The 72,089-nt window shown below is 47.4% G+C and overlaps 1 long non-coding RNA gene across 1 annotated transcript; it reads right to left on the bottom strand.

Moving 5' to 3' along the window:
* Nucleotides 1-49,637: 49,637 nt before the first annotated feature.
* Nucleotides 49,638-56,530, bottom strand: LOC111764745 (uncharacterized). The gene is made up of 2 exons (XR_002797280.2): nt 56,273-56,530; nt 49,638-50,080 (listed from the first exon to the last, which is right to left on the bottom strand). It is a non-coding gene; the product is annotated as an uncharacterized lncRNA (long non-coding RNA).
* Nucleotides 56,531-72,089: the final 15,559 nt, after the last annotated feature.

Raw genomic sequence — 72,089 nt, 5'->3', positions numbered from 1 at the left:
ATGGAAAAGTGAAATCTCTGAATTTAATACGATCTAATATGCCCAGAGGAACAGACCAGTACCTATTTCTGGAATTCATAAACAATACCAAACTACCGCAGACACATAAAGTGATTAGAGCAATGCTGTCTCATATTAAATGAGGGGTTATCATTGCTATTATGCAATATTAACATGGTAGAGTAAGGCTTATCCATCTGCAGAGATCTAAATGGGATGTGGCATGGATGGCACACACAATCCTCCAAAATTCAGGAGAAAGCTGAGTTCCTGCCAGACCTGTTATTGGTATTAAATCCCTGGAAACACACACAAATCTTCCAGAATGCAGAAAAAAATCAATGGGCACCCTTGAGAAGATTTGTTTTCCTCCATGGCATATTATGGGCATTTATCTCTTCCCATCACGGAGCGGCTCTGACTTTGAAGCAACCCGAATGATTCTGTATTGGCTGCTCACTCAGCAGAAGGAGCTGACTTCCTTCTTCCAGGTGCTTCTGCAGCTGTGCTCTTCTTGGGGACATGTGCCTGGGCAAACCCTTGGCATCTGGGGGTACCAGATGGCTCAGCATGTGGGTGACCTGGAGTGCTGGGAGACAGTGGGAGTAACTTCTCCTGAGCACTCACTGGCATGCACACAGGCCACATTCTGGACTAAATGGGGAGGGAGGACTCAGAATTGCAGGCAACTGAATCCTTGTCCTGCTCGATACAGCCAAGAAACCCCTAGTGGCTCACACCCACCAGGGACCTGCCAATCAGTAGAAGGTGTCTATTGTCAGTTTGGAGGTTCTCAACCCTTAGTTTACTAAACCAACTCCATTGTGGATTTTAGCTAATTAAAGGGGAAAGGGGGCCTCTACAAAAAATGAACAACTGTTTTGGGAAAAACAAGCCCATTTTATCTCTTAACCAGGGTCACACAAATACACTTGCCTTTGATTTACTCAAGGTCCCTAATGATGCTTTTAGCTGCACATTAAATGTCCTTCTGTATGGGAGTTAAAAAATCAGTGCAGGTGGTCAGCTAAGCTGATGGCTGTTGACCTCAACCCAGGGCCTGAGGGATGAGAGGCAGAGAGGACCACCAGCAGCTGGGTTCAGGGTCAGGACCGCAGAGAAGACTGCGGCCCACAAGGCTGGACACTCGTGTTTGTCCATGGGCAACTGGGGCTCCTCACACTGACCCCATTCACACAGCATGGATTTCCACGGGGGACAGTCATCCCTATCAGAACATTCATACCTGTTCCCAGAGAGCCTTGGTCCTAGTTTCACGGGATCAAGAAAATTCCAACTGTGGCCAGAAGGTCAAGTGTGGAATCTGAACTAAGGATGGTGGCTGTTCTGTTCTTGGAAGATGTGGGATCCAGCTGTGGGAAAGCATGATGGCTGCCCCCAGGTCCAGGTCCCTAGTGTGCAGAGCTTCAGATTGGGTGACAGGTGTGTTATGTCCCAGAGCCACTGATGGAGAACCCCAGCTTCACCCTCAAGGGTATATTTGAACCACGTGGGAACAGTCCTCCACCTTGATGTCGAATGGGGCTTAGGCATCCGGGGATAAGGAACGTTCTCCTCATAGACCTATTGGCCAGGAAGAATAGTTACATTTTGGTGATAGTTACATTTTGGTGATCCAAACAAAGCACGATGTGACATTTCTGTGTGAATTTGGAGCCACATTAAACCAAGTCACCTTTTAAAGGACTACACCCATGACATGTGTCTCAATTGTTTTGAGTGTGTGTGTGATGGGGGAGGGGGCTTAGAGTAAAATAGCTCCAACCCAGGATCCTTGCTGCCATAAGAAAGAATATAATAAAATAAAATCCACCAGGCAGCACAAACAGAACAAAACAGAACCAAAAAAAAAGACTTTCCCATAGTTCCATAGTTTCACATGATGTCAAACATGGGTCATAGCCCAGATTATCTGATTAAAGTCTCATTCAATACAAGTGAATTGCTTATTGATTTGAGGCTGAATGAGTACGAGTCTTCCAACTGGTACCCCTGTCTCTGGCATCCCGCCACCACCTCTGCAGACTCATTGTCCTCCATACCTAGTGTCAGACGGAGTTTTCTAAAACATAGTCATTCACCTGCTTAAACCATTTCCCTAGTTTAATAAGACTTTAGGGCAAAACCCAAATATTCCAGTATTATATTCAAGACCCTGCTTGGCCAATCTCATCGCCAGCAAAGCCCTGTCTCATGCTCTGCCCCCACCTCCTTGAGGATGCCATACCTCTGTATCTCTGAAAACCAAGTTTCCTCCACCTACCACCACCTTCGCTGTCTTTTCTACTGCTTCACTTTTACCCCTCAGGTAAACTCAAATATCACCTCATCTCTAAGTTCTTTCACTACGTTTTTCAGGGTTCCATTTCTGTACTTTCCACATTGTGTTGCAATTATTTGCCTGTTTCCTATTTATCTCTAGTCCATCTTCCCAAAGGTGGTGGGTGGGTTCAAATTGAATTGAATTGAATTGAATTGAACTGGAATTAAATTGAATCGCAATTGAATTGAATTGAAGTTGAATTGAATTGGAATTGAATTGGTATGTAATTGAATGAATAAATAAAAAAGAACTAACTACTGAGGAAAAAATAGAGATGATGAAAGATTAGATAGATAGATAGAATTGATAGATTATAAATAGATGATAGGTAGATAATAGAAGGAAATAGATGGTGATAGATGAGAGGGAGAGGAGAAGATAATATAAATTTCATAGGACTTCGCTACTTCTCCTCTGCTCTCCAAATGATTCATCCTACTACTTTCTAGAAAGAAAAAAAAAGTATATTTTTTTACTCTTTGATTTGAACAGCTTTATGTTGTTTTTTATTTTTATTCTAGTAACATGCTTATAATCTAAAATTTCCCTTTTTAACTATGCCTCAGGTAAAAATTAGTAGGCACTTTTGGCAGAAGGCATGGGCACAGATGGCTAACCAATTTCTTCTCCGTGAGTGAAACTTACTTTGGCAAATCTCAGTTTGCAGGGAAGTTCCAGAAGATAGAAGAGCTCAGAAGAGGCCAGGCCCAGGCTTCCAGACACAAGTGAAGTTTCACACATAAAGCCTGCTTTGCTTAGGAGAATCCCTCACACCTTACTGCATTCCAGGAATAAATTCATCAGGACTCTACAAATATTTATTGAGGTCCATGTCATGACCCACTTGCTGCCCACCAGCTCAGGCCGGGCTCTGAGCTGGTGCCTGGGCTGCACATTGGGTCAGACTGGTTCGTATATTGTGGGCACTTGCTTGCCCATTACTTCTCAAACATACATCAGATAGTAATGTTTTAGTGCTAAAGGCTATACAGATGTCCTCATTGACATGGTTGCATCCCTATAGTATCTATAACGGACTGAGCGTTTGCCAGGGACACAGCTGAGTGTGGTACAGCTTCATCACCCTTGAGCCTCACAACAGCTCCACCAGGAAGGTTTTCATGTCGGTCTATCCACCTTGCACAGATGATGACACTGAACCACAGAGAGGTTAAGTAACTTAGGCGAGGCCCACAGCTAGCTAGCAGCGGAGCTGGGATGCTGACCCAGGCAGCCCAGCTCTACAGCCCACTCTGAAGCACTGCACTAATTTAAGTGGTAAGAATGCGTTTTTCCCTCATGGGACTAAATCAAACTACTTTCATTTTCAATCTTTAGAAATGCCACCCACACATTTAAAATTTTTCCTTACGTGTCTCTGATATCAGGCCTCCTTTGATCTAGACAACTAAGGAAGAGAGAAGGAGCCATCGCAGGGGACCACCTTCGCTGGACACTCAACACTCTCCTTCCCTAACCCATTCCCATCCAATACCCCTACCATTAACCCCCTCTTTAAGGAGAGGAGGTGTCACTGACCATCATGTTTATTTAAAGTCCCAAAAACGTAAACATATCTTTTGGCCCAGCAACTGCATTCCTGGGTATATACCCAAGAGAACAGAAGATATATGCTCACAGTAAAGCTTGCTGATGAATGTTCACAGCACCATTCTTCATAATAGCCAAAAAGTGAAAATAACTGGTGTCTATTGACTGATGAACAAACGAACAAAATGTGGTATATCCATGCAATGGAATATTATTCTACCATAAAAAGGCATGAAGGACTGACACAGGCCATAACACAGATGAACCTTGAAAACATTATACCAAGAAAAAGAAGCCAGACACAAAATGCCACATAATGTATGACTCCATTTATGTGAAATGCCCAGAACAGGGAAATAAATAGATATAGAAAGTAGATTAAAGGTTGCCAGAAACTGGGGGTTGGGAGGAATGGGGAATGACTGCCTATAAGTACAGGTTTCTTTGGGGGTAATGAAATGTTCTGGAATTAGAGAGTGATAATGGCTGCACACCTTTGTGAACTGTACACTTTGAAGGAGTAAATTCTACGGTGTATGAATTATATCTCAATTTTAAAAATAGTTTTTTAAAAGATTAGCAACAGGAGTGGATGTGGCTCAAGTGGTTGAGTACCTGCCTCCCACATGGGAAATCCCAGGTTTGGTTCACAGTGCCTCCTAAAAAGAAACAAAAACAAACAACAAACAAAGCAAATGAAAAAAAAAATAATTCAGGGGTGCCGATGTGGTTCAGTGGTTGAGCACCAGCTTCCACTTCTGAGGTCCAGGGTTCAATTTCCAGTCCCTAGAACAAAAAAAAAAAAAATTTAGCAACTACATAAGAAAATTTTAAGTACACTGAAACTGTAAGAGCTCATATGTACGAGAAACATGAAAGAGCCGTTCCTAAATTTTACAATATTCCTAAAAATGGATATGTCATTACCAATAAAGAGTAGTAAAATTGAAAGAAACTTTTCTAAATTATCAATAATACATACATTTCAATCAATCATGCTAGAGGAAAGACTGACTTATCCTTCTCTCTGTGGAAAATTACATTATAAATTCGTTGTCATATGAAGAGCCAATGACAGCATGCAGCCAAAGATTAGAGGAGAAAACTATTAGAGATATGCCAAGAAAATAATACAATTATCTTATTTTTCTGGGTTTTGTAATAATGTTTGCTGCATTTGTCAGCTCTTTTCTATTTATTTCTTTTCTCATTGTAAATAAAAACTCATTATCGTACCTAAAAAAATAAAAGTAAAAAATAAAGAAGTCTCGCTGGGCTGGAAAGGGCACGAAAACCTTGTGAAAACGAACGCTCCTCATGCGTCTTTCCTTTCTTGCAGCCAGAGGGGCAAACCTGCAGCAGGGCCATGGCCTTCTCACCTGCTTCTCCATCAGGCCTCCAGCCTCAGCGGCCACCCAGACCGACAAGTCCAGGGTCGGCCCACTCAAGAGTGGGCCCTCTCTCCCGTCCTGATGCTCTCAGCCTCTTCTCCTCCAGGGCCTTTGGGTGCAAACTTATCTGTGAACAAGGTGGCCCTGCTGAGACTCAAGTCTGGGTTTAAGGCATGTGTGTGGCTCAGGCTAGTGCGATGTCACTGGAGTGAGATTATGGAAAGGGGGTCCTTCAAAGTCTCTAGCAGGTTGCATCAAAAGTCTGCCTTGGGGCTTGGGGCTAAGTGCCCTGTTAACAAGCTCTCTCCTTTGCTTTGTTTTGTGGTCCTTGTCTAAGCATAGTTCCCCTCCAGGACATCGTGGATGGGGTGTCTGATATCAGGATTTAGTAATTCCTGAGTCCTATGACTGTAATAAAATCTCAGACCTGGCACAACTTCTCACACCCAGAAGAGGGGAAAGTGCAAGCCAAGATAAGGAGAAGGGACCAGACTGGAAGTGCTCCAGGAAGGGTGAGGTCTTGCTTTGCTGCAGGAGAGGAGGTATCTGGGAAAATGGAAATACGATAATAAAGGTGGGAACTACATGGGAGCTTTGGGGCCGACAATAGCAGACCTTGAATGCCAATTGTTAATTCATCACAAGACCTGCGAGCTTCAAATTCTGACAACCTCCCTTATTATGGGATACATGGTATCCCATGTAATTTCCCCTAGCCAGAATTGCTGAAAACAGGAAGGTAAACTAATTTCAATTCTCCTACCTGCCCACCCTCCTTTATGTCTCCATCCCAGAGACTCAGAGGCAATTGAGAAGAGATGGATGTTGGAGGGTAAATGTCACCAGCCCCATTAATTCTCCAGCTCACTTCCAAGAGTTCCTCATCCCGAGATGGATGGTCTGTGCTCTGTTCATAATAATGACCATCAAACCTTAGCATTTGTTTAACATTTTACATCTTATGTGAACTTACTTGATCCTCGTAGTTCCGTAGAGTAAGTACAGCAGTATAATTATAACAATTGTACAGATAAGAAAACCGAAACCCAGGGAGGTGAGATGATGGCCTCGCCAAAGGTTGCCGAGTCTGTAGGCATTTTTATGTCGAATAAGCTGTTTCTGTCTCTTTAATGTGAATGAAAATCCTCCAGGTCTGGGCTGTCAGATAAAACTAGCCTGAGGTTTTCTTTGAATGCCTTTCATAAATAGGCCAGTGGAAGTTACCTCCAAATAGTGAATCCTTGGGCAAAGGCCCTCCCTTGCCCTTTAGACGACAGCAGGTGTATGTTTTACATATAACACTTCTTCAGGACCCCTGAATCGACAGAGCTTACTTGCTTAAGAACCATGGATTGTATAAAAGAACTGGCTGATCAGCTCTTTCCTGACAGTGGAGTAAATTCACGATGCTCTCTGGCCTCACCCACAACCCTCGCTGGCTGGATAAGGAAAGCGAGGACACATAAAGAAGACCACACACATATGAAAGCAGCTGCACACTCAGCAGCAAAAGAACACACCCCACCACCCCAGCCGGTAGCCAAAGCCATCATGGGACTCTTTCTCCAGCCCTGCAGGCACGAGGGGCTTTGTGCAGGCTGGTCAGTTCCTCTCATGCCACCACACCAAGCATCTGCAAAGCTGAGAGGTCCAGCAGAAACTCAGGTTCCAGGTCAGATCAGAGAAATGGTCAAATCCAACCAGAAGGCAAGGCTGGAGATCCAGAGCAACAAGCATGAGCAGGTTGGCAAGCTCCAAACCTGGGACAGAAGCCAGACGAAGATAACTGTTCCCCGATTTCAACCTTCAAAAATCCCGCCCACGTGGTTCACCAACTTTTTTAACTTCTTTAGAGCTAATAAACTCTACTTATGAGATGCATCAGGAAAGGTTATGGACTATCAATTGTTCACATCTTAGCACAAGTTGTTTTCGTCAGATTACTTCTCTCTCTCTCATTGATTCGTTGATTCATTCATGCTGGCTGTATGAATGAGCAGCCCTATATGAACGATTCCTAGGTGAATCCCAACTTTGGTAGAAGCAGGGGCAGAGAGACTGCACTTGGCCCACACCATCATCCATCTGTCCACCCGTTTCTCCCTGCCTCTTTCCACTCAGTTATCCACTCACTTGTGCATCGGTTATTAATAATCTCAACTATGCACCGTGGTCTTTGAATTAGACCCTTTCTCAAGAACCTCGCAGTCCAGAGCAGGGCTTCTTAACCTATTTTGTTCCACGGACCCCTTTGCCAATCAGGTGAAAACCACAGACATTTTACCAAGTCCACACTGTACTGTGTACTATTTAATAACTATATCACACCTGCACCAACACGTCCCCACAAGAAAAATGACATCCCCACAAAAATAATGTGTTTTTGAGTTTTCATTCAAGCTCACGGACCCCTTGTTAAGAACCCCTGCTCTAGAGGGACAGAGATAGAAACAACGCAATGCAGCAAGCACCCCAGTGGAGACACAGAGTGGCATCGAAGATTTCAAAGAGGAGATGACCGGTGAGCAAGGATAGGTTGGAGTTGAGTGGAGGGACAAGGTATTAAAAGGACATTCCAGGTGAAGAGAACAGCAGGTGAAAAGACTTGGAAGAGCCCAGCCAAATCCAACAGTTATCCCTGGGAGGGACTCTCCTTTATTGCTGATTTGAGACAGTAACTCAAAGTTTCCCATATCTTCCAGTCATGAGTCCTATTAGAAGATGACCTAGTTAAAATTAAATTGGTAGTCTTGGGAGGAAGAAAAGGCATAAAGTTTTGGGGGTAGAAATGAGAAAATCAAGTTCTGGGAATGAGGAATAAGCAAGCCAAGCTGATGTGGTAAATTCAAACAACCCAAATGCCCTGAAAAGACTATGGAAAATGGTGCCAAACCAGTGGCTTGGCATGGGAGAGCCCATCGTGGCAGGCTTTCAAAAATAAAGTTTTACACTGCTGATACACTGCCTTTTCTTCTGGGTAGAAGTTTAGTAGAAACGAAGGCACTGTCCCCCAAATCCAGACCTCAAATATCTTCCCCACAACCACCCCATCAAATAGAACTCCTTTGAAATGAACAAACTATTTTTTAAATAAAAATGGTAAAATCCCAAGGAATTCTGTAGACTATTACTTGTTCACACCTTTCTCTAAGCTTTTAAAGCAGATGGCTTTCCTAGTTGAAGCATCCCTTTTACACCAACCATAATGAAGGACAGTGAGTTTGCGTGGGACAAAGGGGAAAGGAAATTATGAGGAAGAGATCCTCCATGTAGAAAAGGCAGAGCTCAGAGAGGAGAGGTTAGGAAGAGCCAAGAACCAGCGAAAGGCATCCACTCTCCTGAAGAAAGGGGAGCCCCGACAAGAGAGAGACAGGAGAGCGTCAGCAGCACACTCTGCTCCTAGTGCTAAGGTTCCCATTATGGCTGTTAAACTTTGGGGCCACTGAGCATCTCTCCCACAAATTGTGATCCTCAAGACACAAAGGATGTTAGACAGGATACCAGTAAGAATAATCGATGATACTTTTTAGCACTTCCAAAGGTTTGGACTTCTGCTAGGCACTCACATGCCTATTCTCAATTAATTGCCACAACAGCCCAGAAAAGAAGGGCTCTAATTCTCCTTTTACAGACCGGGGGGTTTATAGACCCTGGGTCACACGGCTGGGGAGGAGCAGAGCTGAGATTTAGCCAGGGCTGCTCCTCTGGGAAGCAGTGGCTTTTCCTCACCACTGGGATGTTTCCCTTTTCAGAGAGCCTGGGCAGAGTCGTGAGCTGTGTGCAGGCTGGCAGTCAGCACACAGGAAAAGTCTGAATGAATTGGCAGTGTCCCTGGGAGGGTGATTGCCTGGCCCGTATCTGGATCAAAAGCATTATGCCTTTGTCTTATTGGAGAGGCCCGAGAAGCTAAACGCTCCTCACGGGCAGCCCCTCAATTGCTAATCCTCAAAGTTCAAGCTCGGTTTGTCTGCTGCCTGCCACTGGCTCCCACTTATCTTCCATCCGAGAATAATTCAGTCCTAATGTCCCCACAATGCTGGAGATTACCGGGGTCCATGGTTGAGACACCTCTGGCCCCAGCCCTGACCCTCACGCCGTTCAAGTCCCATCTCCATTGTGCTGCTCGCCGGATTTCTGCGAGAGAGGCAAGGCGGCTTTTCCTGCAGCAATTTGCCAATTTCACTTTTATTCCCACTTACTAATGGCATCTGGCAGCTCGGCTAACAGCCTGGTGCCACTCTGTCATAATCGGGTTTTGTCTGCTGCTTCCGGTTGGGGTGTTGGGCATTTACATGCAGCTGGGGACAGTCAGCTATTTCCCCAAAAGCTATTGTGTGCTTAAGAAGAAAAACAAGCCTCTTTAATTAGCCACTATCCTTCAATGTGGAAGCCAAAGCATTTTCGCTTTCACCTCACTTCACTCGGTGGAGGTGCCCCTAAGGGAAGGCGGAGGGGAGAATTTCATAACAATGTGGCGGAGTTTGTCGTTTTCTAAGCACCTTCCCTTCTGCGATGTCACGACAGGCTCCCCATGGGCATGTGGGGAAACTGAGGCCAGTCCCTGTGGTTCATAATAAAGTGATTTCTTACATCATGCCTCATTCTTTTTTGTCACATCTCTCCTGTTCACAAGGCAGAAACTTAACTCATATTGTAAACAAATCCTGAGCAAAGATGGCATCTGCCTTCCAGGATGAGCCATGTTCTTCTAGTTGCTCCTCTATTTGCAGGAATGTACTAAATTCCTTGGTGCCCCAGGGCCTTGGCACTTGCCAGTCCTGCTATCTGGAATGCTCCTCTTTGCAGTCTTCATCCTTCCAGCTTCAGTTCATGAGTCAAAGCCTCAGGGAAGCATTTCTTGAAGCTTCAGTCTGGGTCGCTTCCCATCACATATTCTCACAGAAACTTCTACTCCACCGAACATTTGTCACGACAAATGAGTTGATACATCATATGAGTATATGTTTAACAGCATCTTCCCTGGTAGATCAAGGGCAGGAATCAAAGACAGTTGTTCATTCTTATCCCCAGCAGCTAGTCCTGTTCCTGGTATATGGTAGGCTCAACAAATGTCTGTCAAGTGAGTGAATGAAGGTCATCACCTCTTCCAGCAGAGCTCTCTCTCACTCAGTAGCACATCCCCCACCCCCGAGCACTTTGTTGATAAATAGAGAATAACTAAAGTGACAATACACTTCAAAGAAAAATGGAGACCCTCACATGATACACAATCTATATACCTCTATTAGCCAAGGGGTGCTGATGCAAAATGCCAGGTATCTGCAGGGCATTTTAAAGGGTATTTATTTGGGGTAGGAGCTTAGAGTTACCAGGCAATAAAGCATAAGTTACTTCCCTCACCAAAGTCTATTTCTGCCTGTTGGAGCAAGATGGCTGCTGATGTCTGTGAAGGTTCAGGCTTCCTGGGTTCCTCTGGGCTCAGCTCCTCTGTATCCTCCACAAGATCAGCTGTAGACTTTGAGGCTCTCTAGGCTTTGCCTCTCTCCACAAGGTCAGCTGTAGACTACCAGGCCAACGGCTCTGTCTCTTTCCTCCAGGCTCCAGCCTAAGACTTCAGCATCAAACTCCAGCATCAAAACTCCAACATTAGAAACCCTCAAATCTGTTCTTTGCCATGACTTTTATCTGTGAGTGGTGAGTAGGGACTCAATGTCCTAATCATAACTCAATCACGCCCAGGCACAGATCAGATTACAAGCATAATCCAATATCTATTTTGGGAATTCATAACCATATCAAACTGCTACAGTACCCAACAAAATGCTTGAAATTGGGACCAGGATAAAAAGAAACTGTGACACAGAAGGGCTGTCATTGATTAGTTATTGCTTTATCTGTCTCCTCTGCCAGACCATGAGCTCCCTGAGGACAGTGATCTTAACCTACTCATCTGGGTCTCCAGGACACAGTACTGTTAGCAAAGGTTTGTGAAAGGAATGAACTAAATGGGTGAATAAACATGCCCTGTAATTAAAGAAGAAAATGCTTTGCAAGGCCAGCAAATAATGCCCAACAAATTGGCTGGTTAAGATTGGATTTCTTTTTTTAGCAAAAGAATTTTTTAAAGAAGAGACAAACAGAAACATGTTAACATGAAGAATTTTCTATTCTATTTTCTATGAAAATCTTCTAATAGGCAAACAAGTTTGGGAGCCTCATGTGCTATTTTCATTCTGATCAGTCGCAAAGCATATTAGTGCGTTAAATCCAGAACTCATGCCATAAGTAGAAACATGCGCCCTCTGAGGACTAGGCCATTATCCATGGCCAAAACTGTCCATGATATTTGGGAATAAACTTAGCAGCCAAAAGTTGAGGCAATGTGGGATCTTGGGAAGAGGAGAAACTTTGAAGTCAGGCTGCCCTAGCTCTTCCAGGGGCCAATGCGTCTCACACTTTATTCATTATAAATTCACCCGGGTTGGTAGTGGGGGGTAGGGGGAGGTTGCTTGTTGATATGCAGATTCTGATTCTGTAGGTCAGAAGTAGGACCCAGGATTCCGAAGGTCCAACAAGCTCCCAGGCCATGCTAATGCTTCTGGCCACGGACCACACTTCAGTTAGCAAAAGTCTAGAAGCTATTGCTTAACTTAGGCCAACATCAGTGTTCTCACCTCTAAGATGGACTTGGTCACCCATCTACCGTGAGAGGCTATTATGCCCTTGAATTGTGATCAAAGGCAAATGCCCTAATTCTTTTGCCTTCTGCTTTGGTGGGATAAGAGTTCAGTTTTGTAAATTCTGGAAAAAGAATTTGGAGGGACTTTATTTCCTCACCTTTTTTTATCAAAATGGTGAATGTAATGAAAAGATCCTCAGGGCAGGCAACTGGTCTACTCCCTTGAAGTCTCAAGTTTCTAAGAGCAGCAGGGAGTCTCCTTTCGGGTAGGTGGTATAATCCCATTCAGGTCCCACTGGTCACAGCAGCTCTCCTCACTATTTCACGCTCAATATTAGATGCTGCCTGTACTAAAACATGACCCACAAATGGATAGATAAGATAGCCAAAAAACTCTTAAAAAGACAGTCAAGTTTAGTTCAATTATGTCATGTATGCAGCGTTCTCAAGGCTGAGACTAGACATTGTGTTCTATAGCATGCAAACAATTCAGGCTGGTATTTCTAAATGGAGGCAGCTGAGGAGGAGCAAAGCTAGGACTTGACTGTGAATGAGGCTTTGGGATAAAGTTAGACTCCTTGGCTGGTCATTCAAGACCATCCCTGATGTGACCTCTGCCTAGTTCTCCAGCCTCCACTCTCACAATAGCCGACCCAGCCCCACCACGCTCAGTCCATGCCACACTTTGTCCTGGTCCTGAACAATCTGCTCTCCTCCCAGGGCCTTTGCATATGCCGCTCCCTCTTCTTGGAATGGTCTTCTCCACACATGCCCATTTTTCAAGACTCAGCTCAAGTACCACTTCAACTATGAAGGCTTTTCTGACCCTCCTTGGTGAAATGACCTCTCTCTGCTCTGACCTCTCCTACCATACTCCCCTCAGAATCTGTTATACCTTGTATTTATTTATAATCTGCTTATTTGTCTGTTTCATGCTCCTACACCGGGCTCCCTGAAGCAGAGACCAATTTCTGTTTATCTATAGCCACCCAATTCCTATTTATCTTTAGTCACATAGGTCACGTCACTGTTTTAGCAGGTACCCAGTGTTTGTTGAATAAATGAATGGGTCAATGAATTAATTCATTCATTCATCTTTTTTGGCCACACTACATCAGTGCCTAGCTCTATCACTGTCCTGGTCACATAATCGCCATTTCCGGGCATATATGTCTCTTTCACCATTAGACTCTGAGCTCCTTGCAGATGGGCCCTCAGTTTTTCATCTTCCGCACCTGTTGATGTTCAATAAATATCTGTTTAATGAGTCTGAGTTGCTTTGGATCAAAGGCAGTTAAGGCTCCTTCAGAAAACAACGATAAATGCATGATGATAAAGATTTTAAAGGACTGTCAAGTCCATGTGTTGATTTATGGAACAAATTAATGTGACGGCATCAACACTCCCCACCCTCCCAAATAAGCTTCAGCAATTATGTGTACCAAGGGCAAGGCACAGCTGTTTGTAAAATGCAATACAAGGGAGGTCTCTCTCAGTTTGCTCAAAGGTCTTCAAGATATTTTTAGTCAACAAACAACCATGTGTCACTCATCAGACATCCCATTAAACCAAATTGTACGACTTGTTAGACAGATCCCCATATTAATTGTGAAGGCTCTGAACGTGACTTCAATCTCACTATGTGCTGAGTCTACCCCCCACAGCCAGAGATGTATACAGGCTTGAAAAATACTGGCCCCACAGCTTTACTTACCAACCCCAGGGTGTCCCACCCATGTCAGTGCAGTTTTGCACAAATTTCCACAGAAAATTAACATGTTAACCAGCTGCCATATTCTCTAATTCAGAACTCCTAGCAATATCAGACATTATTGGAAATATCTAAACTCTCTTCTTACAAGGTATGTTTAGAAGTTTTACCAAGCAAGATTACCAGCATGGATCAACTGTTGAGTCTGTGTACTGCAGACAGACTGGGCCACCAGTAACTCTGCAAATATCCCATCCCTGAACCCTTGTAGGGGAGAGGGGCAGGGAGCCTTGGGAGAAGAAAGCTGTGGCATTTGATACAAATCTTACAGGTGCCTGAAGATTCTGGAAGGTCACTGAATCCGCTAACATGCTAAAGTGGTTGTATCCCAGGCTCAAGCCAGGTAAAAATTCATCCCAGGATGAAGCTCACCGTGACAGCAGGTCCAGTGTGGGAGAACAATTGGAAGCCCCCTGTGCTTACCCCAACAGAGTGCTTCCCGCACCCCACTGGCCCTCTCCAAAAGTCCCCACAATAACAGACTCCCCCTCCTGCCTTATGGAGGCAAATTCTTCTGTGTGGGTTGGATCAGTATATACTCCAATAAAATCTATTTCTAGGAAGAATGAACCATCCATTTTACCAGCCAGGGTGAATCCAAAGAGCACTTGTCAAGCAGAAGCTGAAACTGGGCATATCAGATTCTTCCTTGTTTGGAGAAGGGGTAAATATTTTTAAATGTGATCACTTAACTTTATATAAGCAAAAATCAGTTGTAAAATATAGTGAAAAGCTAAGCCACATTCAAAATATCCACAGTAATTATAAAGCATCTAAAAATACATTCAACAAGAAAAATACATGTGCTTTCTATGAAAATGTACTAAAAGATGTTTATAAAACCTAAATGAGAGATCAAATTCTTGGATGTAAGAACACACACTGCATATTCCTTTACTCTTCTCCAAATTAATTCACAAATATCATGCTATTTCAATAGAAATTAAGAACTAATGTCACTTGGAAAACAAATGTGCAAGAATAGTGAAGATATATGTAAAAGAAAAATACTAGGGAAGCGGACGTGGCCCAGTGGATAGGGCGTCCGTCTACCACATGGGAGGTCCGTGGTTCAAACCCCGGGCCTCCTTGACCCGTGTGGAGCTGGCCCATGCGCAGTGCTGATGTGTGCAAGGAGTGCCCTGCCACAAAGGGGTGCCCCTCGCGTAGGGGAGCCCCATGTGCAAGGAGTGCGCCCCATAAGGAGAGCCGCCCAGTGCGAAAGAAAGTACAGCCTGCCCAAGAATGGCACCACACACACGGAGAGCTGACACACAAGAAAATGCAACAAAAAGAAACACAGATTCCCATGCTGCTGACAACAACAGAAGCAGACAAAGAACAAGCAGCAAATGGGCACAGAGAACAGACAATTGGGGGGGAGGGGGGCGGAAGGGGAGAGAAATAAATAAAATAAAATCTTTAAAAATAATGATAATAATGCTGAGGGGAATTTGCTCTGCCAAATATTGAAATTTATATAAATCTAAAATAATTAAGAGTATGACACCAATCTGGTCAGGGTAAAGCAATACCTGAAACAGCCCACAGTAGGGCTAAGACCAAGAGACAAAGTGAACTCAAGAGACCAAAAAAGAGGTCAGAGGAGTGAGCTAGCCTCGTAGCCCTGGACTTACAGAGCAAATTGCTGTTATAACAGTCTATTTCCTGCATGTTGTCAGAGGTCTCTTACCTTATTTACATATGTCATATGGGAGAAATACATATCAAGTAAGTTTTCACAAACTCTCCTTGACCTCACTGCATTTAAAAAAATAAAAAGCATAATATGGTACAAGCAAAGATACAGGCATAAATCAGTGTGACAGAATGGATAACAGAAAATGAATGGAAAGAAGTTTTTCAAGTCAGTGGAGAATAGATATACCATTTTACAAAGGGTATTGGAAAAATGGCTATCTATTAGAAAGATAGCCAGATAGATAGGATAAATCCCTACCTCACTCCACACATAAAAATAAAAGTGCAATGAAATAAAGATCTAAATGTAAAGAACTATAAAACCACTAGAGAATTATTATGACTTAAGGGCAAAGAAGATCTTTTTTAAAAATGTAACAAAAAACCCAGGAGCCATTAAAAAAGCAGGATTGGGTTGGAGGAATTGATAGATTTGGCTACATAAAAACTTAGAGCTTCTCCATGTTAAAATAAGTGCCAGATTAAGAGAAAATATTTGCAAAATGTATAAGTAAAAAAAGAAAAAATGTCCAGAACATGTTGAAAGTTTCTATGAATAAACAATAAAAAGATAAACACTCGACTTAAAATGAGTAAAATTATAAGTAGACAATTCACAAATAAAAATAAGAAATGGTCTAAATGCTTGTCAAAGGATTCTCAATCTCTTTAGTGATCAAATAAATATATTTCAAAGCAATATTTTCCCTGTTGTCCTGAAAAGAGGTAAATGAAGGTGTGGGAAAACAGCACTCTAAAACATTCATAGTGGAAGGGGAAGTTGATACAACCTTTTTGAAAAGCAGTTATCTAATATCTATTGAAGAGCATAGATATTGGTTAACTGCCCTTGACCTACATTCTATTTTTCAGTAATTCTCATTCAAAAACATTCTCTCACATACTCAGATATACATTGACACATGATTTGTAATAGCAAATACTTAGGAGGAAAATTTATATTTCTATTAGAAAAAAATTACTTGAATAAATTGTGGTGAAAACATATAATAGAGTGGGGAAGGTGTAGGTAAGTGGCCGAGCACCTGCTTCACATGTATGAGGTCCCAGGTTCAATCTCTGGTACCTCCTGAAAACAAAACAAAACATAATGAAACATTCTTCACTGACAAAGAATGAGTTAGACCTACTTAAAATTATAGGAACAGATGTCAATAACATGAGCATACACTGACAATTCCAAAACAAACTCAAGGGTTTGTATATAAACACTTCTATATTACATCTATATCTTCTTTCTTCCATACACAGAATAATGTTTCTTGAGACATGGGAGATGATAGAATTAGAATATCTCATAATTATTCAGTTGATTTATCCCACATTACATACATTACAGTTTCAGAATAACAATATTAATACTATCATCACCAGTATGATTACTGAAAGCTCAAAATAAATGGATTTACATTTGATCTCATTCTCCTCCTGTTTTTGTAGATGTGCTATATTTACAGACAGAACATATAGCCATTACAGACTATTCTCTCTAACACTTGTTTTTAAATTTTTGTTAGTTTTGCAAGTAACTATGTATTTAATGCTTACCACAAGTCCCTATGGTAGTGTTCCTCTAGCTGTTTTGGTAGCCTGAAATTCTGGTAAATTCCTCTGGAAAATCTCAAGGGAACTGTACTCCCTAAGTTCTTGCATGTGGGTAATAACTTTTTTCCCCTTTTATACTTGAATGTCTTTGTTAGCAGATAAAAAATCTGTGGCCCACAAATTCCTTCCTTGAGTATAATTAAATATGCTACTCCATTTTCTCCTGGAATGAAGCATAATGTTCTAAAACTCTGATTAAGGTCTAATTTTATTTCCCTTATGTCACTAGCTCAAAAAGATTTTTTTTTCTTTTTTTTTTTATGATCCAGGAATTTTACCGGATTATATCTTGGAATTGCTTGTTTTGTGTCAGTATTCTTAGGAATACACTGTGCTCCTTCAATATGTAGTTTTAGATCATATTTTAATTCAGAAAAGTTTTCTCGAATTATAGTTTTAGTATCTGTTCCATTCCTTTGCTTTGTTTTTTTCCCTTAAGACACGTTTTTGTCCATATGTTAGATTATCTTCAATATTTATCACTCTCTCTTGACTCCTTTTTGTTTTCTTATTTTCATATGTCTAAATTTTTTTCTCCTTTTTATCCTTTATTTCTATTAAGACATTTTTTAGAGTTTTTCTATTTTTCTTATGTTCCTTCTAGTTTATTCTTCATTCCTTTTTACTTTTAGTTCTTACCTGAGTTCTGTAACTTTTTTTCTAATTCTGATTTATGGTATTCTTTTACATATTCTATCATAATGCCTTTTATGTATTTGAAATAGTAAGTTACCTTTTTGTTCTATTTTGTGGCATGTTCCTTTCTCTGTAGAGATGTTATTCTACTCATTATGCTCAAGTTTTCTTTGAAGAATTTCATACAGGATTTGGCCTTGATTTTCTGTTGATCATTTTTATATAAAAAAAAATTTTCTGAAATTTTAGGAAGTATGATGCAGAAGTTATAAAAGCTAACTTCACAGAGTTGCTTCCTCCCACACATACCATGCAAATCTTGTGGCCAAGAGAGATTTTTTTTTCCCACCCACTTTTATGTTGGGATTTGTGGGGATACTTGGTCACCTAATTTTTATTTAAATGTTGTCCATGTGCTTTTCATTTTACTCTCTAGTTGCTTTGTGTTTTTTGAGAGGTGATGCAAAGAGATTCGAAATCTATGCTGCAAGCATTCAGATTTACTGGGTACATTTTTTAGTCTGAATATTTCACCCCATTGAAGTATTACTTTTATGATTTGGGTCTCAGTTAATATATCACTGTTCCGTGGAAGCTGTCCCATGATTCACCCACCCCAAGATCAGATGATATCATCCTTGTTGTAATATCCCATAGTTCTTTGCATGGAGCTCTCTCTTTTCATTCCACTAACTCTCGGCTCTTAATTCCAAATATGTGTGATTACTTTATACTTGGGAAAACTGGAGCTTGAGAAGCAAAGGTAATTTGTCCAAAGGAATAGAATTGCACAGAGCTGGAAAACCAGCCCAAATCTGTTATACATTTCAGGCCTGCCTTCCTGTCACTGACGCTGCCTTTCAAGAAGTGCAGATGAACCTTCAAAGTCTGCAATGGGGCAGACATCAGTGTGAGGAAGGTGTAAAAGATGGGACCAGAGGCTGGGTGACCATATATCCCTGGCTGAAAATGGAGATGTGTGTGCTTTGCTTAGCATGGAGAGCCTTATGGGTCAATAGGGAAGCAAATTTACCTTACACAGAAGGCAGAAGTGTCTGATAGTTAAAAGAACAGCATGTGGGGCCAGATGCCTGGGTTCAAATCCGGTCTCCGCCACTTAATGACCCTCTCTGCACTTCAGTTTTCTCATCTGTGGAACAGAGGTAATAATAGTTATTTTGCAGCTTCCTTGAGCTAATATACATAAATTGTTATTATTATGCATGGCATAAGATAAGTGCCCCAACAATTCCAACTATTATTCTTACAAAAGGACTGGGAAGGAGGAAAACCCCATCCAGTCAAACCAACCAAGCCAATCAAGGATGAAACGCCAGCTAAGGAATCAGCATTCAGAAAAACTAGTTCCTTCCAGCCTTTGATATTTTCTCATTAGGTTTGTTCTGGGTTTCTCCCAACTTCATACCCTTCAGCTTCTAATAAAGCCTAGCTGAAGGAGGAAACCAAATTTGTCTACTTCGGAAAGTCTTGGAGACCAAGCTTAAAGGGAACATCAAGCCAGCTCGCAACCACAGGGAAAGGTCAAGGGTGGGGTTATAAAGACAGCTGAGATTTTCTCACTCACTAAGGAGAATATCAGATCTACCCCACACCTTATCTACTCTGTAGCCCATTACTGAAAAGGATCCCTTCAGATAAGTCTAAGAACATGGTGTACATAGGAGACACCTAGCCTTTAACCAAACAAATGACTCTCTGATGATGGGGTTCTCAGTTACCATGGCAAGTGGATGAGAAGCCAGAAGCCAGTGACCATCTGGAAGTCATTACCTAGAGCCAAGTTTTCCAAGCCAGAGGGTGGATATGGCATGGTGTGAGCGGTAACCTCAGCGGAGGTTGCATATTGAGATAAATTATGTGAAAGGAAATAATTACAAGGGCCTCAAGGGCCAGAACAAGTAGACATCACTGACCACCCCAAAACAGGACAAAGAGGCACTGCAACTGGAAAAACTGAGAAATGGTCATAAAGAAGAGCCAGACTCCAGCTGTAGTTTATTTGTGCACCCTTCTGTAACTGTAAATGCCAAAGAGCATGGAGAGGGGCTTCCCAAGGCAGAGGAGACCCACCAGCAGGAGTAAGGCAGGGTTTGTTTCCTGGTGTGAATGGCCCATGGACAATACCAGGTAGTCATTATAACCTTACTCCTGGGAGGGAAGGGCTGGTGAGAGTGCTGTGCTCTGGGAGGAGGTGGGTGATGAATCTGAAAGGCAGCATAATGAAACAGTGAAACAATGAACATTTCCAAGTGCCTGAAATTATGTTAACAACCATACATGCCGAGATTCATAATAGAGTTTTCCCCTTTTTTGAGATGAAGAAACTGACACTGACAGAAGCTCAGGAACACAGGACAAATGAGTTGGTGACAGATTCAAATCCAAGTCGTCTTCCCATTCCAAATTCTTCACTCTTCTCAAAAGGACCAGGGTTTAACTCCCAACTCTGCCACCAGCTGGCTGCATGGCCTTGTTCTCACAGCTTAGCTTCTCTTACTCGAAGTTTCCTCATCTCAGAAATAGAGATGGTCCCTTGGAATCATGTGTGGTGCATAGAAAGCCTTTAACGCATGTGTTGACTTTCTGCCCATCATAAGCAGCTATCTGGGAATCATTCTTCAAGGAGGCATTAATCAGCTGTCATCCTCCCTCTTACCTGCTTCATTCTCTTCATTAAATCTATAGAAACTGTCTCATAAAAAGAGTTATACGGCATTCGTGGCAAATACATAGGGAATGATTACAGCTTCATCAATGAATTCCAATGACTTCCATCCATGACATTTCAGAGCAGTCAAGAAATTTGCTTTTCTTTGAGAGCCAAATGACATTTGGAGAATTATGATTTCTGTCTTATCACAGGGAGATAATCCAGCTAACCCTTAAACATCTGACAGTCAATAAACCTCAGTAGAACATTTGAGAGGTAAACTCTCCAGAACAGCTTCCAGGGCCTTGTTAAGAAGTCACACTTGAGACTCAGCTGTGTTGTGGAAGATAAAGAGTAGGATGGGACCTAGGAGTGCTATCACCCATGGGTTTTCATCCTAGACTTTGAGAGTTAGCGGGGCTTTCAGGTACGAGTTGATCCCATCATCTATTTCACAGATGGGGAAACTGAGACCTAGAGAAAGGAAGTAACTTGCCCAAGTAACTGCCAAACCTGAAGCTTGAACCCAAGGCTCCTGACTTTTAGTCCAGGACTTGTCCCAGAAGATTTGGCAATGTATTCTTTGGAAACTGGAAACTGTTCCAGCATCAGAAACAAATAATGACTCCATCACTTTAGTGGGGCACTGGACCCTTAACAAGTAAGTTTAGCCTTAGTTTCTTCATGGGTTAAAAGGGATAAAGTCAATTTTGCAGGATTAAAAGAGAGGAGAACATAAACAGCCTGGCACAATTCCTACACACAGCAGTCTCTCAAGCAGGCTTCCATTTTTCATCCTGTTTTCATTTAGTTTTCCCCCAGAAACAAACCCTCACACAAGGATTTAAAGCAAGTCATTTATTTGGGAGGTGATCCTTGGATGCACCAGTAGGGGAGTGGGAAAATGAAACAGGAAGCAATACAGGGTCCCTCAATAAGTTGGTCACACTGCAGGCTAAGGAGGTTCTAGCCAACTGATGATCTCTGGGAGATAATGTAGACCATACATCAAAGTGACCCCACCCCTGCTAAGAATGAAGAAGCTAGAGTGGATATCCTCTTTTCTCATGCATCTCTAGCTAAGGGTTGCTCTTGCAGGCAACAATTCCCCAGCACTCCCTCCCTGCTTTGGGTACCAGCTGAACATGTCAGAGAAATCCCTTACAGGATAGTCACAGGTGCTTGCAGTTGGAATCCACCTATGCATGGGAACAATGAGTACCAATAGACTATGGGCAGGGTGCTGAGAATGTCTGCTAAAATCTGCCCCTTTACTTACTCAGATACAATCATGCCCCACATTAATTTCCCTCTGTTCTGTCATGGGTTTTTCAATGTGGTAACAGGTTATAATTTCTTTATTAAAAGATTTTGTTAACTTACAAGAGAAAGACTGGTGGGACAAGCTACAGTTCCTGTTGGGGTAGTTTGTCCTGAGTTGTAATTGATACTCATCATTATTCTCCTCTACGGCCCATTCTAGAATTCCCTTGACAAGATCTTCTATTGGTCTAAGACTCTTACCACAATTTCATTACAAGAAGTCTGAGTCCCTGGTACCATGCCCTTATCAGGCTCTGTTTGCTATAATTGCCTATTCGTGGTTATCTGCCAATATATCTCTGGAGATCTAGATATACTCTTTCCTGCCCCCATTATGTAGCAACCTTTCCTCCTTGCAATAATCAGTCATTGACTCTGTCAGTATTATAACTCTTTCTTGGGCTGCTGGTCTACCACCACAAGGCACCCAATATAACTAGGCAAAGGCTGCAGCTTTAGAGGATCCCTTCTTGTGCCCCCAGAAGAACCTAAAGCTTCAATTCCCCAAGTGGATCACTGGGAATGATAGGGAGAGGAGCCACTTCTGCTATATCACCCCATGCTTTATCACCACCTTTTATTTATCAGTGGGTCTCACAGATTTTGTGTCAGTGGCTGAGAGAAGATCTATGATCCACCAGCCTCTGTCATTTTTTCCCTGGCATTTCACAGATTGGGTTCAGGCAGGGAGTCAATAACTTGAGCTAAATTGTCATCTGATCCAGAAGCAATGATTTGAACCAAAGCCATTTCCTTCCAGAGTCCCTGCTCTTCACCAGCACCACCTCCAGGACCCAGATGTCAGGCAAAGAAAAGGAATCAAGCCGTACTTCCATGCAGTTCTGGCTCTTTGTATGAAGGGAAGTGTGGGGCTGTATTCATTTTCTAGGGCTTCCATAACATATTACCATATACTGGGTGGCTTAAGATGGAAATTGATTCCCTCACAATTCAGGAGGCCCCGTGTCTGAAGTCAAGAGGTCTGCAGGGTTGGTTCCTTTTGGAGGCTCTGAGGAAGAGCCTCTCTCCTAGCTTCTGGTAGAGCCAGCAGTCCTTCATACTCCTTGGCTTGTCGAGGCGCCATTCCATTCTCTGCCTCTCTCTTCATGTGGACTTCTTCTCTGTGTGTCTCTCTGTATCCTCTTCTCTTCTTATAAGGACACCAATCATTGGATTTAGGGTCCACTCTAAACCCAGCGTGATTTCATCTTGAGATCCTTAGCAAAATACATCAGCAAAAAACCCATTTCCAAATCAGGTCACATTCTAAGGTGGACATGAATTTTAGGAGACACTATTCAACCCACAAAAATGTTCCAGGAAGCAGCCACTGATAACAAGCTCCCTCCCACCTCTCTCTTCTGCCAGCAACCGCATTCTCTTTCCTGACCCCCCATTGCAGGTGATCTTGTTATTTCTACCAAAATGTGTGTGCAGTCTGTTTGAACAATTGAGTTAACATTGTTCTGGGGATGAGGAAGAGAAGATGCCTTTTTACCTCCCCCCAACCCAAAACATAGCCCCCTAGCCCTCCACCAAAGACCCCTTCCTGAGAAACCAGCTTTTAAAAATCTGGTTCTGGAGTAAGATGGAGCAGGAAGCTGGGAGGGGCAGCCAAACACCCCATAAATGCTGTTCAGTGTGTGAACTTAAAAAAAAGCTTTACTCCATATCAGAAAATAAACTTTTGTTCCCTTTTTTATATCTTTGAGGCAGTAACTGTTGAGAAGGGTATTGGGGTGGCATTTACAATTATAAGCAGTTTGATCCAATTTCATCTGCCAAGGTATCTTGTGGGGAAACGGAAAAGAGCTGTTTCAGGGGTGATGGGATGTCATGTGGCCCCGTGCTGTCCCCCACCAATTGGTTTGCAGGTCTGCGGGAGCCCTTTGAGACACAGAAATTTCTTTCAGCACAACGCGTGACCTCTGCTCTATCTCCACTTGGATAAAAGGATAGAAGGGCTTTGGATTGATCCTGACATTCTGCTTTATTTAATGGCTTCTATAGAACCCATTGCTTAACTGTCTTGTGGCCAAAATAAAAGAGAAACGGGCCCCTGCGCAGTGCTTAGAAGTGTCAGATGGAGAACTGGAATCCCAAGGCTGGTGGTGCAATCAGACCTTTGTGCATTTTGCTGCGCAAAGCGTTCCAGGCCAGGAAGCTTGATTGAGTGGGGGTGGGTGGGTGGTCTGTGCCTGCCCCCAACCGGTTTCCAAACTCGAAGGGCGAGAACACAATGAAACAAGATGCTGGAGCATGGCCAAGAAGAATGACTGTGCATAGAGGCCCCCATGGTCCCAGGTCCCTTAAACAAATGGTGTAATGGGAGGAGAATGGGTTTGGGAGTCAGGCAGACCTGGATGGAGGGCCCTCTCTGCCCCTCGCTGGTTGTGTGGCTTTGTGCCAGTGATTTCCATTCCCCTCTTTCTGAGCTCCAGTTTCCTCATTTGTAAATTGGGGGTGGCAATACGCATCTCACACGATCGGGGTATGCCTTAGGTGGGGTTCACCAGAAACAGACCATGAAATAAGAAGTCAAATCAAAGTGGTTTATTAGGAAGTGTTCCCAAGAGAATTCTGCACAGTTACTTCTGGAGTGGCCATTGGGTGTAGATGGCAGAGCCCAGAGGGTAGAACAAGGAGCTCTGAATTCAAGTCCTAGCTCTGCCACTTACTGACTTGACAGGTTAGAAGATGATGGGAGACGGCTCTTGCTTTTGTTTGCACAGCATCCATTTCTCTTGTCCACCACACAGGTCTTGGTTGGACTACAGGTCTGCGAGCCTCCTTCCCCAGGTGGGAGGTGGACATCTGACCCAAGTGAAGCCAATACGACCCACCTTTCCAAGAATTTATACCTCAAGCAGAGCCAACCAGTAATTTTAAACAAACATACTGCTCATTCATCCCAGCAGAGGCAGCCTGAGGTCTGCTGCCTCAGTCCCCAGGGGTGTCTGGTTTCACCCTGTCACAGGACAGTTTCTTCAGTATTTTCTTTGTTTCTCTGAGTTTCCCCACCCATATTCCCCCCTGCCCCCAACAAATTCCTTTTTAGCTTAAGTAAGCTACCACTGAAATCTGTTGCTTGCACCCAAAGAGTCCTGACACAAGTCTCAATATCCCCATTTTACAGAGAGAACTGAGGCCTGGGAGAGGTGAGGTGCCTTTTCCATCTACTAAGTAATAGAACTGGAACTTTAATCAGGTCTTTAACTGTGCATCTACATACCATGATACCTTCTGCAATAGACATTCGGGATGAAATTTGAGGGGAAATCATTTCTCTAGAAGAAAATAAATGCACAGAGGGGCTCAGACTGCAAGAACCAATCCCATTCCTGTGGGTGCAACGTGGAACCCAGGCAGCGGATACAAAGGCACTGGCTGAAGTTTAAAGCCTTAAAGTTGGGCTGAAACTTCAGGCAGTGTGGTCCATTACCCATTGTGGCAATTTGAAATTATTTTACGAATCCCACAAAGAGAAAGGTTGTGTTTGTAGGCTGGTGCCCTCTGTGGGTGTGAGACCCTTTTTCAATGGACTGCCTCAGTGAGGCGTGATTTAGGTTAAGTTTCTGCCCCCTTGCTGGGTCCTATTTAAAAATGGAGAAGCACCGGAAAAGAGAGTTCTGCCATTTTTAATCCTGCCATGTGACAGAAAAGAGAGGCTCAAGCAGCTGAGGCTCCGGGGAGAGATGAGCCATTTGCCTGACAACTTGCAGTTGAAATTGGGAAGAAAGCAGAGCAGCCAAACCTGAGAGAAGAGGCCCGGAAAGAGACAAGCCCTATGGCTGGGTGCCCTTAGCTGAGCTCGGGAAGATAGTACAGCCCAGAGGGGAAGGCAGAGACCAAGCAGAGGTCACCCGCCGGCTTGCTTCAACACGTGGCAGCTGAATTTGGTGAGAAAGCGTCTCTTACGGTGCCTTGAGTATGACTTTTCATAGCCTTGGAACTGTAAGCTTTTACTCCCTATATACCCCCCTTATAAAAGCCAACACCTTTCTGGTATTTGCATCAGCAGCCCTTTGGCAAACTAAAACACCCATAATGAAGGAACCACAAAACTGGAGGAAATGGTCCTTTTTTTATTTTCAAGGAATATTTGTGACAATTGTATATAATTTTCAAGGTTAATAGCATCTTGATTCACAATAATGAAAGTCCCATTTATCTATCTAGTGTCCTGAAGCTAGCTTCATCTACATAATCATAAATTGCATTTCAACTGTCCTTAGCAGCTTGCTCCCATTTGATGAAAATGTAAACAGTAATTTTATTTGGACTCAGTTGCATACATGCTGCATTTATGCAGTATCAGAAAATAACATTCTGTTCTAACTAGCAACTTGGACTCACTACAACAAAAGAAGAATATTGGTTAAAACATCAAGTCAGGTCCCCAAATGTCTTTGCAGGCCCTGGCCATTATTGCATCACTATCCGTTGGTTTTTATTGTGTTTGCTCAAAGTCAGAAGAAGAATGAAGGTGTCCTTTAGGCTGCTCCAAGGCTCAGGGAGCCCATGGGCCCTACGACTCTGAGATGGAAGAGGTGATGAGGAGAGGATTACAAACCTGCGGGGACGGCGCTGTAACTGACATGAGGATACGGCCAACCCTGGGAACTGGGAGGAAAACTGTTTGTGTATGTTCACACAGCACAGGATGGTCCAGCATAAAGGGTCAGTTCACACGGGCCCTGGCCCACCACCCCGAGCTCCCATCCCCTCCTCTTCCCACTTGGAAGTCAATTCACTGAAATCTCCTTTGGATGATTTGTTTCTCCTGCAATGCCAGGTACTGACTTCGCACAGTGAAGAACCCCAGATAGGAGCAAGCTCTGGCCCTGCCCTTGCAGGCAGGAAAGAATATTATGCAAATTACCGCTCATCAAAGAAGGAACAGCATGACCCTTCCTTCCCCAGTGCTCTGGGAGGTGGGCCAGCCAGGCCTGGCAGAGGTGGACTGTGAGCCTCAGAGGGATGAAGCGGTTTTCTCACGTTAACACGCTGCTGACAGTCAAGATGAAGACGGGAGAGGCAGCAGGAAGCCTTCAATGTTCGCTACACTGTTGAGCCAAAGGGAAAAGCACATTGGAAGTGTGGCCGGGTGCAGAGCTGCAGTGCGTCTCCCCGTGACACTTCCCTGTGCCGCTGCACCGCGGCAGGGAGCTTCTCCGCGGCTCCCCAAGATGTGTTAAAAGCTGAGGTGAGAACGGCACATCATCTCCCCGGCAGAGTCTTCGGAGGCAGCTCAGCTCACACCATCCCTGGGCTCCGGGGAAGTGGAGCGTGTGCCTCTCTGATCAAGGCCCTGGCTGGTGGCTGCATCCTGCACAGAGGAAGTTGTACCTTTCCGCCCATAGCTGGGAGCAGAGAAGGATTGCACGACGGAGAAACGGCCTAGCCAGGTTGTTTGGTGCAAGGAATAGCTGTTCTCAGCCGTAGACCGGCATGGGCTCCAGTGGGGAAGGCGTGAGATTTCTCCAGGCGTGCAACAGACCGAGGTGGGGAGGAGCCGTGCATGCGTTTGGTTCCTGTGACACCAGCAGGGAGTCAAGCCCTTTAGAAAAGGATTCTCAGACACTCCAGGTCTCTATAGACCAGGGGTAGGACAGGGCAAGTGAGAGCACAACCAATTTACGGGACACAGTGATGCCGCAATGGCACCTGCTCAGCTCCCAAGCCACACACACACACAGGCCACTTCGGCGCAACATTCTTCATCCTTCACGGTGCTTTTGTGACATGCAGCACACCAAGGACAAACATGCCTCGTTAGGAACAGGCTCTGAAAGGCAGCCTTCCTCGAACATGAATCTCCCAAAGAAAGCCTGAGAACTGCCAGGCAGGACCCCACCCCGCACCCTCTGAATCTCTGCCTGATGAAGAAGCACCCCAGGGGGCCCTAGGGGCCTTATGGCCTGCCCAGGTCCCAGGGCCTGGACCCCAGCCAAATTCCTGGTCCCCTTTGTCAGGAATGCACCACAGTACCCCCCAAGGGCTGTTCTAACTCCCGACTTGAACATCAACAGAAAGATTTGGAGGTTGAGATGAGGCCCCATTCTGGAAGGAGAATACTACGTTTTGGAGGACAAATAGGGAATATTTGTCGAATGAATAAATGAATGAATGGTACAGGACATCTCCAACTTCTCTCCTCCAAGGCTGGTAAAGACCCTTAACAAAGGCAGCTGAGGAGACGCCCTCCAAGCTTGTCTGGTCTGCAAATTTCTGCTTGAACCGCATTGTTCTTGTTTTAAAACATCTGTCTCTCCCTCAGCCCTGAGCACTTGCACATCTACTGATTAGGGCCAACTCTGGAGTTCATACTACAATGAAACCCCTATTACAATGGACTTCACTTATTCAAAGTCAGGTGGCTTTGGGGTAGGCTTCATTCTCCTGCCTCTGCATCTGTGTTCTCTTTGGCACCATCGAACAGCCTCCTGATTGCCGGGGACCAGGGCTGTGGCAAACAAAAATCTTCCTGTGTGATACCAGTCACCATGTCCCACTGGCAGTAACTCAGGGCTGTTGTTAAGGCAGTGAGCTTCCCTGCCCCTGGAGATAGCCAAGCAGAAGTTAATCTACTGCTGTACCAGAAAAACCCAGTATAGCTTAAATATCGAGGCATTGTACTAAACCTTTGTAACCGAGGGTTAGGAATTATAGAGAGGCCTTTATATTGTAAAAAATAGCAAAAGGTTAATATATGAAATTGCTGAAACTGACTGGGTTTAGCCTAGACCTGCTATTACGATGGTCATTCTAAACAGGTCTCATCCCTGTGTATGAATACACAAAACGTAGCCTCTGATGTATACCCACTCCACCTTCCTGCTTGATATCCATATTGAACACCTTGTGTCTGACCTCAGCTCTACTTTCCTATCCCTGAATCTTGATTCCTGGTAATGATTATAACCTTGTAACTCACACTAGTTTGGTACCCACCCCACCATGTTCAACCCGATGTTTATTAATGAAGGAACCCATATCCAGCTCCACCCGATTATCCATGAGCGACCCAATGGTATAAAACCATAGAATTTCTGACCCGTGTAGAAAGCTGGCCCACGCGCAGTGCTGCTGCGCACAAGGAGTGCCGTGCCACGCAGGGGTGTCCCCTGCGTAGGGGAGCCCCACGCTCAAGGAGTGCGCCCCGTAAGGAGAGCCGCCCAGCGTGAAAAAAGAGCAGCCTGCCCAGGAGTGGCACCGCACACACGGAGAGATGACACAGCAAGATGACACAACAAAAAGAGACACAGATTCCGGGTGCCACTGACAAGAATACAAGTGGACACGGAAGAACACACAGTGAATGGACACACAGAGCAGACAACTGGGGGGGTGGGGCAGGGAAGGGGAGATAAATAAATAAATAAATAAATAAATAAATAATAAAACAGTAGAATTTCTGCAGTTCAGGGAGGTTGATTTGAGATTGTACATCTCCAGTCTCCCGCTAGTAAATAAACCCTCTTTTCCTTCCTAGCCTGGCTCGGTGTGTCTATTTTGGCACGCGAGCAAGCACAGCCAGCCGAGGACCACCCTGTCCCCTCTTCTCTACTGCCTAACAGGAATGCTGTTGCCAACAGCCGTCCGCTAAGCCTTCAGACCTCTTGACCGCGGAAGTCCTTCCAATTCCAGGTATGTTTAATTCTGTGAATTTCAAATATATTGACTTCCACAACATCATTAAAAACCTCCAAATTCTGCCCACACAGCTCTATAAGTCTCAGAAGAGTTTTGCACAAAGTGATGAAATATAATTTAAATATCTCCTAAGTGTCAGAACCATGAGAGAGAAAAAACAAATTAATCAACCAAGAATCCCTTTTCAACAGTTTTCAACCCAGCTTGTGTCTGTCACCAAACCATGGGTGAAATACTAATAAAATTCAGCTTGCTCCAAGAGCACCACATTTAAATAGAGCCCATTTTTCCAAAGAAATATATACAGATATGTTATTTCCAAACATGGCCCCTTAACGAATGTGAACTTTCTATAAGAAAATTATAAGAACCTAGCCCCAGGTCTCCTGAAGACCAAAATGAGGGTGCAAGCACATTCCAACAGCAGAAGAAATGACACAGCAAGACTTGTGCAGCAGGGGGGAAACAGAGAAGAGACAACTGGCCAAACAACAGGAATTAAGTCATTTCACCTTTTTTGACTAATTTGAAAAGATGAGGCTGTGGGACCTTGCTCTCACTTTGCATACTGAGTGCAAATTGCAGCAAGGTGAGGCATTTGCTGGCGGAATCCAGGCAATCAGAGCAGAGGCGGCCCCTGCCTCGTGGGTGTCCTGCGCCCCCGTGGCTGCCCTGCCTTATCTTTCTCAAACAGGCAGCGTCTTTCCACGTGCTTCCCCTCTCCTTGTCCACCCCAACCTGGCTCCAAGCCCAGGTTAAAAACTGACCTCCTCCGTGCTGTGTAATGCGGTTTTTTTTTAAAGATTTATTTTTTTTTTAAATTTATTTCTCTCCCCTCCCCCCAGTTGTCTTCTCTCTGTGTCCATTCACTGTGTGTTCTTCTGTGACCACTTCTATCCTTATCAGCAGCATTGGGAATCTGTGTTTCTTTTTGTTGTATCATCTTGCCCCGTCAGCTCTCCATGTGTGCAGCACCATTCCTGGGCAGGCTGCACTTTCTTTCACGCTAGGTGGCTCTCCCTACAGGGCGCACTCCTTGCACGTGGGGCTCCCCTATGCGGGGGACACCCCTGCATGGCAGGGCACTCCTTGCAGGCATCAGAACCGTGCATGGGTCAGCTCCACACAGGTCAAGGAGGCCCGGGGTTTGAACCACGGACCTCCCATGCAGCAGGCGTACACCCTATCCATTGGGTCAAGTCCGCTTCCCACATGCTGTGTAATGTTGAATACTCTCTCCTCCGAGCCTGTGAGCTTCCAGACCCCGTCCTCTGCCCACCCCTCCTTCAGCGTATTTCTCTTCCTCCTTGTGCCTCTCCTAGTAGATCAGAAGCTCTTTGAGGGCAGGGTCATGTCACAGCCATTGCTGTATCCCCCAGTGCAGAGCGCAAATCCTAGCAGGCTGTGGGGGCTAATAAATGCTGATGGCTGGAAAAGCGAAGGCAAAAGTGGGCACCACCTTCTAAAGCCATTGACCGAAATGTCTCAGCCACAGTAGCGGCTTGGCAGACCCTCACTGGGATGGGATTTTAAAAGATATGACCAAACAATCCAGCAATTGTCTGGACCATCCAGAGATTTGGACATTATGCTCATTGTGCTCACAGCCTGGAAGGCATGGTCATCTCCACTGGGATCTGGGCTTGCACTTTGGAGACAGGCAGGGCCTGGGCCACAGCCCCTCGGCCTCTCACCTGCATGGTCTTGGGCAAATTGCACAGCCCTTCTGAGCCTCAGGTTCCTCAACCACGGCATGGACATGACAAAACTCCTGCATGGACGTGGTGAAAGGCTGTAATGAAATAGAATAAGTGGAAGGGCCTGACCCCCAAACTCTCAATAAATGTTAATGCTCTTCCCCTCCTAGCAAAGCTTCCCCTCTGAGATTTTAGAACACACAGCACCCCCATCTTTCCATCTGTAGAGCAGGTAGGCCTGCCCTTATCTTATTTCCCTGCTTAAGGAATAAGCTTGCATTTTTTTAAAAAAAGAATATTTATAATGGACTTCATTTATTCAAAGTATCATGTATGTGTGAAATTGTCATCCCATTCTTCCTAAACAATGCAGCAATTTCCATCTGTCATTTCTAAGAGGATTAAGAGATTGTCACCCATTCAGGACACCCTACTAGCAGAGAAAATCCCTACACATGGGAGAGACACGTGGCCCCCAGCTTTGTGTGGTCTTCTGAAGAGTCTTGTCTAATCCCTACGCAGCAACTTGAAGGTGGTACTACCATCCACATTTATTGATGAGATACTGAATCAGAACAGCCATGTAGGAAGTTTGCCAAGTCTTCTCGGATCTGCATCACCAGAAAGACCCTGGAAGAGGGATGATAGCCTTGTAAGGAAGGAAGGGAGAAGCCAGCTGATGGCAAAGTGTCTTCGGTTGTGAGATTCTCCAGTGCCACAAGGCAGGTAACAAAGGGTAAGAAGTTCTGGAGCCTGCCTCCCCCTCCACATCTCAGAAGGGGAGAAGTAGTAGCTGCTGGAAACAGAACGGAACTCAAAATCAGATTCACGACACACTATAGTGTATCTATAGCCACCTGCAATGGTGTACTCATGTCAATGGTTTCATCAACGTAGAAAAGAGAAACAAAACCAATTATGAGATGTATTTTGGGGAGACAATTCCCAGGAGTCTCCCGAGGTTAAACACCTTGCATCCCAGATTGCTGAGGACAGTCCCAGTTTAGGCAAAGGGTCTGAAATAATGATCAATGGTGCCCCCTTCCACTCTCACAAGTATCCCCATTTTTAGGGCCATCACTGTTCTGAGGCTCTCGGCTTTGGCTACACATTAGAATTGTCTGGGGAGCTTGATAACTATCCCAATTAAATCAAAGTCCAAGAATTGTTCAGTTTTTTCTAAGCTCTCCCTGAGATTGTAATGTGCAGCCACCATCCTACGTGGAAGACACAGCCCTCCCTGCTGAGCGAAGGTGAATCAGGCCGAGGCACAGTGGTGTGCAGGGGGACACACCCACCCATGAAGAAGCTGAGCAGCATAGGTGATCGGATGATCTGAGGCACAGCTATGCCTCGCTGTTTGCCCACCTGTTTGTACTGACTTACTGGCCTGCTTCCAGGAAGGGCTGGAGGCTCCACAGCAGTTCGTGGTGGGTGCCAGCTCCACAGTGAGCATGTAGTTTGTGTTCACATTGCCGCCAGAGAGGCAGTGAGGGAAGTCACGTATTTCACCTTGAAGTGAAGAAGGAGAACCTGCAGAGACAGAGTTTTCCACACATCCTGGAGAGGTTCTGCCAGAGAATTCCATCAAGGGGCGTGGAGTCAGGCCGCTGGCATGGATGAGCCTCAGAGCCCACAATGCAGATGTGTCCTGTGCAGACCTTCAGGAGCAGGTCGTCCCCAAATGCTGCCTCCAACCTAATTAAGGCTGCGAGGTAAGCCTCCCGCCTTCCGTCACACACCAGGGAAGTTAAGGGAAGAGAAGAGCCTGCCATCTCCTTGTCCCAGCCACAGAGAACAGAGTCGTCCCCAGGCAGCCTCCCTGGCTCTGGAATCATTTTCGCAGCTGTGGCATTTCTACTCCTGACTGAAAAGTGTTTCCCGGAGCAGAAGGTGAAAGTGGAGGCTTGGGAGAAGTTTCCTGTTTCTAAAGAGGGGCAGTTAAGGGAAACGGACTTTGGCCCAGTGGTTAGGGCGTCCGTCTACCATATGGGAGGTCCGCGGTTCAAACCCCGGGCCTCCTTGACCCGTGTGGAGCTGGCCATGTGCAGCGCTGATGCGCGCAAGGAGTGCCGCGCCACGCAAGGGTGTCCCCCGCGTGGGGGAGCCCCACGCGCAAGGAGTGCGCCCGTGAGGAAAGCCGCCCAGCCTGAAAAGAAAGAGCAGCCTGCCCAGGAATGGTGCCGCCCACACTTCCCGTGCCGCTGACGACAACAGAAGCGGACAAAGAAACAAGACGCAGCAAATAGACACCAAGAACAGACAACCAGGGGAGGGGGGGAAATTAAATAAATAAATAAATCTTTAAAAAAATAAAAAATAAAAAAAAATAAAATAAAGAGGGGCAGTTAATATCACTCCAGCTAACCTGGGCAGTATTTGTAGCTCCCAGTTACCTTCTAACTACTTAGCATGTTACACGTATCTATCAGTGTTTTCCAAAGAGTGCCTGAAAATATCATCAGCAACATGTTAGGAGACCTGACCCATGAAAGATTGTTTGGGAAACATCATTCTATGTAGGAAAAAAACCCTTTGTCATTTGCAGATTTAACATTCACAATTTTGACTCATGAGTAAATGGTAAAGACATTGGCAAATTGCGCCCGTAAAGATTATAACAATTTACACTGCCACCAATAATTTCATACCCACACACTGCATGGATGCACTTACATCTCACTATCATGGTATTTTCAAGCTTTCTGATCTTGACCCACCTGAAAAATGAAAAAAGTAATCTCCTTGTAGTTTTAATTTTCACTTCTTATTAGTGAAACTGACCAACTTTTCATATGTTTAAGAGCATTTTTACTCCCTTTTCTGTGAACTCTATTTCATATCCTTCACCCATTTTTCCACGGGGCTCACAGTTCTTTCTTATTGCTTTGTAAGATCTCTTTTTATATTAGAGAAACCAGGCCTTTCTGTGTAACATAAGATGCAAACATCCCCCCAGTTTGATGCTTGAATTTTTATTTTACTTATGGTGTCCTTAGCTAAGCCCATTTAAATGTAATTGAATTTATTATTTTGTTCTTTTATGGCTTCCAGGTTTGGCATCAGACTTTAAAAAGTCTTTAAGGGGAAGTGGACTTGGCCCAGTGGTTAGGGTGTCCATCTACCACATGGGAGGTTCACAGTTCAAACCCCAGGCCTCCTTGACCCGTGTGGAGCTGGCCCATGTGCAGTGCTGATGCGCACAGGGAGTGCCATACAGGGGCATCCCCGCGTAGGGGACCCCCACGCACAGGGAGTGTGCCCCATAAGGAGAGCCACCCAGTGCGAAAGAAAGTTCAGCCTACCCAAGAATGGCACTGCACACACAGAGAGCTGACACAACAAGATGATGCAACAAAAAGAAACACAGATTCCTGTGCCACTGACAACAACAGAAGTGGACAAAGAAGAACAGGCAGCAAATAGATACAGAGAACAAACAACTGAGGTGGGGAGGAGGGGAGAGAAATAAAATGAAAAATAAATAAACCTTTTAAAAAAATAAAATAAAATAAAAAGTCTTTAAGGAAAAATGTCTTTCATTGTTTCTTTTTCTTTCTTTCTTTCTTTTTAAAGATTTATTTATTTATTTCTCTTCCTTTCCCCCCACCACCCCGGTTGTTCTCTGTGTCTATTTGCTGTGTCTTCTTTGTACACTTCTGTTGTTGTCAGCGGCACAGTGTTTCTTTTTGTTGCGTCATCTTACTGTGTTAGCTCTCTGTGTGTGTGGCACCATTACTGTGCAGGCTGCACTCTCTTTCGCACTGGGGGGCTTTCCTTACGGGGCACACTCCTTGTGTGTGGGGCTCCCCTATGCGGGGGACACCCCTGTGTGGCACGGCACTCCTGCACGCATCAGCACCACACATGGGCCAGCTCCACACGGGTCAAGGAGGCCTGGGGTTTGAACCGTGGACCTCTCATGTGGTAGACAGATGCCCTAACCACTGGGTCAAGTCCGCCACCACTTTTATTGTTTCTTTAGTATAAATCTTGAAGGGACAGAACCAGGTCATAGCATACTTAATGGGAAAATATTCCAAGGAAACCCTGGCTTTCTGCACCTGAAGATCATGGCTCCCTAAGAGGGAGCTGGCCAAACAGACCATCCATTTTCAAGGATGGTGCACAGTGGGGTTTCCTGTCTAAGAGACACTTTCCCAAATGGTGTCATAATCCAGAATCCCTGACTCCTTACATGCCTCTGCTTGCTGGAGTCCTGGTTTCATTTGGCCATCCCAAAAATTCATCTAAGATTAGGAGGACCTCTTCCCATCAAACCAGCAACTGCAATGTCATTTGGGATCTCCTAGAAAACCTCAATCTGGTCAATTGCATTTTTCAATTGCATGAAAAAGTGAGACTCTCTGGGTCAAGTATAACATGTCAGATTTCTCTAGCTAATGACTCTAAGGAATGAATATTTTTTGTGACTAACTGGATGCACTCATCTGTTTCTGAGGATCCAATTGCCCTCCTATGTCTACCAAAACCCACCTTGCCAACCCCCGCCATGTCGCTCTATGCCTACAACATTTCCTATCTGGTCTCCAAATAAACCTCTGGACATGGATGCCTGGCCATTTGACATAATATTTGCTCCTGTTCATCTTTCCCCATGTGTCCTGCCTCCTCACTCCAGACTCTGGGTCAAAGAAAGCCGTCCTGGAGGCACATTAAGAGACATGCTTATATGAGCCCAGGCCACAGACCCATAGGGAGCCCCTGCTGGCTGGGGGCTGATGTGGGGGAAGCAGAGGAGCAGGACAGGTTGGGCACAGAAGCTCCCTTGACCGTCAAGCCAGAGACTCGCAGGAATTGGAAGCCTGGCTGTGCCCATTCATGGGTACCTGTTTCCCCCCTCGAGCTCCCCAAACCCTTTGGACTCCAAACTGGACCCCAAGTCCAGGGACTGGACAGCTTACACCACCACAAGGTGACCTGTGTTTTAAAAAGCATCATCTCTAGATCAGAGTATTCAGAGCCAGGGAGTGAAGCTAGTTATGCAGGAGGAGTTGGCTACTGAACCAAAACCAGAGCCCATGCTCGCTGACTCCCAGCCCAGTGCTCCCCCCATCAACCCACTGTGGCCCAGACCAACTGTCTCCCACTTCCTTAGGGGAGGCTTTTGTTAGAGCTCTGCTTTTTAATTCTGCCTGGGATGAAGAGAGAACAGGTTGACTTTGTAATGTCATCAAATATTAAGTTGATATTCCCAGCTACTGACATCCAAATTGCCAGTGATCTGGAAAGCCCCAGCGGAGCCTGTTGGCTGGGCTAATAGAATCGGGACCTGCAGCTGGGGAGAAGGGACAGCCCCTCTCAACTGCAGGAGGGAGTGAGCAACAGGGTCCCTGCTGAGCCCAGTGACCTCCAGGAAGCTGGGGACACTGCAACAGCCAATAAAGACAGATAGGGGTAAGGGTCCTCCATTAAAATTTTAAACCACAGGCACTCGATGGCCGTGCACACTTGAAATGTCATCCCTGGGAGTTGGAAGCCAAGAGGCTGATAAGGTTATTGTGCAAAGTTGCCAAAAAATTGAAGACATCTGTATCACTTGTCCTTTGGAAATTTTTTGAAAGAAAAGTTTCTCCATGACATGAAACACACTGTGCAAATGGAAGCAGAGAAATTAACTTTTCTCACTGGTTTTCCAGGGAGTGATACCAAAGTCTCACCATGATTTTGGAGGGTAGAATTAGAAAACCCTCTGGAGTTACGAAACTCTGGATTTGGTCTCTGACTTTGTGTGTGTGTGTGTGTGTGTGTGTGTGTATAATTTTTTTTTTCACTGGCAATGTCCTTTAACCTCTCTGAACCTTAGTTTGCCCTTTGAAAAATGAGGGGGTTGCTCTGAGGCTCTAAATGGAGTACAATATAAAGTGCCTGGGACAATCACTGGCCCCAAGTAGGGAATTAAGAGCTGGTTTTGCCTCCTCTCCTTATAGAGCTTGAAATGGACTTTATGGTTTACTTATTTCAACACCTTAATTTTTCATATGGGTTATGTCAGTCCCATGACCTTCAACTAGCTAGAGGCATAATCTATTTCAAGTCTCCTGATTGTTTGGCAATAACCCCCTCCTCCCCCACCCCCTCTACATCAGGAAACTTCTCCTCCCCTTCTTTTTCCCATAAGCCCAGCATCTCAACATGGCATGTGTGGGGGGTAGGGACGTAAGTTGCTTGTAAGGCACTGTTGGTGACTCAGCATTCTGGCTTTCTAGGTAGCTCAGTTCTCCAGGGCTGCTATGATAAATACCGCCAGCAGGCTGGCTTAAACAACAGGAACTTATGGCTTTACAGTTTTGGAGGCTAGAAGTCCAAAACCAAGGTCTCAACAGACCATGCCTTCTCCTAGACTCTGCAGCAGCCTGGTGTCGGGTTGCCACAGTCCTTGGGTTCTTCTTCCTTATTCTGACTTCTACTTCCATGTCCAATGTGCTTGCTTTTAAGGACTTCATCTATGTCAGATAAGCATCGCCTCGTGCAGGTACTAATAGCATCTTCAAACCTCCTGTTTACAAATGGGCTCATCCAAAGGACAGGGGTTAGGAGTTGAAAGCACCGTTTGTGGGGGAAATGTTTCAGTCCCTAGAAGAGGGCAAGACTGATATTTCACCCTGCAAAGGAAGTGGTTCCTGTCTCATCAATCCCAAGAACCCCCATAGTAGGGAGAGAGAAAGGAGGGTAGAAAGACTCCTAGATCAGTGGCGCCCTGGAGGAATTCGCAGTGTGATAAAGGAGAACTTGCTTCGACACTGTTTTTCAACAGTTGCAGAAAGAGAGAAACCACCAACAGCTTTGGCAGAATGTGTGAAACCAATGACAAAGAGCACGAATGCTGTGAACCAAGAGAGGCCGAGTCTAGAAGAGTCTAGGTGAACCCCACTCCTGTGCCAGAGGCAGTAGAGCCTGGCAATGCGATGATGGAGGCAGCATCTTGAATTGATTTAGAGCAAAGCTCTCAGGATTTTGTTTCTTTCCTTCCTCTGTCTTCATGGAATTTTTTCTGGTTTTTGCATTGCCAAATAAAAATAGAATTCAAGTAGCTATTTTCATGTGCTTGGTTTCCTACTATTAAAATTTTCTCTTCTCTAAGAAGCTGGGGGATAAGGTAAAACCATGAGCACGACCCCCATCCAGCATGACCCTGATTTCACTGCTATGCAACACCAGACCCAGATCAAAAGTTAATTATCCGTGAGTGGGGCACCCACTAGACTCTGCCAGGGAGGATCTTTGTCCTGAGCAAGTTCTCCCAAGACCGAGTTCTCCCAAGCCTGAAGGATCTGAAAGAGAATCGGGAGCCTGCATGCAGGCTTGGTCTCATCTATCACTGTGTGCATGGTCTGGGCCACTCGTTCCACCTCTCCTGTCTGCAACTGAACACCACGGAGTTTACTGCTTGGCCTCCATAACCATGATATGAGCAGTATAATAAAAGCTCCTGGTGGTAGTGTATTGACTGCCCTGTTTTCCAGTCCCGGGAGCAGCCTCCAGGCTGGACTCTAGGGTTCACTGTGTGTCAGGCATTGCACTCAAATGCATGCACTTGTCTACCTTTCCATCCTTATCACCACCCTACTGGATAGGCGCTGCTGTTACCCCCATTCTACACCTAAACAAACCGAGGCCCCGAGGTCAAGCAGCTTCCCCAAGAACAATGCCATTGGTAAAGTGCAAGCCCATAGCAAGCCCCAGCCGAGCCGCACCCTGTGCTCACCTGCTATGGACAAACTTCTAATCCTCTCCCTCCCACTCATTCATCACCACGACCCCTAAGTGTGATTATTAACCCCCTTCACAGTCAGGGAAACCAAGCTCAGAAGGTTAAGTGAACACGAAGTTGGGTTCAAGGCTCCATCGCTGGGACTGGAGTCCTGGTTTGGAAACTCTCTGCCCATTCCACTGTGTTCTGATGCTGTTGACTTCTAGTTGGAGGTGGGGAAGGGAGGGTTATGCATGGGTCAGCGAAGGTTTGAGGCTGGTGGTGGGAGTAGTCTGATGAGCCTGAGCTGGCAGAAGAAAATAAGGATTTGGGAGGCTGGTTCTGAACTTTGCGGTGTCTGGAAGGCCCGGTTTTAAGTGGTAAGACTGGTTGGCACACATGCACGGGTTCACAGACTCCAGGCAATGCTAAGTCATCATGCCCTGTCCAGGCGCAGCTCAACAGAGTCTCATCCCATCTACTAAAGCTCTGCCGTGTCCCTGTAGCCCACCGGGTTTCACCCTTCAACCCCTTCGGGCTCCTTGGAGGACGTGTGACCCTGCCCAAGCCGTCTTAGATGTTCCCAAGCCAAACTCTCTGACTTCCTGGTAAATGGATGTGTTCTTGTGACTTGGCTTAACAGCGCTCACCTTTTGCCTTCATCCAGCTGAATCACCCCAGCCCTCAACTGTTCATGACGGTGTCCACTGAGGCAGTTGTGGCAAAAAAAATTTTACACATTCATCAACATTTTGTGGCAAACCCGTAAGGCATTTCTGTCATGATATGTCCAGGAACCCACAAAGCATACCTATCACCCAGGGGCTTAAAGGAGAAACAGGGCGGTGAAGGAGGGTGCTCACAACTCCCCCAGGCGAGCTGGCACTGAGACCCAGGTTGGCTGGGGGACCCTCCCCTGATGAGGGACCTCAGCAGATTCTGCAGGACGCCTAAGGAGCAGGAGTCATGCTGAGGTGACCAGGGCAGCTGGAACCCTCCAGAAAAGACTGTTCACCAGGGGACTCTGATGATTTGTAATCAAATTGTGTTTCATTAAAAAGAAAGTGTCCAGAGATTTCCTGCTGGCTGCCTTCTTGCAAATTAAAGATAATGGAGTTAACAGAGAACAATTGGAAGTCACATTCCATCAGGTGAATGCGAACACAGGAAAACTTTGTCTCTCTGGATGGTCACATGTAGAATGCAGGTTCTCCTCAGACAGGAGATGGGCTGGAGTCTACCTTTGCCAATAAAAGTAAGTTCATGTCAAAGCAGCTTGGCCACCCCCTGGTCCCATGACTTTGACCTCAATATTCTCTGGCCTTGCCTCTTGTCTTTAAAACAAGGAAGTTTGAGAACATCAGGCCTCCCCAGGATGGGTGTATAACACCTTCCCACTCATGTCTCTCAAGAGCATGGGTGGCTCCCAATGGGGGAGAGCACTGTTTGAATCTTGTCCTTCAAACAGTGAAGCTTGACTGTGACTGTGGGCCCCGAGGGGAGGGGAAGAGAAGAATAGAATAGATGGAAGAGAAGGTAACTGGAGGACAATGGAAGTGTTCTGCATGATGGTGCAATGATGGATACAGGCCATGTTAAATTTCACCAAAAATTTATAAAAGGGTATAGTCTAAAATGCAAACCATAATGTAACCATAATGGAACTGAAAATTTATAAAAATGTACAGTCTAAAATGGAAACCATAATGGAAACCATAATGGAAACATAGTTAGTAGCTATGTTTCAATATTTGTACATTAGCTGTAGCAAATGTAACATCCACACGTAAAAAGATCATTGCTGAAGAGGGGGAAAACGGTTGATGTTGGGTATATAGGAGTCCCCTATATTCTATATGTGACTTTATTTTGACCTAAAACTTTTTTGAAGTCCTAATAAAAAATTTTGAAAAAGGATGTAGACACCAAGGAAGAAATGGAAGAGACTGCCTTGCCACTGTTCATACAGGGCAACTCCTATTACAGTGAGGAAAGGCAAAACATCAAAAAAAATTTATATGATATTTTTCATTTTTTAATACCTCAACTTATTTTTTACTTTATTTTTTTATCTTTTTTTAAAGATACATAGATCGCATAAAATGCTACATTAATAAATATGAGATCCCCATATACCCCCACTCCATACTTCCCCACTTCTCCCACATCAACAACCTCTTTCATTAGTGTAGTACATTCATTGCATTTGATGAATACATTTTGAAACACTGCTACACAGAATGGATTATAGTTTACATTGTAGTTTACACTCTCTCCCAGTCCATTCAGTGGGTTATGGCAGGGTATATAATGTCCTACATCTGTCTCTGCAATATCATTCAGAACAAGTCCAAGTCCCAAAAAGCCCCCATATTTTTTACTTTATTTTAGTTTTTCTAAATTATTATATGTCTTATTTCTAAACTTTAAACCTATCATTACTATTTCATTTTCCTATTAATTGAATTTGGAAATACATTAAGCTTCAAGAAGTTTTGGATCACAGAGTTCAACTACAGTAGGGGAAGAGCATTGGTGTGGGGTGTCATTGATGGGGGATATATGGGAGGGAGTTTGATTGGGCCTGCATGTAGTGTATATAGATATGTTTGGATGTTCATTGGGTATTGGCATAGTGGGTAGAGTTTCACATGACAACTGAGGGAGTGCTGAATTTCCATCCTGGGGAGCTCTGTCACATTCCCCAATGGAACAGCAACAATCCCCCAAGTCCAAGGACAAAGACCAGTGAAGAAGGATGGTCCAGTGATGGGCCATTGATACTCATGACTATCCTTATGAGTCTGTGTGCTTGAAATTTCATCTAGGCCTGGAGCTGCAGGGTGCCTAAGAGTTAACTCCTGAAAGCCTCCATGTTGCTCAAATGTGGCCACTCTCTAAGCCAAACTCAGCATGTAAATGTACCACCTTCCCCCCAATACGGAATATGACTCCTGGGGATAAGCCGCCCTGGTGCTGAAAGATCACTACCAAGCACCAGCTGGTGATGCAACTAGAAAAATACCTGAATAAAAGGGGGAAATGGTAAAGACAAATGACTTATATGACTAAGAGACTTCAAAATGAGTCAGGAAGTCAGCAGAGGGGTCGAGCTTATGCACATCTCAGCAGGATCTCAGAGACAGTCAAAGTAGATACAAGGCCAGATACTGTTGCGCCTGAGGGCTATGCAGACACCCAAGTCCTATGGCCATGGCAGATGGCTCTGGAATTCAGTGCCTTGCCAGTGGGCCCTATTTTGGAATTTTACTCCTGAGTGTGATAGAGTTGGACTAAGATGTGACATCTCTACATATGCCTCTTCTATCACTTTTATTGAACCTGTGGTTGGCACGGGGGTTGGTGTATGCTCAGGAGACTTGAATCTCTGGTCAGTCCAGAGAGGCCCTGAGCCTCAGCAGAGTTGCAACACCTAATGTCCCATTCATTGGACTTAAACCACGGTTAGCCAACAAGGAGGTGAGGATGGTCAATCACCACACCAAGGAACTGAGAGAGTCTACAACTGCAAGCAAGAGAACCCCATCCATCAGCCATGTGGGATCTAAGACCCCTCTCAATTTAGAGGTGGAAAAGACATCACCATTCCAGGGTCCTCAGGATGGAGGAATAAAATATAGATTAGAGTGGGCTTAGTGGTACTTTACTCTAGAATTATTGTGACTCTAGCAATGGAAGAAATTATATCATTGATGTGGAGACAGTGGCCACAGGAATTGCCAAAAGCAGGGAGAGGGAAAAAGAGGAGTGATTTTGGAGCATTTTCGGGACTTGGAGTTATCCTCAATGATATTGCATGGACATATACAGGACATTATACAACCTGCCATAACCCACTGAATGGACTGGGAGAGAATGTAAACTACAACGTAAACTATAATCCATGCTGTGTAGCTGTACTCCAAAATGTACTTATCAAATGCAATGAATGTACCACAATAATGAAAGAAGTTGTCAATGTGGGAGGAGTGGGGGTGTGGGGAGTGGGGTACATGGTAACTTCTTATATTTTTTAATGTAACATTTTATGTGATCTATGTATCTTTCTTAAAAAAAGATAATTAAAAACTGAAGAAAAAATAAAACAAGGAAGTTTTGTTAGTGTGTATGTGTTTTATTGTGGTATCATACACACAACTCCAGAATTGCCATTTAGCCTTTTTTGGCTGTGCAATTCAGTGATGTTTAATATATTCATCATCTTGGGCTATCATCGCCACCATCAATTACCAAAATTTTTTCATCACCCTAAACAGAAACTCTGCACCTATTAAGCAACTTAAGCCCTGATACCTACTACTTCATGAGTGAACCCTGTTGAGGGAAATAAGCCAGACACAGAAGGACAAATACTGTATGACTTAGCTCATATGAAAACAAGGACAATTTTTCAGATGACCAGCCATCCCAATTTGCCTAGACTGGGAGGTTTCCTAGAACACAGGTCTTCTGGGAAAGTTCCAGGCAAACCAGGATGTGTTGGTCACTCTGCTGGGTTTGCCAGGGTCCCTCACAACATGGACATACTGCATTATTCTAACTCTAATATTCTCAGGAATTATTAAGCTGCAAGAACCCATGAGCCTGTAACAAATGTGTCATGGGGCTAGCAGAGTTCCCAGAACCCGGTAGGGACTTGGCAAGCACCAGCCCCTTCCTGTGTTCTTGGCCAAGAATTGTCACCTTCAGCTGTTCTGAGACCTGGAGAAGACTTCAAGAATGGCGTCCAGGGTAGCCCTCCCCGCAGCGCCAGAGGTTGGCAAATGTCTATTTCCCGGTAAAGAAATCAATGCCCTTAACAGTTACGGGATTTGCTTGGGGATATTCAATAGTGGGGCTAGGACTCCAACCCACCCAGGTCTGCATGCTCCAAGCCCAGCGGCTCCTCGCCACACCAGGCTGCTCCGTGACTCTCTTTCACATGCCCCTGTGTTTCCGTGGATGCAGACAGAGGGAGATGGCGTTCCCGAGGCACTTGGACTCCCCTCTCCCGGAAGAACTGGCTCACTGTCTGCTCCTCTTGCCCAGCCCTCCCCACGCCCTGCATGCCCGCTCACAGCTGCTCAGGCATCTCACTGCCCAATGATGGGTGCTCAGCCTCCTGGCCAGGGCCAGGAACTGCCAGCCCCAGGGCGTGAAACCTGGACTCTCCCTGTGTCTCCAGGGTTCAGAACTCGCCCCCACCTCCCCCCGCCCAAGAGGAAGGGAAGGACCCAGAAGAGTGGGCAGGTGCAAGGAAGGGCAGGCAACCCCAGCCAGCCACAGCCTGGTGCTCCCGAGAGCAGAACCCCTCCAGCTGGGCATCCTCCCAGGCCCTAACTGGGCCAGAGACACCCAAAACCCCAGCCAAGAGGGATGGAAACCCAAGAGGAAACGGGACTTAGCAGGAGGTGGCAGCGTGTGATTTTTAATTTACTTTTTCTTGCCCTGAGACAAAAATTAATTTGACTTGGGAAAAAAAAGTAACTTTTGACTTGACTTTTGAAAGTAAAATTTCTGCAACTCGTTTTCCACTTAACAGAACATTTCCTCAACTTCTAAGGCATAATGTTAATATGCACCAAAGATGGGGAATTCCCTGGGCTCAGCTCACATATCCCTGTTCTGATTTTTTTTCCCCTAATTTCCTAGTAATTCTGGCTGGTTTATGCTAACAGGAGAGTTAACAGCTAATTTTGCTACAGGGAAGATAATAACAGGAAATGATCTTTAATAATGAATTAAACAGACTCCTTAGATCCCAATTCCTTTTATTGGATAAGGTCAACGGCGTCTTTAACGAGCAAATCTATCGTAGCTGGCAAGGAGATAGAGAAAATTGTCAAGCTGACTTTTAGAACGAGGCATGAGCTCTGAAGGTCAGACCTCGGGTGAGAAGGATTCTGATGCAGACTCAAAACTGGACCAGCAGGAGCTGTGTGACCTTGGGCGGGACTCCACCTGTCTCTGGGCCTGTCTTCTGACCTGCTCGTGGACATCATGATTCTTACCTGGTGAGCGGATATGTGCGACACGAGCACAGGGCTGGCCCACAGCAGGTGTCTCTGTGAGCTGTCCCCATCGCATTTGCCCTGTGGTACAGAGGATGCCCAATTTACGAAGCATTTTCACCTGCTTTAATTCAGTCCTCAGAATAACCTCCCTTCAGATGGACCATCCAGGTGAGATAAACCCTATTTCAGGACAAGGAAGGACAAACATTTCCCCAGGAGATACACTGAGCAAGAGAGAGGACCAAATTCTAAGGCAGGTTTTCTGATCCGAGTTTTATTTCATTTATATGGTTGCCAGTCTTTACACTGGCTGTCTCCATTTCTTTTTTAATCACACAGACTTTTTATAAAAAAAACTTTTCAGGATACACTGCTAACCCGTGGATCAGGATTTATTTTATTAGTCATACACATGTTCTACTCTATCAATTTTATAATCAAACATACACAAAAATAGAAGGCATAGATAAGATCTAAATATAAACTGAAGTTTTAATGTTTCCTTGCAGGAAGAGAGATATCAGTAAGCTGGAGGGAAGGGGATAGACCTGCCTCCTCATTTCATCCAAAAAAGCAGGAGAGAAAAAAAAAAAAGAGGAAGCCGAGAAACAGATAGGATAGGGGTTTGCTCAAGGTCACACGGAACCCACCAATTTCCCTTGCCTGGTTCTTTCCACTGAATAGACTTGGCGCTGATGCCAGCAAGCCCTAGGGAGCCACTGAGGGTGTTTGGGTAAGGGTGGGGCAAGACAGCGTGCTCCTGAAGGATCAGCCCAGTCGTTTATTATAGGCGGGTAGTTTCACCCCAGCCAAAGTGCTGGCTCACGTCCTCTTCGCCAAAGCCCGTGTGTCGAGGTTCCGGTTCCAGAAGTTTCCAAAGCGGGGGATGTAATTACAGTGTTTTAAAGCAAACAAATACACACCCGAGTGGGAGGACTGCATATTTATTTGACTAATTAGAGGGAATTCACTGAGAGGATGTACAATAGCGTTGGCCTCTTTTTTTGGTAATCCTAATTGGCATTTTCCTTTGACATTTTATTAGTAGCTCATCTTTATTTTTATTGTGCTCTCAACAAGGTACCAAGGCGAAGCGTCATACTCATTGGCAATAAACGAGCGTGACTCATGCAGCACGTAAACAGCAGTGGCTCGGGGAGCCCGCGGTGCGGAGTGCCAGTTATCAGCCTGATGCAGGGCCGGGAGGGGCAGCACTCGGGCGTTTATCGCACACAGTCAGAAGCCTTCCAATTTGCTGCGTGGCTGCCAAGAGCGCTGGTTGTGCTCAGCCCAGCTCCCAGAAGCCCTGTCAGCACTCCAATCGCCAGCACCGACACTGCGTCCGATGACCAGGAAGGACACGCCAGTTAACAGATGTCCCAGCCCCTCCCACCGCCTTCCACGTGGGCTGTCTAAAACAAGAAATCACCAAAAGCCTGTTGTTTCAACTCAACCCAGTTGAAACCTGCCTTCTGAGAATCCAGAATGTGACTCAGCAGGATGGGAGTTTGAAGAGGAACTTGGAATCTGACAGATCTGAGTTCAAGTTCACCACTCTGTGCCTCTGTTTTTCCATCCATAAAATGGGGAGGAAATACCTACTTCATGGAGATGTAGTAAGAATGAAAGGAGCAAATCCTGTAAAACCTCCAACACAATACCTGATATAATCATGAATCCACAAAGATATATTAAAGGCCAGCAGTAAAGACGGTTAACATCGTTCAGGGACCTTCAGATTAGGATAAAGTCGGCACAAGTGCCCACGTGAAGCCATAATAACTCTTAGTGTTGGAGAGAGAAGCAGTCACAAACATAAATCACTATAATAGATGGTTGGTTCCAAAGAGTGGGCACTGGAGAGCCACTGAAGGTCTTTGAGCAGAGGAGAGTATGACCAGAGCTATAGTACCAGGCAGAGAACCCTGGAGCTACCCACAGGCCAATAAGACCTGTCGTTATTGAGGACTTGAAATGTGACTGGTGCAAATCGATATGTGCTCTAAAAAAAATACACTGATTTCAAAGACGAACAACAAAAAGAATTTAAATATCTCATTAATAATTTTTGTACTGATTACATATTGAAGTGATAATATTATCAATATGTTGGATTAAATAAAATATATTAAAACTTATTTCACTTGTTCCCTTTTACTTTTCTAATGTGGCTACTAGAAATTTTAAATGACGTAGGTGGCTCACATTATGTTTCTACCTGACAGCACTGCACAGGAGGTTTTGCCGGATGATTCAGACCAGAGAGCGGTTAGATGCAGCAACAGCATCTGGGCCATTTCACTCCAGCCAAACTACTGATGTCCTCTCAGCCCCGTCCTGCCTCCCCTGCTGCAAGTTCACTGAGTAATTAAAATGCCTTGAAGCAAAGAGCCGGGCTCCTGAGTGTGCTTGACGATGCTCAGAGCGTTTTGCAAAGTTGTTTCAGCGTGAGACATCCAGGAAGTGTTCTCGAACACCCTGTGCTACCCAGAGCAAGGCATGGGGTGCCAAAGTGCCTGGCTCTGTGCCCCACGACCTAGCGGCCATAGCCCACACCCAGCAGCAACCATTCCACAAGGTAAATTAAAAGGCAACTAGCATTTTCTTTTCCAGTTGGTACCAAATGGATTGCTTTCCTGTGAATATTTCCCTTGTGGAGAGCTCTCTAAAGCCTGCAAGATCTATCCCAACGGATGTGTACATGATGCTTCCAGGGATGGAGAACCGACAAAGCAGATATTGTTCTCCTGCCTTGATTTGGCTTGGTCTGCATGCCCCAGGCGCATTTGTGAAATTAAACCAATAATGCTGCTGACCGTCTGAGTGGGGACTTTGAAACTATGCCTATCCCTTTCTCCATCAGCAAAATAGGGAAGCTGGGTTGCCACGGTCTGGAACATTCTGGGAGAAGGCATGCCACCTGAGTGGTTGACAGCATGTGTTTTGGAGTCAGTGGGACCAAGGTTCAAGTCCAGGCTTTTTGTAAAATGGGAATGTGCAAAATGGCAAGCTCATGGGTTATTGGCATGGTTAAATCAGATCGTGGGGGAAAGATGCTTAGTGCAATACTTGGCACTTAGTAAGTGCCCGATAAAGTCATCTGGTAAATAAAGACATCACAGTTTGTTTTGGAAGCACTAGTCCAGGCCTCAGAAGGCCTTGGTCAGAGCTGGATTTGACCAAGCTGCTTCCAGCTCCTGATAAGCAATTCAGGCTGAGGGATTCTGATGCTTTTTCCAAATGAAGAGGACAGAAGTGATTCTCTCGGGTAATTCCTCAAGGCTGAAAGAAGACCACTGTCCCAGGAGGCATAGCCAGGGCTGGGGGTCAGGAAATCTGCTGGGACATGAAGAAGAATCAGGCGTGGGGGGTGGGGAGGCATCGATGCTTGCCCTCTGTCAGAGGCAGAATCCTACAGCGGCCGCTAAGATCCCCCGCCTACTACCTGTGTAGTGCCTTCCCCTGAGTGTGAATGAATAATGTGATTAAGATGGGTTCGCACCCCTTGATTAGGTTACATTATATGGCAAAGGTGGAGAGATTTTGCTGATGCAGTGAAGGTCCCTAATCTGTTCACTTTGAGTTAATCAAGAGAAAGTGGAGAGCAGATGTAGCTCAAATGGTTGAGTACCTGCTTCTCATGTACGAGGTCCTGGGTTCAATCTCCAGTGCCTCCTAAACAAAAGGGGGAAAATATCCTGGTGGGCCTGGCCTAATCAGGTGCTCTCGATAAATCAGGTTGAGAGGTGAAAGAAGGAAGAGGTCCTCTCCAGGCTCTCTGGCTGGCCTGGAAGAAGCAAACAGGCATGTGATGAGACGGGGAAGGCTATGGCAGTCTCAGGCCAACAACTAGCAAGGAAATGAACTCCACCGACAACCAGTCCACTTAGAAGAGGACACCCAGCCTCAGAAGAGAACACAGCCTCAGCCAACACCTGAGTTCAGAGCAGAGGAGTCAGCTAACCCAACCCAGACTTCTGGCCCGCAGAAGCTGTGAGATAATAAATTTGTGTTGTTTTCAGTTGTTGAGTTTGTGGTGATTTGTTATGAAGAAAGAGAAAACTAAGACACCCAGGCCAAGTGGACTCCATTCTACTCCCCCCACCCACCTTGGTCACAGAGAATCTGATTGGACAGACCTTTTTGCCTAAGCCAATCAGCAGAATGCCATCCTCTCCTGCCTCAGTGATTGGTACAAAGCTGGGCATGTGACCCAAATTGGCCCAATCAAAATGAAGCTCAGGACATTGGTTTGAGGGGGGGGTAAGAGGCCATCTCCTCCATCTGGGTGGTGTAGATCTGGAGGCAATGAGCCACTGAAAGTTGAGGAAGAAGCAGACGGTGGGGTAGAGAGCAGAGAAAAGGAATACAGAAAAACAGAGTCAGAAGCCCCAAAACCTCCTGGACTTGAGAAGCATGCTACACCCCACACATGCCAACACTGGGATTTTTCAGATATGTCAATAGATGCCTTTCACGGCTTAAGCCTGGTCCCGCTGATTCTTCTGTTCCTTGCAACTTGCAACCACAAGCGTTCTGAGTGACCCAGGAGGGGTCTGAGCATCTGCAGTGCCAGCCCTGACTCGTGCCGAGCAGCTGCCTCGCAGCAGTTCCTTGGGCTCATAATAATAATAATGCCTTGTACTGTACTTTGTTCATCCAACAAGAATTGATTGAGCACTTAATAAGGGCCAGAAATCGCATTGCTGAGGCTAGAGAAGTGATGGCTCACACAGTCGCTGCCTCGTGCACGGCAGAGTCCAGTGGAGGATCCTGGCAGGCAAACCACCAATTACAAAACACACACGTAGGGCGAGACACGTGCACTTTGACCCAATGACTGAGTGCCAAAATTAGCATCTAGCCCGAGCTGAAGTTAAATGACACTGTCACGGAACTAAATTCTGGTATGAAAGAACAATGCTGGCCTTTTATTTTTAAAAATTGATGATTATTACAATGTTACCATTTTGCTTTAATTTAGTAGCCGCATTTAGAGCATTAGACGTTTTAGGGCAGGAACAGTAACTCGTCGGCACTGTCAGCAGTCCGGTGGCCCCCGTGGTCTCTAAGCTTGCGTTTGTAACATTAAATAAATGCTCAATCTCTACTGGGGTCAAGAGAGAAGGAAGATATTTGGGGGTTGCCTCATCTTTCTCTAGCACTTTCTTTCTTTATACTTAATAGTCTTTATTACAGCTGGATCAAAGATTCATGTTGTACACGACTTGGGCATTTTTCCTTCTGTTTCGAGATGGCAATGGTGGCCATTTCCAGTTCATCCTTCCGAGATATGAAAAATTCCCAGGTATCTTCTTGAAATCCTCATGACTTAAATAGAGTTCCTAAATAGAATTAAAAAGTTAAAAATTAAATGCAGCTATTAAACTTTAGTTTATTTACTGTTATGAATGCCAGCACAATAATAATTCTACAAATACAATTGTGATACAATCTAATTTCTATTATTCTGTTCTGAATTATTTTATAAACATGGTTGGCTCAGAAAGGAAATAATGTTCTTCCTGAAGCTATCTAGCTAACATTCTCAATATTTCTATTAATTTAACTGTCATTCTATCTCCCTATTTGACTGTTGAAAATAATTTTAAATATTTTAGTAAAGAAAATTAACAACCTTCATAATCAAGATCAATTAAAGAAATACTTTACTCTTGCAACAATAAATGTACATTTATACTTCAAGCAAGTGATAAAATTTTGATCTTTAAACCAAAAACAATTTCAGTCTACCAAACGTCAAGAATGCTTACCAGTAAAGCCAAAAGAAGTACACTTTCTTACTTTGTTCAATTGTTATAAAAATGATATGATGTTACCTAACTAGGAGTAATGTAACCTATGTGATCACTCAATAATTGATGATGAATAATTTCACAGATTCCAGAAATGGCACTCAACTAGACACTTGGAAGTTCAGTCTTCCAAGTAGAATATCAAGGTCAAAGCCAAATTTTCTTTCAGCCAGGATCCAACCAGGGAAACAGAAATCACTCAGAAGGAATTAATGCAGGGAACTGGTTAGACAAAAGTGGTATAAGTACTGATAAAACATCCAGGGGAGAGTGATTCAGTCAGAGATTCACTGTGGCAGGAAACTGCCATAACCCTAGGCTGGAGGGAGCCGGGCAGGAGGAAGAGGCCCCCGCCTCGATGGCAAGAGCTGGAGCTTCACAGGAGACACAGCCACTGCCCAGGAACCCCTCTGAGTCAGGAAGGGCCTCACCCTTGCTCCTGCCCGCCACTCTCCTGGGCACGCTTCCCACTGGCTGGCCCAGCCGGAACCAGCTGACCTAGGAGCCTGCAGGGCCATCCGTGTCCTGTCCTAGAGTAGAATGAAGGGCGAGGACCTGATGACAACCAGGCCCAGGACCAACACAGCCCCTATGTCATTTCTTATTCTTACAACCCTAAAAAGCAGAGGGTTCGCAGTTTCCAGCTAAATTCCGCAGTTCAAGAAGTAAAGTGACTCTCTTAAGGTCACACAGCTGGCAAGTGGCAAGTTCAACATCACAGACCTTAAACTGGACAATTGGACATCCTGCTCTTGAAAGAAGTTCCCCAGCTTCTTGCCCAGGTTCTCTCTCCTCCATTCCAGAAGACTTGTTCATTCCTTACAGAGGACTGTGTCTGTGGCTTCACTGTAAGGACAGACCCCATCCTCAGGGAACTTCACCCTCGAGGGACTTTCCTACACAAATCGATCCCCTCTCTAAAAGAAACTCCATCCCAGATGTCAAGTGATCATTTCTTTGCCTTGCTTCATGAGTAAGACTCTTTTGAAGAAATTGTTTTGCCACCAAGAAAAACGGCAGTAAAACATGCCCCAGACAACCCAAAACCATTTTTCCAACCCTAAGAGTTCCTAGAGGGAGGAACGTCCAAAGCTGGTCTCGAAGGAAGGACTCATAACTTCGACCTGGTCACCCTCGGTGCCAGCGTCAGAGGACACAGGGGTCTTTGTTTCTTACTTTGGAGTCACAAAATGCTCACCTCCTTGCCCCCAAGAGTTGAAGTATAGCTGGGGGCTAGAATAGGTCACAGCTGGGACAGTCCAAGAGAAGGGCTGCTGGGGCCCTGCTCACCCAGCCAGACACCTCTCCATGTCCTCCCCCTCTCTTCTCACATTTCTGTTTTTATCATAAGATTAATAGACTAATTTTTTGTAGAGAATTTTAAAAATCCAAAAATAGAAGAGAATGACCCTTAACTCTACCACCCAGAGGCTACCAGCATTACAGCTCTTTTCCCCTCCAGTCTTTTTTCTATGTGTAACAGACACCTTTCCCTGCAAAAGTGAGATCACGCTGGAGATGCAGTTTGTATCCTTGATTTTTCTGTCTCATGATCACTGGGAGAGGCAGCATGGTAGTTGGTTAGGAAACAGCTGAAGTTCGAGACTCCTTGATGCCTCTCGGGTAAATCCAGGCTCTTTGCCGAGTGTCCACATCTGTAGAGTGGGAATTATTCTAATAGTGCACCTGCACCATTAGGTTGCTGGGAGGATTAACTGAGCTATCCCTGCAAAATGCTTAGAGCAGTACCTGGCACGTTAGAGGCACATTGTCAATGCTATTGCCATGATTATTATGTTTCCAAGGCAACAAAAACATGTGCACAAGCATCAATTTAAATGGATGCACACCATTTGAATGGCTGGATGGACGTAAGTTGTTTAACCAGTCTCCTATTACTGGACACTTAGGAGCTTTCAAAAAGTTTGCTACTATACCCAATCAAACCTCACACATAAATTATTTTGCATCTGTTCATTTAACTGAATTCCATTCTAGAAAAGCAATTGCTGGATCAAAGTGTAGGTGCTTGTGTAAAATGCCAAGCATGATGCTAGCTTGCTCTTTGGGAAAGTTGTGCCATTTACATTTCACTGTGGAAAGGAAGAGACTTTGCAGCCTGGGCACCATCAAGCACTTATTTTGTTGTTGTTGTTATTCTTGAAAAAGTGTCAAGCCGATAGACAATAAATGACATCTCATCATTCTAGTTGGCATGTTTTCACTTTAGCTATCTTAGTGAAACACTTCTACTGCGTACTCAACATGCCCCTCCACCCCACCATCCGTCTTTTCTTCCCACAAATCCTGACACCAACAAACATCAGTTTTCCAGCTGTCTGCTAAGATGTTTAAGAACAGCTACTCCCAGAAAAGCCCAAAACATGGCCATCCTGGCTGCTCTTGGACTTTTGTCAGTGATAGGGGCAGAAGACAAAAGAAAGAAGACCCGACAGCTCTCCAAGATATTTGGAGAAAAGAGCCCTGGAACCAACCAGGACCAATGGCATCCTGGAGGCCAGCAAGGGCATGATTTTTGCCCAGGGGAAAGGAGCCCAATGCCAAGGAGATCAGGCTGAGCAGGAAGCCCTGCAGCTCAAAGGTCAGAGGCCTCAAGGCAAACAGGAAGGTGGCACTCCAAAGCAAGGGGCGTTCAACCTCTGGCTATTGGGCCCCAGGAGGCCACCCTGGCAGATATTCCCGTATTTTCACCCAAACAGCAATGAAAACATTACTTTTTCAAAACTGTGGACATAGAGCCAGTGCAGGATGGGACTGAGAAAATAACACTGCAGAATGGCCCAGGCACATAGGGACACTCAGCAAATGTTGACAGAACAAATAAATCAACAGAGTAGGGAAAATTCGTTGGGGGTTTGTCAAAAGTTCTGATTAAACTTAACTCTCTTGTCAAAACTTAAGAGATCATTAATGGATTCAAAAATCAATATGTTTTAACCGGCTGTTTTGTACAAAGTGCTCAGCTAGTCACATGGATAGACAAGAGGAAGAAATGGCCAGGGCCTGCCCTCCTCAACCTGCTGCCAGACAAGGGATGTGGTCAACCTTGTGCCCTTGGATGCAAAAAGATCTAGGTTCAAGTTTCAGCTCCCCAGTTCAACAGCTGAGTGCACAAAGGCAATTGTCATTGTTTACAGTATCAAGCCTCAGTTTTCTCATCTGGGAAATGTGGACACTAACAATTACCACCTCACAGAGCTGTGTAAGAATTAAATGAGGGAAGTGGATTTGGCTCAACTGATAGAGCATCCACCTACCACATGGGAGGTCCAGGGTTCAAACCCCGGGCCTCCTGACCCGTGTGGCGCTGGCCCACGTGCAGTGCTGATGCATGCAAGGAGTGCCCTGCCACGCAGGGTTGTCCCCCACATAGGGGAGCCCCACACGCAAGGAGTGCACCCCTTAAGGAGAGCCGCCCTGCACCAAAAAAAAAAAAATTGCCACCTGCCCAGGAGTGGCACTACACATGCAGAGAGATGACACAGTAAGATGACACAACAAAAAGAGACACAGATTCCCAGTGCCACTGACAAGAATACAAGTGGACACAGAAGAACACACAGCAAATGGACACAGAGAGCTGACAACTGGGTGGGGGGGGAGAGAAATAAATTTCTTAAAATTTAAAAAAAGAAAAAGAATTAAATGAGATGATGTTTGCAATGTGCCTGGCAATGAATGGACAGTAAATGGCAGCTGCTATGATCTTTTTTATTTTTATCGAGAAGGAAGAAAAGGAAACTCTTCTCACCAGCCCCAGGGAAATTGCTCGCCTGCTCACCTGCAGGGAGCCCAACTCCAGGCCTCAGCTTCAGGGTCCCTGGTCATGGCTGAGCCGCCAACCTGGGAAAGGCCAGGGAGGGCAGAGAGTGTGGTGACCAGTCCCAGGGTTGCCAGGGGTGACGGCTAAGGGCACACTGCCCAGGGCATCTCCCCACATTCACCCCACCCAGCCAGTATGACCCTCTCATGCAAACCCACCATCCATTTGGCCCAAAGAACAGGAGGTTCCAAAGAGAGGGCGACAGCGTGTCCCTGTCCATGTAGACCAATCACAGGCATGCCTTTGTCCTCTGGAGGGTTGCCCCCCCCCCACCCCATGGGAGGCCAGGGGAGTTGTGTCTGCCCTTAAGCCAGGTGCCCCCTCTCTCATTTCGTTAGAGTGGAAGCGTGGGGGAACCTTGCAGCGTGGGGAATGACTGACATTTGAAACAGCGCCTTTCCCTGAGGGTGTGGGATGCTGAGTCTGATGGGACCCCTGGAGCAGGCTCAGAAGGAAGACTTTAAGCACAGGCCAGGCTGCCGCCCCAGCTCTTCCCACCACAGTTCCAGGAGATGGGCCGAAGCTGATTCTGGCACAGACCTAAACCACTGCACCTTCCACTTTGAAACTGCAGAGCAAACGTCATTCCTGCCAACCCTGCTGTCCTCGCCTCCATCTAACCCTCCTCTGGCCCCTCGGGGGCAGGAGACAATCAGAGACCAGCGTGAACACTCTGATCCCCGATGACGTGGCGGGCACGTACTCACCCCTGCCAAAAGCCAACGTGCCCGGAATGGGGGAACTCACATCAGCGGGGACGTATCTGATGGTCAGCCTGAGCTGGACTCCACCCTGCCCCAAATGACGGCTAAGAGCAAGTTACTCCTCCCAGAGCTTGTTTCCTCGTCTCTAAAATGCAGTTTCAAAACCAACCTCGACGGCTCACAGGGAGGACTAAAGGAGACATTGGTACCTAACAGTGCTTGGCAAATCACGGGCCCTCAATAAATCATCACTGGTGGCCACTGGCTACCTCCCAATCCAAACTCTTTCCCCTGACCTGCAACTCCCCACCTTAGCTGGGCCCTGGCTTTCTCTTTCTCTGTCCCTTTGCTGTCCCTCCAACAGGCCAAGCTCACTCCTGCCTCAGGGCCTTTGCCTTTGCTGACCCCTCTAGCAGAAACATCTTTCCCACCCACATCTGCGTGGCTCACTAGCCACTTTACATCACTGCAGGCTCTGCTCAAATGTCACCTCCTGGAAGAGAACTTTCTGACTCATCCCATCTACAGCAGTTCACTCGTCTATGCCCTTACCCAGCTTTACTTGTCACCATCTACTATCTTATATATCATATTGTCATCAATGTCCCCCGCTAGCCCATGACTTCCCTGAAGGCCTACAGTTGGCACTCCATAAATAGTTGTGGAGCAAATGAGTAGAGACAACTGGTCATTCCACTGGCACTGGGGATGCATGTGTTACATTTCCCCTCCCTGCCAACAACAAAGCTGTTTCTGATTTTTTTTGAACAGTGTAGAAGACTGAATCAGGTCCCTACCCAAAATGCCCCAACCCCCAGAATGTGTTAATATGTTTTCTTACATGCAAAAGGGACCTTGAAGATGTGGTTAGTTAAGGATCTTGCATGGGGAAAACTATCCTCATTATCCAGGTAGGCCGAATATAATCTCAAAGGTCCTCATAAGTGAAAGAGGGAGTCAGGGTCTCAGAGTCAAAGCAGGAGATGCGACAGCAGAAGCAGAGGTTGGAGTGATACACTTTGAAGATGTCGGAAGGGGTCACAGCCCAGGGATGTGGGCAGCCTCTAAAAGCTAGAAAAGGCAAGAAAACAATCCTCCGTGTTTAAGTCTCCCAGCTGCTAAAACAAATACCATATAATGGGTTGGCTTAACAACAGGAAGTGACTGGCTCACGGTTTCAGGGGCTCAATGGCTGACTTCCTCCCAGACGTGGTATTTTCTGGCTGCCTGGCAAGCTTTGGGGTTTCTTGGCTTTTCCATCACACAGGAATGCACATGGCAGTCGTGCATCTTCTCCTTTCCCTTCCAGGTTCCATTGACTTTCAGCTTCTAGTTGCTTCTCTTTTGATGTCCAATTTCCTTTGCTTATTAGGACTTCAGCCTTACTGGGTTAAGGCCACCCTCATTCAGCGTGGCCTCACCTTCGCTAATGCCATCTTCAAGGTCCTGTGAACAAACAGGTTCACACCCATAGGACGAGGCTTGGCACCTGAACATGCCTTTTATGGGGAACATGATTTAATCCCCAACACTCCCCTTCAGCTTCCAGAAGGAGCACAGCCCTGCTGACAGACTACTTTTAGCCCATCAGGCCATTTCAGACTTCTGCCCTCTAGACCTGTAAGATAAGTGTGCTATTTTAAGCTGACCTGGTCATGGCGATCTGTCCCAGCAGCCACAGAAACTCATACAGACATCTTGTTAGAACCATATGGGCCAGCACCCCCTAAGCCAGGCGGGCCACTTAGGCAACAAGTATTCACAGGTGAAGTCCAAGGTCAAGGAGCTGGTCCAAGTCACAGAGCTGGGGAGGGTGGATCCAAGATTTGGACCCCACTGAAAAGGCCTCTGACATCCAGGCTCCACCCTGCCCAGGAGTAGAGGTGTCAGCTTCTGCAGCTTCTGGCAGCCCAGGCTCCTAACAGCCACCCAGGAGCAGCGGGAGACGGCCATTTATGGAGAGTTTTGTTTCCAAATGCTGTCCACGTGGGATCTAAGGAGAGGTCCAGGCCACAGGCTGACTGCTCAGGGAGTGGAGGAGAAGAGCTGGGCGTGAAGTGCCCACCTGCCCTCAGACACGACGCTCCACAGGCCCAGCCTCCATGCCAGGCAGCACCCCAAAGCAGGGAGGGCAGGACGGGCCTCCCCAGGGCTGGGGGGTGTGGGATAATCTGAGAATCCCTGCTGCTCATTGGCCACAGGGTAGTCTCCTCCTCTGGGTGTCACAACCACCTGTGGATGATTATTAGCACCCCATTTTACAGATCAGGAAGCAGAAGCCTTATGATCTGCCCAAGGCCCACAGGCAGAAGATTTGAATCCAGGGCCTGGGTGACTCAAAGTTTGCCCCTTAGCATGGCCCCAAGAGCCCTGCACCTGTGTCTGTGCAGTGAGCGGAAAGAGGCGTGGCTGCAGGCTTAGTGGGACACTGCTGGCACACTGGTGTCTCTTGACACATTCTCTCACTGTGTCTCGCCAGGGGTCTCTGAAGGCACCTGCATGCTCTTTCAAGGGGGGTCTTGGAAAGAAATTGAACACTGGCTTCATTCACTCTTGCACACACGCATTCTTACACCCACACAAGCATATGCATGTACAGCATCTACACCATCTCACACACACACCCTATCACATACATACTTATACTCTCACACACCATCACTTACACAGATGTGCTCACACATACACTCCCACAGATGCACATTTGCACACACCTGTACACACATAACATGTATGCATGCATACAACACACATATGTACATGCTTATTCATGCACACTCAACACACACAGGCATAAATTCTTCCCCTCGCACAAACTCACACACACATATACACGCACGCACTCAGCTACACGTGTGCACACACATTCCCCAACACAAACACACTCACATACACACAGCATAGTCAGGCTACATCAGCTGTTTCTGGAACTTACCTGCTTGATTAGGAAGATGAAATAACCCGACCTATTGTTGACTCTCCTAGCAGAAAGACAGACCATAAAATCCTTGGCCGAACGCCATCTATTCGGGGCCGCTGCCCTGCGGTGCCCCTCAGCTGCCTCCAGGTGCATCACTTTCCCAGCACGTACGTCTGACCTCAGGGGAGCCACAGGCCCCGCCCACCTTCCACGCACACTGCGGGCCCCCAGCTGCCGCGGGCTCTGGCTCCCAGGACTGCGGCGTCTCAAGCAGGGGCAGAGTCTCTCCTCCCAGAGCAGGACAGAGACGGCAAGCGCTAACCCGGCAGGGCAGGCTCCCAGGGCCCACAGCTCCCCCATGGCCACAGGCAAGGCTGGGGTCCAGGACCCTGCTTCCCTCAGTGAGATGTCCCCCCAGGGCAGAAACGGAATGAAGCCAAAAGCAAGGGCAGGAGAGGCACTGTGGGGAGACGATGGAGCAGGAATCGGTCCCTCGGCTGGAACAGCTATTGAATAGGCAGGAACTGTCTCAAACGACTATTTAGAAACTCCGGAGTCCAGTAGAACATGGTGCAGCTTCCAGGAGAGAGGGGGAGTGAGAGGCCGGTAGACTAGGCTAAATACCAGTGAATTCTCGCCGGGGTGGCGCCCATGGGCAGCTTGCTGGTGCCAGGAAGGGGCCTATTTCCCCAAGATCTGGTCCAATCCCTGAGAGGTGGAGGCCAGCAGATCTGGGGCCAGATTCCAGCTTTGCTACCTGCCTATAGGCTGAGAGCTCTGAAGCCTCAGTTTTCTCGTCTATGAAATGGGAATGACACCAATTCCTAAGTGGCAGGGTTTAGGGAGGACCCCACGACCTGCCGCATGCCAAATGCCAGCATTGTGAGCCCCATGCCTCCCCTCTGGCACTTACCAGCCAGTCTCCGCAGATGGTGGCTGAAAAGGCCGGCTCCCAAACCAGACTGCCTGGGCTAGAAGCCTGGCCCGGAGACCTGGGGTGAGCAACTTTGCCTCTGAGAGCCTGGGTCCTTCCTGCGTGAAACAGAAATAACACAAGCACTAACCTCGGGGGCTGCTGAAAGAGACCCACCATTGCACGGAAAGAGGGTCATGGGGAGCCAAGGTCATTGCTAGTTCTTGACTTAGCTTCGTTTCCCCAAGTGCAGCCCCTGAAGACAAGGATCTGATGCAGGGATTTGTGGGGGTGATCCAGGGAAGCTGAGTGAGGGGGCTGGGGAGTGAGAGAGGGGAAGGAGGAAAACTGACAGAGGGGGAGCGAGTGCAGCTGGCAGCTGGGTTCGGTCCCTCTGGGGACCTCCAGGAAATGGTGACTCCCACGCCTTGGAACTGCCCCAGGGAAGGACTCCTGTCCCTTGTTGGTTAGGGATGGGTTGTCCCTGGGGATGGTAATATCCCAGCACCTCCTGCCTGCATGGGCTGAGGGCTCTCTCTGCCAGCCAGAGAATGCTCTTGGGCAGAAAGATGCAGGCATCCAGTAGGAGGGCTTTGGAGTGTTTAGGAACTGTTCCCTGAAGCTGCAGGTGACATCCAGGTGGGCTGAGTGCTGCCTCCAAGGACAGAGCCCGCAGCACCTGCCTCCGGTGGTGGGGCTGCTGCTTCCACCACAAATACCTGGGCTGGGGCTCATGACCCTCCCCCAGGGCCTGGGGACACAGGCCCTTGGCTGCCAGCAAATGCTGGTGGAGTCCTGGCTCGCTCAAGCAGGAGGACTGAGGAGCATCTTAGAAGGCACTGTTGCCTACAACTGCAAGCAGGAGAATCACATCCATCAATCATGTGGCATCTAAGCTCCCTCTCGATTTAGAGGTGGAGTGGACATCACCATCCCAGGGTCCACAGAAGGGAGGAATAAAATATGGATTAGAGTGAACTTACCAGTATTCTACCATAGAACTATTGTGACTCTAGCAATTGAAGAAACTACATCACTGATGTGGAGACAGTGGCCACGGTATTTGCTGAGAGCAGGGAGAGGAAAGAAGAGAAGTGATATGGGGGCATTTTCGGGACTTGGAGTTGTCTTAAATGATATTGCAGAGACAGATGCTGGGCATTGTATATCCTACCATAACCTACTGAATGGACTGGGGGAGAGTGTAAACTACAATGTAAACTGTAATCCATGCGTTGCAGCAGTGCTCCAAAATGTATTCACCAAAGGCAATGAATGTGCCACACTGATGAGGGAGGTTGTTGATGTGGGAGGAGTGGGGTGGGGTGGGGGGTGGGGTATATGGGAACCTCTAATATTTTTTAATGTAACGTTTTTTGTGATCTATGTATCTTTTAAAAAAACAGGAATTAAATTTTTAAAATTCAAAAAAAAAAAAAGGCACTGTTTACACGGGTGTGGGTAGGCTGGAGGCAGAGCAGCCAGTGGGCAGGAGCGCCCCTAAACTCCCGAAAGCCAGCAGCAGTTTCCACCCTGTGCCAGGCTGCAGAGTGTCCCCCAAAATCCCCGTCCACCAGGACCTTAGAATGTGACCTTATTTGGAAACAGACAATGAGTTCCCACTAGATTAGGATGAGCCCCAAATCCAGTGGCCGGGTTTCCTCTAAGAGAGGACGTGCAGACACACGTGGAAGGCAGCCATGCGAAGGCAGAGCGAAGAATGAGCGAGCAGCCGCGAGCCAAGGAGCACCCATCCCCAGGCCCCTCCCAAGGCCGGAGGAGGCCAGGAAGGGTTCTCCCCTGAAGCCTTCAGAGGACTCGGGGCCCTGCTGACACCCTGACTTGGGACTTCTGGCCTCACGGACTGTGAGAGGTAAAATTCCTGTTGTTTTAAGCCACCCAGTTTGTGAGTCTTTGTTAGAGCAGCCCTAGGAAACGGATGCAGACCCCCGGGCCTGGAGAGAGAGCTGGCGCTGCAGCCCACGCTGCCGGCAGGAGCCACTGCTGACCCTCAGCTCGGCAGGGAGGCAACAGGGAAGGAAATCCTGTCCTCTCGCTCCTGCCCTCCTAGCCCTGTTGCTGCCTCCCACTGGCCGAACAGCCTGAGCCCAAGGGTGAGGAAACCCAGGCATTGCAGGTCTTGGGGTCAGCTCCCAGCCCCGGAGCCAGGTGAAGAATGATCTGGAATGGCAACATGAATAGCCCGGTACCCCCATTTCTTGCTTTGCTGTCCTTTAGTGCAGTTTCCTGGTGAACGAGCATCCCATTATGGGAGAAAGAAAGAAAACTCTGGGTGTCCATTGAGCTTTGCTTTCCTTCCAGCTGCTCCAGACTTGAGCCTCAGATCCTTTTCCCAAACCTCTCCTAAGTCTGTGACGTCACCATATCCCACACCTGGCCAACCCAGGCCCTGCCACGCCAGAAAAGAAGACAGAATGTGTGGTAATGGGGTTACAGGAGAGTCTGTGGCCCCCAGAACAAGCGGCCAAGGGCCGAGCACGTTACCAGTTATAGACAGACCAAGGAAGCTTGCATAGAAGGCAGCCCAGCTGGGAGCCGGCTGCCAAGCCAGGGGCTGCCCTCTGGAGCCAGGGCATCACAGAGCCCGTTGCAGACGAAGTCAAGAGCCTCCAGCCCTTGGAGACTCCACCCAAAAGGGTCCTCTTCTTACCAGGCCAAGGCCCGAATCCCACACCTTGGACTGCTTCTGCTGTGCTGCAAGAGAAGCAAACCTGCAAGTCTCTTCAGTCACTGTTTCATCAAGTGCCCCAAACAAAACATAACAGCAGAAATCACAGGGCTGTTTCGTGGAAGGATCCAGAGGCCCTCCAATTACTGTCACATAACCTTCTCCTACTTGATCTCCCTTGTCGTATCTATAATGGATAAACGCCCAGCCCTAGAGAGGGAAAACTTTTTTTTTAATCCAAGTAGAATAAACCAGAAGAGTGAGTCCTGCTTTCAGCCCAGCTGTCACCCACAGGAAGCAGTGTCCATTAGTGGGCTGAGAGCCCCCGCCAAGCTCCCAGTCCAGGGGACAGTGTCTTGGAAGTTCCCAGGTCACTGGTCCAGTAACATTTATGGCAAGCCCACTGGGGCCAGGCTGGAGGGGCGGGAGCTTGGTGCCTGCCTGCCCTCCAGTCTGCCCGTGGGGGGGACCGTGTGTCTGAGCTGCAAGCAGCCCGGCCTGGAGACGATGTCCTTGTCACGGGAAGTGCCATGCACACCAGCTCTGGGCCCTCTCTCTCCAGCTCCTGTCAGCTCTTGGAAGGACCCGGCAAGCCAGCCGGCGGGAGGCTTGGACAAATCTGCCCTCTCTGCAGGAGCTGCAAATCTCATTTCGCCTTGGCAGGGCCGTCTATACCCTCAAGGGGGTGGGAGCAGAGAGCCAGCAGCCCAGGATGGAATGCAGGGGCCTGCCTGCCGCCTCCCGATTGGGCACTGAGTCACACCTCTGGGTGCAAAGTGCTGGAATAAACTCTTGACACCCTCAGGAAGGCATGAGGTGTCAGGGCCCAGCAGCAGAGGCCATGGGAGTCCAGGAGAGAGGGAGGCCGGCTGGAGAGAGGCAAAAGAAAGGGGGTTTCTGGGCCCTGTGCCCCGGCCACCCTGCCCCATCACCACAGTGAGCAAGGCCCCTCAGACTGTCCCTGGGGGCGAGGGGCCCTCCCCGCGGGCAAGAGGCCCGGGCACCACTGGGCAGGTGAAGAGCACCCTAACTGCCCAGGTTCAACTCCCACATCCATGTCACTTCACCTGCCTGTGCCTCGGTTTCCTCATCTGCAAAGCAGCACTATTAACAGGACCTGCCTGAAAAGGAACATGAGAGCAAACAGGATGAGGTGCGGGAATTGTGCACAGCAGGTACTTTTATGACAAATGCCAGTGTCATTACTGCTACTACTAGTTTCAAATGGGGAACCCGGATCCAGGCAAGATACACCAGATAGCACCCCAAGCCAGGGTGCTGAGCCCGCCCCGCGCTCTGCCTCCCACAGTAAAACCCACACATTCTGCAAAGACCAGAGGCATTTGCAGGGATGGGGAAAGGGAGCAGAGCAGCTCTGGGCACTGTGCCATTTCAGAGTGAGCCTTTGTGGGGTGACTGGGGCATGGCACTGCTCCTCTCTTGGTCTGTTTCCTCCAGCTATGAAATGAGAGAAAAAGCCCTTTCCCAGCCCCCGCGCCTCCCACCCCTCTAACCCCAGGAAATTTTGATGCTGAACTCTGACAGAACTATTGAAAGAGCCCCGTTGCTGCCTGAGGTCAGAGGCACAGGGGAGAGGGCAGGGTAAAGGGCAATTTTCAACATGTGTTTCTAGAACCTGAAATCAAGTATTTTGCTTAGTTTAGGAACAATGACACATGTGTGTCTCAGGTTTGCTTGATTTAGGCGTGGGTGTGACCACAGTAAAAACCATTTCCCTCTCTGGAGTTTCTGATTTGTTGGAAAAGGCCAAACAGTTCTTCAGAATGCAAAGTTGATCCTTGCTGCCCTACTCCCACACTCTCCCTACTATATTCGCCCCCCTATCCCTTTGCTGTTTTTTTTCCTAGCAAAATGGTTTCTTTTCACCAGTTATTGTGGAAGGCATCTGTTAAATATACTGAAACGTACCCTAAGGACCCATTTTCCAGGTTTCTTCACAGCAGCTTCAGAAGGGCGCTTCCCTTCCTTGTCTCTCTCCTGGCCTTCCCTCCCCAGGAGCAGGGTCCCTGGGGGGGTCTCCAAAGCCAGAGGGCGGCGAGCCCTGAAGGAAACCCGAGCCCCACGGCTGGAGACACCCGCCTCCTGATGTGTGGCCCGTGGGGTCTGTACCGGCTCGGAGCCTGGGGGCCCCCTCCCTGGCCACCAGGCCTGCAGGCATTCCGCGCAGACCACAGCGGGAAGCTCCAGGAAGTGGGGTGCCCACCCAGGCGCGCCCCCATCCCACACCCTGTCACAGACACACCCTCTGGTCCTGGTCCTGCAGGAACACTTCGCCAGCTGGAGGACGGGGTTTTCCTGCGGGAGCCACAGTGTCGCGAGCGCATCCACACTGGGGCAGAAGGACGCCCGTCCCTGCGCGAGAGGGCCCTCGAGCGGCAGGCAGCCGCCCGCCTCCCGCTCGCACACCTTCTCTCGCCAGGGCTTGACGATGGTCCTATTCCGTGACCAGCCTGTTTCCAGATAAGCCCAGGGAGCGCCGCAGTAGCAGGGGGCCAGGGGGCAGCAGGAAGCCCAGGTCGGTGAGGCCACAGCTGAGTCCTGGGAGAGGCGCCCCGCAGCCCCCGCTCCAGCGCACGTCCTAATGAAGCGGGCTAGTAAGACAGGGAATCGACAGGCAGATCTGGAACCTGGCAAGAAGTCCACATGGACATCGATACCCCCAAGATTCTGCCCTTCAGCCTCCCGAAGCCAGGAGAAGCCCCGGATATCCCCCAAGGACTTTATCATTGGGCCCTCCCAGGGGATGGATGGGTGGGGTAATCCATCAACAGCAAACAGCTGGGACTCCTCCTGTGCCATTAGCAAAGGGGCGGAATAATTAATAGTTCAAAAAGCAGGCGGGAGGCCTGAGCGCTCTCTCGCCTTGGACCCCCATTCTGGCCGCCTTCTCCCCCACTTGGATCACTACGCAAGTAAACCTGGGGATTTATAATCTATACTGGGGAGCTGTAGTCTGTAAATCAGCCTGCTTTATCACTTTTCAGCCCCTTCCTCTCTACCTGGGACCCATGATCTGTTTTCTCCCATTTCTCTTCCCACCCTACTTCAATAAATTACTGGCCTAATTCACCCAACTGCTCTTGAAATTCATTTCTACAGCATAGTCAAGAACCCAGACAAAATCTGGTAACACTAGGGGGCAGATGACTGGAGGGCAGGGGGTGCCTGGCAGCCGCCCCTGGGGTGGAAGGGGGCACTCGGCCTGAAGGTCAGGGGCCCCGGCCCAGGTAGGTCAGGACAGCAGCGCCTTCTGCCCACACGCACACAACCAGCCACACCAACAGCCGCACTGTGCACTCGCCTCCTTCCACTCCTGCTCTCTGCCCTTCAAAACCTTCCACAGATAATCCAGAAACTTCCCATCTCTGGTTCTTGGCTGTAAGGGAGCCCTCAGCCTTTCTGGAAGTTCACAGCCTTTAAGGGTGGGTATCAAGATGCACCCATCCCCTCGCTCAGCACCAAGAGGGAGACCCGGGTCCAGGAAGTGCCCAGTAGCGCACACACGCCCCCGCAGGGGCGTCTCCTGCAGGTGTCAGGGTGGGCCAGGCCCTTGAGGGGGGCTGTTGGTGTGTTTCTCTCTGCCCGTGCCCCTCCAGAGGGCACCTAGACATCAGTCCATAAGTCCAGATTCTGGGCAAAGGGAGGGGCGATGTAAGGAAAACGAAGTAGAAGAGAACAAAGGGAGATAGGGAGAAAATAAGAAAAGGTGGGAAGGGAGAAGTGCAAGAGAGGGAAAAGGAGAGGAGGAGGAGAAAGGGAGGGAGAGAGGAAGGGGAGTGCAGCACCAGCCTCCATTGAGATCCGGGAATGCACAAGGTGTAAGTGGTTCACCTCCAAGTCTAAAGTCAGACCTACAATAAATCGAACTTTTATCAGCTGTGTGATCTTACGTGAGTTACTTAACATCTCCGAGCCTCAGTTTCTTCTTCTGTAAAATACAGCATCTACATTATAGAGGAGCACAGAGCACAATGCTCAGTGGCAGGCACATGGAAGGCATTCCATGAAAACTGAAAGAAAGACGCAACATGCCCCACACTGGGTGCGTGGTAAGAGCTCAGAGGATACCAACTGCCCTTGTTTCTCACAGTTCCATCATCTTTATCCCATGCCCAGGCGCTGCTCCAGTGGCTGCATCTCTGTGATTTCACCTGACCCACCAACATCCTGGCGAGTGGCTGTGATCATTATTCCCACTTTACAGAGGTGGAGAGGTTGAAAAAGCATTTGTTCAAGGGCACACAGTTGCCCAAGCCAGGACGTAAGAGCCTGTATATTTTCCACTAAAGAATAGGGCATTTCAAATTTAAATTGTAAGTTTTAATGAATGTGGTAAATGAGGGATGATTCTAATAAGAAACATTTATTGAGAAGTTACTGCATGCCAGGCCCTGAAGTTTTATGTTGTGCCCTGGAATCCTCATAACAATCCCATAAAATTATTATTTGTAGTACTAGTAGTAGTAGTAGTAGCAGTAGTATACCTGTTCTTGAAGTGAGGAAACTGAAGCACAGAACAGTTAGGTCATTTGCCCAGAATAACCAGCTAAGTGAAGGACCTCGATTCCCACAAAGGCTGAACCTGCACAGCCCATGCTCCTGTCCACTCAGCTGGAGATAGAGGGTCCTCGCCTGATGATACTGATATATTAAGATGTAATTTTAAGTAAAAAATGTAAACCGTAGTCCATGGTTACTGGCAATGCTTCAATACGGGTTCATCAATTGTAACAAACGTATCACACTAATGAAGGATGTTGTTAAGGTGGGAAAGTGTGGGAGGGGGAGGGAGAGAGGCATATCGGAATCCCTTATATTTTTTAGGTAATATTTATACATCTAAAGCTTCTTTTAAAATAAAAAAAAAAATTAATTATGAAAAAAAAAGCAAGATGTCGAATAGCCTAACACAGGAATGCTTAGGCATGTATGCTTTTATCCACACAGAGGATCTGGAAAGATATGCAGGAAGCTAGTCACATTGTCTACAGGGCAGGGGGTCAGAGGTGGGAGACTCTCATCCTTGCGTAGCCTTTACGTTTTTTACATCCTGCCTTTAAAAAGTATGTATGTGTAAGCCTCCTGGTCAGAAAAAGGAAAATTCTTTTCATGACCTCATCAGCTAATGGAGAGGAGCAGCAAAGGTGAGTCATGTTCTGATCTGAGTCCTCAGCCTCCTCCTGACCACTGCCCTGTCCGAGGGTGGCTGTGGCTTCGAGTTCTTCCCCTGCTCCCTCTGCCCCAAGCCTAGGACTCAGGTTACCCAGGAGGCTGCCAGGCCAGGGTGATCCACCACCCTCCCGTTGGAGAAATGACCCTCTCATCCTCAAGCGAACTCGAGAGCTTTCTATAGCTCACTATCGCCTCCCCCTGCCAAAGGTGGGCAGTGGGAGGACTTCTGACCTGGTCCAAGCTGCCTGCCACTCACTGCTGTTGACCTTGACAGTGCCTCTCTGGGCCAGTTTCCTCATCAGTAGAGCCATGCCGGCCCAGGACCACGGGTCCTTCCAGGCTCAAAAACCTAAGGACCCACCAGTCCTGGGCTTCCCACAAGCCGCCTCCCAGGCTTTGCACCACGCTGCTTTCTGCCTCCCAGCTTTCCTCCCCCTCCTCCCTTAGCCTGATCAGCAGTCACCGTCGGTCTGATGGTTTCCTGGTTTTAGACCAGGTATGTTTCTAAGCCTAATCCACAACTGCCCATGTTCACACCGTTTCAGCGGCTCATACTCTTCCTGTGGCCACAGAGAACTTGGAGCAGCATCTCTCAAAGTCGAGCGGGCTTCGCACCCCCAGGCGCGGGTTAGACGTGCACATTCAGGGCTGCCCCTCAGAGAACGCCGGCGTCAGTGGCTGGGGCGGGGCGGGGAGCTTGCACCTTGGACCGACAGAAGCAGAAATTGGAGTTTCAACCCATCAAATCAAAGGTGCCCACGGCGGCGTCCAGGGGAGGCCTGGGGGCCGCAGGATGGACGCTCCTTTGCTGAGGGGTCTGGCCCAGAGAGAAGCCCCTGATCCCAGAGGGGTGTGCCGGGGCCCTGGAGGCGTGGAGAAATGCGGGAGGGGGGTTAGAGCGAGGGCGAAGAGGTCCTGGCGGGGCCCCGAAGAACTGCCGGGCGGGGGTGGGGGTGGGGGGGGGCACTGCAGGGGCGGCCAAAGGAAACAGCAGCCAGGGAGGTGGGGGGAAATCGGCCTCAAGAGGGAGGAGAAGAAGGGAGGGAGGCCGATGGGGGAGGGGAAGAGGAGGCGGGAGAAAAGAAGTTTGGAAGAAGGAAAAAGGAGAAAGGAGGAAGGAGACCTAGCAAACGTAGGATGGAACCTTGGAGAGCTGAGCCCCTAATTCCAGGGCCCCGTGACCTTGGGAAGGCAGCGCAGGAGGCCCGGGGCCGGGGCGCGCCGCCGCCAGGCCGCCCCGCCCGAGCTGCGTCCACGGGTTGCGGGGCGCGGGGGCGCGGCGCGCGGGGCTGGGGGAGGCGCAGCTCGCGGGGTCCCCGGAGCGGCCGGCGAGCGGCCGCGTGGCCACAGCGCCCCCTGGCGGCCCTCGGGCTCGAGGCGCGCGGCGGCCGGGAGCCGGGGCAGTCTCCAGCAGCCCCCTGAGCCCCCGGGCTTCCCACGTACCCCGCCCACGTCCCCAGCACAGCGAAGCCACTGTCAGCCAGTGCTTTCTCGGCCCATTAGGGTACCCCGTCTGTGTAGTGTGCTAGACATTTAACAGGGGACAGTAAGTTGCTCTCTATCCATCCCCCAAAGGAGACGTTTCCCTTCATGAGATTTGGTCTGATCATCCCCCAAACAGTAGAACCGGAAGGAGGAATTCCACATTCCAGGGAGACGCCTCTCCTTACTGGACCTTAGTTTAAACTGAGGCAATGGAGGGCACTTCCGAAAGCAGAGCCACTTCCCACCCTGCCCATCCGGAAAGCAGCTACCACCTAGCACTTCTAAGCGCAGGGAGCTAGTTAAGCACTTCAGGCAACAATTCTTCACATCTGGCCGTTCCGTCATACGGATGAGGAAACTGAGGCACAGAGCGATTAAGGAGCTTGCCCCAAGTCACACAGTTAGAGGAGAAGCCAGGATTTTCACTCAGACTTCTTGATTCCAAGAGAGAAAAGGGAAGAAAAGGAAAGAGGAGAATGTGAGAGAAAGGAAAAGAAAATTCGCTTCTGGGCCCTGGCAGCGTTGGATTGCTTGGCATGGGGCCTCGGGTCTGTCCAGGGAGTCCTGGAGCCGTGTGGAAAGTTCGCCAGCACTTTACAGGGCCTGGCGTCAAGGGTAGGGCTGGGGGCCCTGGGGCGGGCGCACCCAGAGCAAACTGCCCATGGACAGAGGGAGGGCCGAGAGGGGCTCTGTCTGCCCACACCTCTCTATCTCCCTTGGCTTGGGGCCAGTGCCAGGATGATAAAGAAGAAAAGAAGCTTCTGGGAAGAGTGGAGCGTGGAGCACCTGCCCGCCACGATCACGTCTCCAAGCTCCAAGGGATGCCGGTGGCACTGTAGCTTGCTGTGGCTTCAGATGCAGCTCTGGATCTCCAGCCCCAGCCCCTGCCAGGAACACAAGGAGAGAAGCTCACCGGCACCGGATGTCTTTTCCTGGCCCCACCCACCAGAGGCCTGGGTCAGTGTCCTCCAGAGCCCTCCTCCCTGGCTGAGATCTGAAGTCTCCGTAGTTTTCCAGTCAAGCTGTTGTAAAACCTGCCCACGTCTCCGCACACCCCTTCCGGCAGCCTATTCTCAGCAGGCCACAGCGCCAATCCCAGCACAAAGGACAGGCCAGCAGGGAGGGGGACGAGAGCCAGGAGAGGGGCCACACCCAGGCGAGTCGCCCAGACTTAACTGGAACCGTCTTTGTTGTGTAAACGCTGACAAAGCATCCAGTTTCCCCTGCGTGGGCAAGCAAGTTTGGAAACCAGACAAGGCCTCCTCTGTGCCAATTGGGCCACCGCACAGCCCCAGAAACCCGAGAGGGGGCTGCACGCCCTTTTATACACACCCCCTAGACCCTGGAGGAAGACGCCACGCTGAGTTCCTTACGAAAACAAATTCCCTGAGTTTCTCTGCCCTTCTCCTTTGTGGGAACTTACCCACCAGTTCCCCCGGAATGCCCCAGCATTTAAAGGGGAATGTACTGACACTTAGGTACCCTCCTCTTGGCTATAACTGACTGGACCTTGGTGCAAGGCATGCTGGGGTCTAGGTTCTGTGGGTCTTTGGGGACGGAAAGAGTTTGAACCTAGCAGGCGTGAGGTCTGGGGGTCCCTTGATGTGCTCCTAGTAAAGGCCCTGCTCCTGGGGCCAGCCTCTGAGCCTCAGTACTTGCCATTCTCTCTGCCTGGACTGCCCACCCCTACACTTCACCCTTCTAGCATAGAGTCTTCAGCTGACAGCAAAAACATCACCGTCTCAGGAAGTGGCTCTGGCTCGAGCAATTGAGCTCCCGTTTACCATATGGGGGACCTGGGTTCAATCCCCAGAGCCTCCTGGTGAAAAAAAAAAAAGAAGGCATCCCAGACCTGCGCAGTGAGGCCCCCACACAGTGAAGTGGGGCACCAAAAAAGACAGTGACGCAACCAGATAGGGGAAAAAAAGTTACTGTCTCAAGGAAGCTTTCCTTGATCTACATCTCCCTGAGTCTAGTGTAAGGGATCAAGTGGCTTGTGCTGGGCTCCCAGAAGGCACAGCCTGAGACCAAGACTTGGGACTAAGTAGTTTAGTTAGGAGAGTTTTCCAGGGAGCAGGAATGAGGGAGCAGGGGAAGTGGCACAGAGAAGAAGAAAAAGATCATCAAATGGGGTGTTGTCGCAGTCACCGCCGTGCACAACAGGGACTCAGTCCTGCTGGGACCTCCGAGACATGTTGAGAAAGCCCCTGGAATTGGTTCCCGAGAGGGCGGGAAGCTGCCCAGCTCCCAGCTCCTGTGCTGCCTGGCAGTGCTTGCGTGGGCCGAGAGGGCCACCACACCACTGGAGCAGACCCTGGGGCAGACGATGGAAAGGCACCCAGTGTGTGCTTGAAGTGGACGCTCTAAGGGCAGGGGCAGTCTGAGCCATCCTGGAAGTGGCCGCCATCCCCCTTGGCTGGGGCTGAAATCAGCTGGTCAAGCGGGGTGGCGCAGGGCTCCAAAGGCATGTGCCTCTCACAGACTTGCTTGCTTGTTTCCTTACTTTGATTCCCTGGTGACTAGCATAGGGCTGGTGTAGTGTGGGGGAACTTAATGATTATCTGCTAAATTAATGACTTCATGCATGGATAATTAATGCACTGAAGCTAATCCCCAAGAAGAAGGACAAGCAGTCCAATATAAGACATCCAAAGGGTTCCAGCCGTTAGGGGCTGGGGTTGAAATCCAACCGGCAGCTAGCAAGCCCACAAGCACTGTCCAGCTGCCAAGCAATAGGGCTAGGTCAGAGCTGGGGCAGGGGGCAGAGCTGTAAGCCCAGCCGGGAAGCTGAGGCAGCAGGCTAAAGGAGGGGTTCATGAAATGCTGGGGCTCCTTCCAGGTGGCTTGCATTCAAACAAGACTCCCTCCAAGCTCTGCCTGCCAGCAGAAAATCCATAAATCTCTTGCCCTGGGCTTTGGAATGTGCCAGAGACTCTTTCCTTGAGCCATATCCATCTTCCTGAATGGCCACCATAGACAAGTAGCACAAAACTACCACACCTGGGGGAAGTAGGGGGCTTCGTGCCTCATAAACATCAGCGTGCTTTTTGCCATAAAACTCCAACAGATGGCAGTAAAGAGATTCAGTCTTCAAACATCAGTATATTACAACAGTTTTCCCACAGATGGAAGAAAGTGTCTAGAAAAGGACCAGCTTTTTCCTAATGTTTTTAAAGGTGCTGTGTGGCCTGGTGTTGGGTTTTTGCCTTTCCTGGGTGGGTTTTGTCCAGACTCAGAGGCCCCCAGATTCTACAGCACATAAGCTAAGGAAAAGCAAGTCAGTAGACCCAGAGGGTGTGGGTGGAGGGAGCAAGTAAGGCAGGTGGGGCAGGGCGGTGGACCAGGAAGTGGGGCAGGAAGCAGGGCAAGGCGCTTCGCTCTGTGTCTCCTTAGTTGCCACATCCAGCTTCATCCATGCAATAAACATGTTCTCACCTCTGCTAGGCACAGTGGGGACAGGTGGAGCACATATTTGACTAAGATTTGGTACTTTTGTCCAGTGTCATGGAAAGAGAACATGGGTTCAAATCCTGCCTCCACTGCTCAGAGCATGGCAAGTCATGCACCCTCGCAAGAGCTCAGTATACTCATTTGCATGGTGGGGATAGCACCGCCTGATTGACAAGGTGATTGCACCGAGCAAAAAGGTTACAGGGAATGCATGGTGCCAAACTACCTCAGCTCCCTCAAAGGCTCCCACCCACCTGCAGCTCAGCTCAGCATCCCTCCCTCACGCCTCAGCTCTGCCCCAAACCCTGCTCCCTCAGTCCTCTCATCTCCAGCACTGACC

Source organism: Dasypus novemcinctus, chromosome 18, assembly GCF_030445035.2.
Source record: "Dasypus novemcinctus isolate mDasNov1 chromosome 18, mDasNov1.1.hap2, whole genome shotgun sequence".
In the NCBI taxonomy this organism is placed as follows: Eukaryota; Metazoa; Chordata; class Mammalia; order Cingulata; family Dasypodidae; genus Dasypus; species Dasypus novemcinctus.
Note: the sequence above shows the minus strand (reverse complement) of the source record. Positions and strands in the feature narration are given on the sequence as shown.